Consider the following 52290-nt stretch of genomic DNA (forward strand, 5'->3'; position numbering starts at 1 on the left):
GTGTTACCCTGTTAACCTTACGTATGAGTGGTTATCTGTCCAGTGAAAGGCAGGACCTTAGTTTGAACTCACTGTTTTTTTTATCTGCTTTGTTTTTTATGTTGTCTGTAGCCTACATCTAATTTTTAGGTTAATTTGCTAAAATAATAGATCACAAAAATAAAGGTATTTTCCATGATGGAGTGATAATTTAGGAGTCTCACAGCCTGAGGAAAGAGATATCATGAAGGTCTGAGTTCATTTTGAAGACTGAGCTTTATGTTAGCCTTTTATGGGGCCACTCTATTGTGTTGTGACTGGTAGGACTATTTAGTCATTTATTTAAGAAATAAATAAATAAACACAGGGATGTAAGAAACAGTAGCATACTAGAATGTTTGTATAAAGTACATATGAGAAATATATGAATGTACATCAATTCATTGGTACGTTAATGCGCACGTCATTGTGTGTATGTGTCCATGTGTACATCATGCCACCCCTGCATCAGTCAGTGCCTGACTTGGGCCACCCCAGTCAAAAAGCCTGGAAACGGCCCTGCACACAAGTGCCAAAAACTGCAGTTCCTCAAATGGCCACTTGAGGCTCGCACCGAAAGCGAGTCAGTCCCCATTAAGCTCACATAACTTATCCACACCACTCAACACTGCACAAACATCTGGATCCACACATCATTATTCTGCTATAGAGGAAAGAGAACACTCATTTGTTTGTATTTCTTTAGCCAAGCCCAGCATGCAACAACACTGTCCCTGCTAAGTACTGACCTGGGGAACTTAGGGGATTCTGGAAATCTGCAATTATGTATGAACTCAGCTAAAACAATAACTAAAAATAGTATTTTTTTTTAATTTGTAATGAATTACATGCTTCATGCAAGGAAATTTTCAGGAAATGTTTTAGAAATAACAGGCACAGAAACTAGAGCATTATGAGTAATTCTTCTTGATATAAGTTTTTCTTATGAACCATTTTTATTGTAGAAAAAATGACTGATTTGTGGTAGAATCAACATGAATCCATTTTTCAGATAAAATGCAAGTCTTTAGACTTCATAGCTCTCTAAATGACAGACTGTACATGTGTCAGAACGCCTCAAGGACAAACCATTCATCCCATATTTGACTCTTCCTTTGTCAAAGAACACCACAGACATGTTTACACCACCATAATCAGACCTCTGCTGCCACCCACTTGTTGTATCTGGTACATGCAGAAATAATTGTGTTCAAAAAGATTAAGACCAGAAGCAAGACTGTAGAGATGAGCAGAAAGTTCATAGATACTCAAGTACAGATGTTTGAGTTAAAAAAAAATTACTCTAAAAAGTAGAAGAACTGATTCAACTTCTTTAGTCAAGCAAAAGTGAAAAAGTACAGGCTCTGAAATGAACTCAAAGTATGAAAGAAAGAAGTTGCCCTCTGAAGGACATTTCTGCTGTCTGTTGGTGTACTAAGTGAACTCAACATTAAATCTCCTCACGGTTGAGGTTCTTTCTCCATTTAATCTTCAACAGCATCATCATCATCATCATCATCATCATCATTTATTATTATTATTATTATTATCATCATCATTATTATTTTAACAATATATTGTAATATAATATAATGTAATATAATATAATATAATATAATATAATATAATATAATATAATGTACAAAAACAACACAAAAACAGAAACATGCGGTCCACCCCCACCACCCAAACAAAAAGGCCAGAATACACAGAATATATTGCATTATTCTTAATATATTGTACATGCATACCTAAATAAGCAGTGTAGGTATTACTCAGTGCTAATGCCACAAAAAATCCAGCAGAGTTCAGAAGCCACAGGAAACCAGATTGGACCACCAAGATTGACCGACAACAAATAAGCAGAAACACACATGAAGTGTAGCCCGTCTGAGCAAGTACAGTATATTTAATATTACTCCAGATGTTTGCTTCCACCCCAATACAGTGAAGGGTGTTTTTTTTTTCATAGCACTGAAAAATGGAATTAAGTCAATTTAAATGCAACTGAATATATGTCGGAGTTACTCCTAATAATCCACAAAACAGAGTCAACAGTCCTCATGGGGACTATTTCTTTGGTGTGTGGATAATGCAGAGTACAGTCTGATATCTTCTGCCACCAGTGTTATATCATACTGCTGTCTATTTTAAGACCACAGTGATAGACACTTTATCATAGTGTTTAAAGTGTTATTTTTGTATCTCTTATGTGGATTTATTATTTACCTTTCTTACTCGGTTTCATTCTCTTCCTCCTGAAACATTCAGGTGTGTTTTGTATACTGTATTTAGCACATGCTTCTTCTGCTGTACAGTAGTTTTTCAAACATATATTATTCAAATACTTTTTATACTGCAACCTTTTTTATGTTTCCTGTTTTCTTGTATCTGATTAATCTTTTTTCTAAATATCAGGTATTTAGTCTTTATTTGGAAACAACGTGTCCACCATCTAGTGGACAAACATCTGCACTACAATATCTGTCCAAACTACTGTCTTTGTCTTTCAGCTTTTCTGGCTCTTTTAGTCACAAAAACATGATTCTCTATGAGACAAACCACCCTGATCTCCTGTTTGGGCATCAGGGACTGAATCTGTACCACAATCAGGGTCTGAAGTTAAGTTTACAGTCGGTTACAGTAGAACAGTAACCGCAGTGACAGTAGAAATATGGAACATATCATGTAACTTTAATCCCTGACTGTTCTTACCTGAAGATTTCCTGTTAAAAAATAAGATGTATTAATATAAGATAAACCTATTTGCCATGGTGCCAGATGACATGATATTTTTACCTGCCACAGCCAACATTTACCCTGTATTTAGCCATATTGAGTCATAATTTTTTACAACATATTGCACAGCATCCTTTCTATTCTGCAGGGTGTCTACATGTATGTGCAAGTTAAATGTAAGATTTTTAAAGACTTTCTTAATGCCACTGTTTAAATGCATTAGTGACCAATGACATGAATAAGACTTGGTGGAGATTAAAGGCTAAACTAAAGCACTGAGTTAAAATTTGTTAGAAGTTAAACCCACAAAAAGAGTGTGTTTACAGGGGGACTAGAGAACTCCTCCGTGTCATCCAGACAGTTTGCAAACATGAAGAACAAAAACCTAAAAGACTGTCACAGGATAACAAAGGCATTCAAAATCAGCTCTCATTCTCAATTTTTTTTTTCAGCAAAGGAGCTGATATAAAATACACCAGGGACCCCCTCATGATATGTCTTGTAAGAACTTCTAGAGAAATGTACTAGAAAGATATTAGACATGTATTCAAAATATTTTCACAAGGTTTGGGCAGTAACTATTTTTTCATACCTTAATAACCTCCCTGTCATTTCACCAGGGTTTATGGTATATGATAGTATTTGTGTGAAAAAACAAATTATTAAAAGCTGCTTATAGACATTGTGTAGCTTACAGGTCTTTGTGTCTAATATGCTATTAGCCTTCATAGACAAGTCTTACTGGGTTTTAATACTAAGACCAAGACCAAGCATAGATTCTTCCTAAAGGACCCAGTGACACATGTTGCTGCAGATACCAACACATCATTTGACTGAACAGAGACAACATACATATGTATCATGTGGCTAATAGACTGCCTTTATTGTTGGAGGAAGTATCAATTATCTTGCACTTGATGTGAAGTTTAGACCACACTAACAGTACTTGATGAGTGAATATTTAAAACCACCCCAAACAGAATTTAAGACTGTTTAAGATCTTTAAATGTCTTTTATTTGTAAATGTGAATTTAAGACAAACTGCACCATTTTTTTCATTGTATTGATATACTTATATATTTTATTATTATAATAACTGCCACACTGCATGTTGACCTGTGCAGAATTATTTACACTTTTTAATCTATATAAATGTTACACTGTGCATATTCTTACATGTTTTATAATTCATCTGTACAGTTAGGGCTGGGTGATATGACACATAAATAATATCTCAATATTTTTAGGAAATGCCACGATATGCAATATATATCTCAAGATTGCTGTAGATTAAACTACCCAATAATATATATAGGACAATATGTTTGACCAGATACCTCTATTAATACCCACAACTATCAGTGAGACAATATTGTAGGGATGACTGCTGATGCTTTCACAAAATATTAACACAGTGAGATTTTTGATAAATAATCATCAATAATGTGGATATAATGACTAAGCAGATAAAGGCAAATAGTAGAACAGCTAGAGCAGCCTGGTAAGTTCAGAAAAAATGATATAATTAAACTGTAATGCAGCCTTTAAAACCAGGAAATCATGCAAAATAACAGTATAACAATATCTAAAATCATGATATAAATATAATATTGATACATTACCCAGCCCTGTGTACATTATATATACACACACACATATATATGTAGTTGTAGTGTTTTATCATTTTCTTCAAGCTATTTTTCACAATATCTGTTACACTGCGCTGCTCAGTGTTGACTGTCAGGAACTCGCCACAATTTACTCTGCTCACTACTTTCATTCATTTTTTTGTTTTTGTTTTAACCAGGAGTCAAATGCCTTCATACTGCTGTTTGTAATTGTACTTTCTGATGTGTGTATGATGTCTGTCTATGTTGTATTTCTGTGTTAGCACCTTAGGCTGTGACAAATTACATTTTCTTCCTCTATATTCCATTCATTTGTCATTTCGACATACAAACTTGAACTGGAATATCATTTTTCCACAGTGAGCAGCACTGAAAAAGCCCCACGTGCAAATCAGTTACTTCAGCAGTTTTACCCGAGTCAGCTTTATTTATATTCCAGTTACAGTCACACAAATTAATCAAGACCTCGTTATCTCCTCATAGTGAACATTAGAACAAAGAAAGTTACTATACTTGAAAATCAACAAGAGTGGTTCACTCTAACTCCAATACACCGCAACAACATTGGCAAATTTTGATCAGTTTGACCGAAATCTACAAATCCATGCTGAACTGAACAAGAACAGATGATTAGTTAACATAAGCTCCTCTTTTACTGCTAACATGAACAAAAACAAAACAAAAAAACAAAAAAGGACACTCAGGTGTGATTCTGTTGTCAGACAGTATAACACCATAAAAACAGTTCCATAATATAAGACAACTGTCTTCACTATATTTTTGAGTTTTTAACTCAAACTTTTAAGATTTGAAATTAAAGTTGGCAAAACTTTTAGTCTATTTCAAAACTTCAGAGTCTTTGAGCAGTTCTACCCCACTTTGCACTTCTGACTTGAAACAAAAAAAAATTAGTCAAGACAGTTCCCTTGAAATTATGAGTTTTCTTATCTTTCTTTCTTTTTATAGTGCTTATTCAGTGTTTAAATTTCAATACACTGTTGTGTTCAAACATCCCAGAGTTCAGACAGTCCTCAGAAGACCTCCAGGTCTGCAGAGTTGTAAACCACCGCCGTCTCCTCGATGCCCACAGCAGCTTCCTGTTGACCCTCCTCTCCCTCCTCTGTAGCCTCCTCCAGTGACTCCAAGGCCTCGTTGGTATCACTGGCGAAGGTCTCCCTGGAGACGTCGTCGTGCTCCTGTAGGTTCAGTGTGCCGATGGCCTGCTTCATCTTCTTGGCCATAATGTGCCGCCGCCTCTTCTGCGCCGCCTTCTTGCTCTTGCACTCTCTCTGGTGCTCCTCTAGGAAGATCTGCTTGATCTGGGCTTTGGTGATGCTGGGTGTGTTCTTTAGCAGGTTCAGATACACCCCACCGGGCGTCCGTCGCCTGCTGCCGTCCATGGTGTACACGCCGCCACTTTCCTCAAGTGTGGCGGTCTCTCCCAGTAGTTCTATGGCTTTTTTCTTCCCGATGACATTAACAACACGCTCTATCAGGTCCTTTTTAGGCTCCTGCAGCCTGTGTGCGATCTCATCCACCACCTTATCCTCAGGATCATCCTCTGTGATCTCGTACCGGCCCTTGATGTCCATCTCAGCCCTGGGGCCCAGTCTCTCTTTAGCTGACCTCTTCCTCTTTGTGTCCCCACCTCCCCTCTCCTCTGAGCCCCTGCCCTTCATGTACTCCTCCAGCTCTGCGTCCAGCATGCTCACCTCTCCTCCTTCATTATTCTGCCTCTCAATCTCCCTCTCCTTCTCCATGATCTTACGGGCCAAGACAAAGTTATAAGTCTCCACATTCCTGCTGGACATGCTGACCTCACCCTCCATGCCGAATATGCCCAGCTCTGCAGCGATGGCATCCTGGCACTGCTCCTGCACCACAGAACCCCAGATGTTATTCACCTTGCGGCCTCCTGGTGCTCCAGGAGCGGGCATGCGGGCTGGCCCTACCCGGGCGGGCTGGGGAGCGTTGGACACTTTCTGGCGCTTTCGGCGCCAAACAGACGCCTCCTCATCCGACGAGTCCGGGTCACTGTCGCTGGACTCCACCGTCCTGCCACCGCTGCGGTAGGCGGCGGCAGAGGGCTGGGCAGCGGCTCTGTTCTGGAAGGACTGGCCTCTAAAGGCTGGAGGAACCTGGGGTCGAGCAGGTGCTGCTGCTGCTGCGGTGGCGGTTCCCATCTCGGTTTCCGAGCTGGAGCCGGAGAGCTCTCCATCTTCCAGATCACCGTCCATTACATCTCCGCCATCCGCCATGTCTGGAAGACAAGAAAAAAGAAGCGTTGAAGTGTTGACTGCTCTTTGAACGCACCAGCTCGAGTTATGGACGCTCATTAGCCATCAGAGCTAACTCTACACCATTAACAGCTAACAATACAATAACTTCACATTAAACCCAACAAAAAACACAAACAACTCCGTGTACAAGAACACAGACACCTTCAGATATGTGACACTACAGCAGCAGCCGCCTCTCCGACCTGCATGGAATATATTTGAGCTTTGTTTAGCTCTTCAACTCACTGTGAACTGTCGTAATGAGGCTGTAAGTCAGAAAAACTTGAGACGCTCTGAAGAAAATTCGCGCTAAGCTAAAGCTACACTTCCGCCTTCCAACTGTCACACCCTTTCAAAATAAAGGTGACAATGAAAGAAAAAAAATCTTTAAAAAGGCTGAAATAGTCACTGTCTTGATAGTAAGTGCTGGAAAGTAACTAAATTAATTTACTCAATTACTGTACGTACGTACAATTTGAGGTTAATTTACCTTACTTGAGATTTTGCTATTTTCCACATCACTATATTTACATTTATTTGATAACACTACATTATCAGATGATTAATACACAAGATGACAAACAAATAAATTATGGTGTAAATTATAGATTAAGATGAAATTTAATTGAATAGCCAGCAGAAAAAAACCGTCTGGACGCTCCGTCTTATAAGCAACAAGATATACGAAGAAGACCGACTTCCGGTTTGGACTTCCGGTATGGAGTAGAGCTATGGCGGCGCCCTTGTCCGCCATCTTCCCTGCAGCCAGGTCCCTCTCACATTGAGAGCATCTATAGGCACAAATGAGTAACTGTAATGTTGTCCATGCTTTCCATTGGCTGTTTCTGGCCTTCTTATGAAATGTCAGATGTCTTTCATATGTGTAATTATAGAGGATTCCGCAGTAACGTATGCACTGGTTGAATTTTATTTTTAATTATATTTATTGTATCATGTATTTTTATTTAAAAAATGTATTTATTGGTCATTGACTTACTGTGTTTTGTTTGTATGTTTAGTGCTTGAATTTTCCATTGAAATACCCCCTGCTTCCAGGGCAAACAGTGGCACACTCAGGCTGTTTGAAGGGGAAGGGTAAAAAAAAATAAATAAAAAGAGCGCCAGCTGCATGTGTCGGGGCACCAGTGCAGTGAAAGACATGATGCAATTATGATGAAACTGTTTCAATCCCTGGAAGGCCCTCTTGAGGGCATTTAATCATGTTTTCTAGATTGGAAGGGTGCTCCAGAGGGCACTTCACCACATTTTCCCCACCAGAAGGGCACTCTAGAGGGCACTTTATCATATTTTCTCCACTGGAATGCTCTTTAATATATTTTCTCCACTGGAAAGGTGTCCTGTAGAGCACTTTACCACATTTTTTTTTCCACTGGAAGGGCACTCTAAAGGGCACTTCATCACATTTTCTCCAGTGGAAGGCCACATTGAAGACATTTAATCATGTTTTCTGGATTGGAAGGGCACTCTAGAGGGCACTTTACCACATTTTCTCTTCTGGAACAACACTCTAAAGGGCACTTTACCATGCTTTCTCCACTGGAAGAGCACTCTACAGGGCACTTTATCACCTTTTCTCTCCTGGAAGGGCACTGTAGATAGCACTTACTATCACATTTACTCCACCAGTGGGCTCTGTAACACATTTTCTCTACTGGAGTGCTCTTTAATATATTTTCTCCACTGGAAAGGTGTCCTGTAGAGCACTTTACCACATTTTTTTTTTCACTGGAAGGGCACTCTAAAGGGCACTTCATTGCATTTTATCCAGTGGAAGGCCACTTTGAGGACATTTAATCATGTTTTCTGGATTGGAAGGGCACTCTAAAGAGTACTTTGCCACATTGTCTCCACTGGAACAACAGTCTAAAGGGCACTTTACCATACTTTCTCCACTGGAAGGCCACTGTGGAGAGCACTTTCTCATGTTTTCTCCACTGGAAGAACACTTTAGAGGGCATTTTATCATGTTTTCTCTGCTGGAAGGGCACTCTAGGTCACACTTTATCACATTTTCTCCACTAGTGGGTTCTTTAACACATTTTCCCCTCTGGAAGGTTATTCTAGAATGCATTTTATCATGGCCCTCTAAAGAGAACCACATTTTATCTACCATAGGAGCATCCACTAGAGCACTTTTGCATCATTGTTTCAAACATGGAGGCACCATGTGGACTCAAGGTGGGGCCAGGGTGAGGCGATCGCCAAGTTTCTACTCACAACTTCAATCTAATGTAAACAGTAATGACCTTAACTTACACACATACATACATATGCATATTAAATAAGTATAAATAACACACAGTATACTCATACTTGTGCATGTATAGGAGCTGTATGAATACACATTTTAAACTGTACACTTGCTCTGAAACTTTACAGATTTGAAATAAACAAAGCAAACAAAAACGATTCCTGCATCATGACTAACTGATGTCTGAAAGGTTGGTGGGTTGAAGGCAGAAATTGAATTACTCAAATTATAAATCAAATCAGTGTAATTAGATTGCAGTTCTGATGTAACTTTCAGTCTGTGTAGGAAAGCACTGCCTCGTTCAGACCTGATTAGACCATACAGGTAGTATTTGAACTTGTTTTGCATCTGCTGAATGTAGAATGTAAGCGTAAATGAACTATATTGCAGTGTAAATGACTAACAGGAGCAATCAGGGTTGGGTTGCTGTGCTATGGTCCCCTTTTGACCCCTGTCTTACCCTCTCAGCAGTTGTCCATATACCCTGTCTCTTTCAAGTGCCCTCAGTGCATTTTGCAGACTATATCTTGCATTTATTAATATAATCTTTTCAAGTCAAGACCTGTCCGGAATAACCAGGTGGGTGATCGTGACCTCCTACACCTGTTTACCCGAGAAACTCAAACATGAGTTACAAACACACTCTGTAATAAATCTGTTCTGAGGCAAATTATATCACTGGTACAGGCAATCATTCCCCAGTCTAAAATACGTCACTCATTTCCCATCATGCCTTGTGTTGGACTGAGTAGTTTGTTAAGTTTGCCATTTTATATAAAAAATTGCAAGTGTTACTTTTTGTTCGTGTTTGCGTCTGTTCAGAACATGATGGTTTATATTCTTAATTGTGATTATGAGCTTCTTGTCCATGTGTAGACACACAATTTCATCTGTACTGTGATGCAGGTGGCAGGTGTAGTCTGGTAGAGAGAAAATAGTTCAGACAACATCTTTTCCATAGTCTTTGCATGCCCACTATAACTCATGGATATATTACTGGACAGACCCACTGGGCTCAGATCCTGGGGCTCAAGTTGTCAGTGGGGCCCTGAGTCTGTGCATCTGTTTTAAGTGATGAAAAATCAATCGTATGAGACACAAAATAACCACAAATACACACAAAATACAAAAAAATACCACAAACAACTATGAAGAGGCAAAAATAACTACTAGGAGACACAAAACTATCACAAAAGACACAAAATAACTACCATGTGACAAATAAAATTATCACAAAGAGACACAAAACAACTACAAAGGGACACAAAACTATCACAAAGAGACATAAATGACAACAAAGAGAAAGAAAACTACAAAAAGACATGATACTATCACAAAGAGACACAGATGATGACAAAGAGACACAAAACTATGACAAAGAGGCACAACATAATGACAAAGAGACACAGAACTATGAAAAGACACAAAACTATCACAAAAAGACAGAAAATAAAGCAGGGATAGGGGGACCTTTTACATGTCTGTGCGCAGGGCCCCGTTGTCTCATAGTCCATCCATGGTATAACCCCAGTAGCAATAGACAAACAGCATGCTGGTCTTACATAAAACCTTAGGGATGCTATTGTATGTACCATAATAATTCTTTGTAAATATATTTGATATTAAATGTATTTTGCTGTGTATTAATGTGCCTGGTCACTGGTTATGATATGATTATATCACCCCCTGTGTGGTATGGCCTGTCCTTCATCTCTGTTTTTTGACAGCTCCTCTCCCCTCCTCCTCTGTTTGTTTCCCCCCTACACAGCCTCCTGTTTCCCACAATGCTCAGCGAACATCACCACCAAGATGGCCGACGCTATGGAGGAATATGAGAAAGAAGCTGGCTGCGTCCCTATTCTCCATCCCGAGGTATGGTCCTCGGACTTCACGCCTTCGCACGCACACTTGAACATACAGAAAACATATTACACCAGCCCGCGTGTGGGCGGCTGTGTGATTTAGCCGTGCTTTTACGGAAACTCCGATGCCCCCTGCAAAACCACCGGTGGGGGGTGGCAGGTAGCTAACGATGCTAAAGGTGCTAACGCTAGCCCCCCTCCTCCTGCTGCATAGCAAGTCAACGCTGGGCAGATGTTCGTGTTAATGTTAACGTTAAGCTAGGTGGTGCTTTCCCTGCTAGCGACGCCGTACAGCTAGTAAACAAGACTGTAAGCTGTGTGTTTAAGTCTGTAATGGAAAAACTAACGTTAATGCTTAATCCCGACAACCATACGACGTTAGCTTTAGAGCTAAACTGGCTCTGCTGGCTGCTTTATGTTAGCTGCGATGATGTAAATTGGGGTCAAGTGTATATGGGTTTATTGAGCTGTCGGCAGTCATAATAAGTTAATGTACTTCCATGAATGTAGAAAAATACGCAATTTCATTGAGAGACATATTCGTTTCTTCATATTATATTTTGTAACGTTAGACAGCCTCAGCTAGCTAACCTGCAGCTTTGTTGGGGTTGTCAGTAACGTTATCTGTCAATTTGTCAGTTAGCATTCGTTGTTTCTGTCATCTAACTAGAGCTACAAGGATTAATCGAATAATAGTTGATTATTAAATTAATTGTCAACTATTTTGAGGATGGATTAATCGGTTTGAGTATTTTTTTAATAAGAAAAAGTCAAAATTCTCTGATTTCAGCTTCTAAAATGTGAATATTTTCTGGTTTCTCTTCTCTTCTTTGAGACTAAATTTAATATCTTTGGGTTGGAGACAAAACAAGACATTTTATTTAAGACTTTTAGAAACACTGATCAACATTTTTCACTATCTTCTGACATTCTATGGACCAAACAATTAATCGATTCAACAAGAAAATAATCGATTATCAAAATAATGACATGAGATTAGATATCATCTTAGGTTTTTGATATGGTTGTATTGTAATATTTCCTGGTTTTAAAGGCTGCATTACAGTAAAGTGATGTCATTTTCTGAATCTGCTATACGTTTCAAACTTGGTCATTAGATCCACGTTTACTGATGATAATCAAAAATCTCATTGTTTATATTTTGTGAAAGCACCAATGGTCATCCCTACCATATTGTTGCAATATCAATAGATATCTTAATCAACATATTTAATCAAAAATATTATATTTGATTTTGTTATTTTAGAGAAAATGTGTATGTCAAGATATACATCATATATCACGGAATAGCCTAAAAATATTGTGATATTATTTATAAGCCATACTGTGCAGCCATATTATCAATATCAATACTGATACTGCTCATTGATACTCTTATTAATACTACTTGCCATAATTTCATGCAAACAATAAAGATATGTCATGAAAATAGTTGAAATAGTTTGCAGAAACAAGCTTCACAAATTATGTCAGAAAGGAACAAATAGATTTGCTTTCATTGCAGTATTGGTTTCTTATTTGTACATGACCCCATAATGGGAAAATGTGGTGGAATGAATCACAACAGCTGCATCTCTAAAGGCACATACAGTCTGTTAATCCTGTGTTTTTTCTCTGCTCTGTTTTGTTTTTTTTGCACAAAGTTAGGAAACCCAGACAATGAAAGAGTAGTTTGTAATGGTATCCGTCATCTTTTCATACGGCAAGTCTGAATGACTGGAAATTAAACCGTGCTTTTCCTTGGGATTATGAGCACCTTTTCAACATTAGATGCTGCAGTGAAACTTAATACACAAAACAGTTGGATAAAACCCACAAAAGGTGTGATCTGGATCGGTCAGCATATGTCATCCAGTGCTCCTCCCCATCTAGGTTGAGTGGAGGTCAGTTTACTTGGCTTTGGTTGAACCAATGTCCCTATTAAGAATAATTATTTTATTTTATTTTATTATTGATCAAAATATGTTATTTAACCTACAATCTGTCCTGACTTGTCTGAAAGTAAGAAGCGTGCGACCAGCAAGTATAGAAATAAGAGTGATGGTGTTGAGCGAACTGAAACATACATGTATTGATATTTAAGTTGCCTAATGTAATTTTCTGTAATTATTTAGTTTGGGTCTCTGGAACTACAATTGACTACTGTGACAGCAGTGTCATGACTGGGTCAACCACTACACTAGGTGAATATGTGTAACGTGCTTAGTAGACTCCTGTCACATGCGCTCTTTTGTGTGAAAGCTGTATAGTTTGGAGATCTTATTCCAGGCCAGCCAAACAGACCCCTCAAAAAATTCAGTGTGTTCTAAAGACCAAGAACACACATTTAAATCACTTTAGAATTCAGTGTTATTCCTGTTACATATGTGCAAGCCTTGTTCTCTTCCCATTTGCATTCAAACCACATTGTTTTTTTTGTGTATTATAGATAAAATGCTTCCTCTATCTGCGGCACTGCAACAACTAGGAGTAAACTGACAATCATCTTTCTGTTAGTTCTTGCTGACTGTTAAAAGTCTTTCCTCTTTGACACTTAGGAAATGTCAGCGAGGTTCTCTTGATTAATGGAAATGTAATTGCTTTGTGTTTTCTGTGCCCTTGACACAATGAATTGTCAGTGATTTTCTTTTCTTTGTTTGCTTGTCTGGATGTGACCTCTTGACCTGACTGGGAAGTCTGATGCCTGGTTCAGACTAGACAATATTTTTGTCTGTTAAAGGTCCAGTGTGTAAGATTTATGTGGATCTGTTGGCAAAATGTGGCAGAAATTGATTAACATATATGCTTTTGGTAGTGTATAACCAGCTGAAAATAAGAATTGTTTTTCATTACCTTAAAATGAGCTGTTATTATTAAGCGATTATTAATCAACTATTAAATTAATTGATGAGTATTTAACTGTTTTAATTAAGACTGTACAAACTCTCTAATTTTAGCTTATCACTTGTGAATGTTTTCTGACTCCTGTACTTTTCTGTGACAGTAAACTGATTATCCTTGGGTTGTACACAAAACAAGACATTGAGGACATGTCTTTGGGAAATGGTGATCAACATTTTTCACCATTTTCTGACATTTTATGGACCAAACAACTAATTGGTTAATCAAGAAAATAATTGACGGATTAATCAAATCTGAAAATTGTGATTTGCTGCCCTAAATCCTGCACACTGGTCCTTTAAGATGGGGACTGTCAGATAAGATAGTCAAAAATTCTCGCTGTGATTTGAACAAAACGTTGATCCAAGACCAATCACAGCTTGTTGTCTTTATATGGTGTGCATGATGTCATCTGGAAGGATGTGCTATGGACCAACTTCCAGAAACAACAATGTAAACAAACAATGGCATATTTTGCTTTGTTTACAGTTCTGTGTGTGTGAACACTGTGCTCGTATTGGTCAACATCTGGAACATGTCATGCAAGGCAAAAACAGTTCTGACATCCTACTCTTAATGGGACGTTGGTTGACATCAACTATAACTATACTAAATGGGATAAAATGATCAGTTGTCCCAACTGACCCCCATTTACATCCTTGATGCCCCCCATCTGTCAGGCCAGGTTATTATCAGGCTGATATTGTGTATTCTTTACCCAGCTTGGGAAACCTCAGACTAACTCAGTCAGGTAGTCCTCTTGTCAGTGTGGATTCAGTGTTGGAGGCTGAGTCAGTATTTGACACTGCATACAAATATACAGACAAAGAAAACACAGGAAGAGAAAGGCAGCTGGTTATTATCAGCTTAAGTTTAATACACACAGACACTAGTGGCTGTGATTTAAAGAGCTTGAAATCCAGACAATGCCATGGTGGAGCTGAGCAAGTTTTACTTTTATGCAATGATTGTGCAGGAGTGGGATTAAGTACTCCATAATCACTCAGAACTTGAAGTGCTATCAGGGAAACAGCATGGCATTGTGTTAATACACAAGGCTACAGCTATACTTGCACTTTGTCCAAAGATTACTTTTTAGCCAATCTTGCAAGAGGTAAACTGTCTGCCATGGATTTAGAGGTGCCGCAGCCTCCAGCTTCTTTAAATCATTGCACTGTCTGAGCATTCACAATATGACCCCTGGGTTGCACAACTACCTGTCGTATTGAAAGAATATGTCTGTCGGTAGTAGCTTCATCATAAATTTAGTTTATTTTCCTGTATGTCTATACAGACTGAAGCTTGACATAAAGTTGCTCCCCGATTCAGCAGGGTGCTGCTTAGAATTTGGGTCACCTCGTAGCTTGTAGTGAGAGCGGAGTGAGGCTGAGTGTGTGAGGCACCTGAATTAGAGCATCGGAAGTTTGGTTGCACACTCAGATGGGCCAAGCACCTTTTTTGTTTTTCTTTGACTCATGTCAAATGCAAACATATGCTCGCTCGAGGAATGGAAGGGATAAATGCCCTTTACGTTTAATCTCATTTGAAAATGCAAATGAGGGTTCTGTCATAAAAGGCACATAAAAGTTGGGGACATGCTGAGCCACTTGATTTGATATTTAACTTGTAGTGCAAAGTGGGAAAAGCACATTCTGTTTCTTTGGAGCATTCCCATTATTTCCCTCATAAAAGTAATGTTTCCAATCTGCTTCCTCCTGATCCATGGACGTAAACTGTGCCTTGAATATTATATTAGCCTTTCGAAATAGCTCTCATTTCAGATCAAATCTGATTGTGAGCTATGGCACCAGCCAGCAAGAGGGAGAATGCAATAACAGTTAAATCTAGTTTTCTTGCAGAGGCAGTGAAAAGGCAATTCAGTTTATTTCCCCCTCAATTAAAATCTAAATGTTGGTCTTGGTCTGAAACTGAGAATTGGTCATCCTTATTGTTCTGTTACTGCAATTACTACTGCTACTGTTGATTCAGCTGTAAACCAATAAACTTGCAGTTTCAGAAATTGTGCTTTGTAACATTTTTAGCTCAAAGCACGTGACCTTCATCCCCCCAAGGAGGGATTGCCATATGTCTCACTGACCAGCTTCATTGACAAAAGCCAAGCCTGCTGCCTCACTAAACAAATGAACCTAAAATCAATGCTTAGCGTGACATGGATAATATGTTTAATTGACAATATCGTCACTGCTGCCTGCCTGGTTATTGTATGCATCACAAGTAAGCAGGTATGTCATTAAGAGGCCAAAAAAATGCACAGGCTACAATTATCGCTACAGTTACAAATGCCATCATCAGCTTTTTAGATGGCAGGACGGAATGATGAGAGGGTGTGTGGCTGCTGTGACTGGCAAGGGGTCAAAGGTTATCTCCACACAAGGCTGAGATGGAGAAAGTGATTTAACATCTGCTGTCTGAGGGTTTAAAGCCGGGCCCTTCTCCCCCTGTCCCTCAACTGACAGGAAAGCAGTTTCCTCAGTCAATGAATTTCAAGCACTTTCCCCTCAATTGAATATCCAGATGAAGGAAGAAGAGGCTTTGAGTTCTGTATTTTTCCTGGGCTTTTCTCAATCTGTCGTAGGAAAAAGAGCTCAGCGCAGTCACGATCACAAGTGAGCCACTCTCACCTGCCCCCTCTTTTTCTCTGGCAGCTAAACTAGTCCAAGTAGCACACAGGGTAGCTGAAACAGATCGTATGGATTTGTAAATGACCAAAACTTGGCAGTGGAAAGTACAAACGCCTACTGGCAGCGCTGACACTTTAAAAATACAGGAATAAAAATATGATATGGTCACCTTCATATCCCCCCTCACACATCCTCCTCCGTCATCCTCCACAGTCTGATTTACACTCTAAATAAACTCCCCCCGTGTTGGGCTTAGCTTTTGTTTTTCTTTGTCCCTTGTATTCTGGTACATTGATAATTTTTTCGCCCTCCTATTCATAATTCAATGCGTGGGATCAAGGATTTCAAGCTCATTCTGCTGTAAAGGTAAACGCATTAACTTTAAAGGGAAAAATGAGTCATTATCTACTTGCCCTCATGTCGATTGAAGGTTGGGTTTAATTTTTTAGTCCTCAAAACACTGCTGGAATTTCACAGGAAAACAGTGTTGCAGAATCATTGCAGAAACAGTTTTAAGTGAATGGTGACCATGAAATGTCTCCATACTGCTCATCTGGTGTAATCCAAGTCTCCTAAAGCTCCAACATGCCAAGTTGACTTGAAATACGTCATCAGCACAAGAGCACAGAGAGAGTAGCGCTGCAGTGATTAATCGATTGTTAATTGATTAATTACCAGTTACTATGATAATCAATTAATCTGTTTGAGTTAGGAAAAAAGCTTCCAGCTTCTTAAATGTGAATATTTTCTGGGTTCTTAACTTCTTTATAACAATAATTTGAATGTCTTTGGGTTGTGAACAAATCAAGACATTTGAGGATGTCATCTTGGGCTTTGAGACACATTGTTCATCATTTTCTGACATTTTAGAAGCAGACAACTATTAATACAACTAAATAATCAACTGATTAATTGAGTATGAAAGTAATTGTTAGTTGCAGCTAGGGGTGCAGTGGATCGCAGTTGATCCGTGTTCCGTACAGATAACCCTCTACGGTTCGGTATGCATGTCATCCGTGGACCACGTGAGCATCATAGTTTTACTGTCACTGTTACTTTTGTATAAGTTATAATACCCGAAATCTCTCGCAACTGTCCCTTTAACAGTATCAGAAACTGTGAAGAGGACGGATGTGTATCACTTGTTTGTTGTATTTATTTTACTGTGACAGGCTGGCGCACATGTAGAGTTGTCATTTCAAGGTAGTTTTTGAGGTCTGACATCATCACATCATATGGCTGTGTGTTTGTAAAATGTTGGTAATGCCCCTAATGTGGCGGCATATATTTAAACCCACAATGAAACCATATTTCAGTGGTGTGTTGCTTCTGTAGTTTATGAAAAAAGGATATTGAGACACTATAGAAGTACAGCAGGAAAGAAGCAGATGATGAAAAATGGAGGTTCTATGAATGCAGGCTATTTTACGTTGATGCTAATTTAAAGTACATCAAGTTTAGATCTGTTGCGAGTTATTTGGCCCATAGGTGCTCATATGTAATAATATTGATACATAATAGACCTTTTCACAGCAGCCCTTTGGCATGAAATAGTAGAGTAAGCACAGGTGTAACAAATGATACTAATTAAGGCTCTGTTACATTCAGGTCAAACAGAATCATTGTGCTGCTATTGTGCATGTTGGCTCACTGGAAAGGCTCTGCTACACTATAAATGGAATGGGAACTTAAAGCTATAATACATACATAAATAAACATCTGCATTAAAATGTTTAAAAACACTGCACATATGTTGTTAGAGCTGCAACGATTAATTGATTATCTGTCAACTATGAAATTAATCGCTACCTGTTTTGAGTTTTTTTTTTTGGTTTTTGTTAAGAAAGCAATGTCCAAATTCTTTGTTTTCAGCTTCTTTAATGTGAACATTTGCTCTGCCTTGACAGTAAACTGAATACCTTTGAATTGTGAACAAAACAAGATGTATGTAGACATCATCTTGGGCTTTGAGAAACACTGATCAACATTTTCTGATATTTTGTTGACCAAACATAGTAATGGTCACATAGTAATAATGTGAGAGAGACCTCTAGTGGCAGAACTTACATATTGTACGTTCAATTAGTGCTGTCCTGTATTGCATTATTGGTACTGTGTATACCGTACTATTAGGCCTGTGTGGTATACCGGTTTGTACTGAAAACTGGTCTTTATTTTCGTTATGATATTAATTTCTCATATACTGCTATACTGGTGAATAGCCCAAACAACGTCTGGAACATACGCAGCGGGAAAGTGTTTCAGCGGGAACCCATTTCACTGCTATACACCAACACCACAGGCGTGCTTGCTTGAGCATGTGCACTAGGGATGTTCCTGGCAACTAAATTCCCTGTTGATCAAACCCAAAATTTAATTTAGACTAGTCTAACACGAAGAAAACACTCAGAAAGACGTTAAAATTTAGCAGAATTTATTAATTTATAATGTTAAACACTGTCCGAAAAAAATACTGTGTATTTAGAGCCATTTGAAGCCGTTAATCACAGTCTACAATGGCCTAATCGTACTTTAAATGCCGCTGAGATGCGTGCTACTTTGCACTGTGCAATACAAACCTTACACATGTACAAAACATGACAACAACTCACTAAATGCTTCACCTTTTCAGACCGAAGAGAGTCAGTGTCTGCAGGTAAAGGACCCAGAGCTAACATTAGCTGCCAGCCTGACACACAGTGTGGCTAACGTTAGCAGCTAGTAGTAGCAGCAGCAGCTCCGCTTGCAGGTTTATGTCTGTGTATGTGCTTAGTGTGGTCATGTTTCTCCAGTCGAGTGAATATATATCAGCTTATTCTGTCACAGTCTATATTCATCCGTCCGACTTTGCTGATATAAACATCCGGTGTTGCCATGGCAATCGGTTCATACGCGCTGGGCGAGAGGGGCTGCCGTCTGACAGGGCCGCAGCCCTGACTAGTGGCGTGCAGCTGCATAAAATCTTATAGGCAACAGATAACTGGCATCATGCATGAATGAAAGATTGATAAATATTTTAAATATTTTATTTTTAAAAATTTTAAACTACTAGTATTTCTGGTGCCGACTAGTGTGTATGGGGATGTTTAATCGTATAGTCGTCCCCACCATGTGATGGTAACCATACTTTGAAGGGGTCATGCTTTTACCTGTGTCTGGACATGAAAAAAAAAACATGATACAGTCCTTATGACAGTAAAATGGGCTATTTAAAGCCAATCAACTCCAGTATTTTCTCATTAGAAGAAAATGTGGGTAAGAACACTGTTGCATGAAAAAAAATAGTCAAATACCGTGAAACCAATATGATTAAAAAAAAAAAAACGTGATATGAAAAGTTTGTCATATGGCCCAGCCCTACGTACTATTTCATATCAGTATGGCTGCCATGAAAAAGGTATCTTGAAAACCTGTGGCCAGTCAGAGGTTAAATGTGACCTCTTGACCTCTAGCAGTGCTGTGAAGCAGATTTGTTTGTCTCGTGCCAATGGTGTCACACTTTACCACTGATGTAGAAGTGGCACTAACAGGCCAAGAATGCAGCAAAATGTGCCAATGACGGCAGGAAAGAAGAAGAGCTCTCGTTTGTAAACATGTTACGCAAGTTTCAAACTTTTGAGAAAAATTTTACAAACATATTATGAGGGAGGAAATGCATTCATCAAGTTTGTTTTCCTTGTTGTTGTTTCCTTAAGGAGACACAATGTTTTGGTGAGCAGCTCTGAATATAAACATAACCTTTGTTTGTGTACAAGGAAAATCCACAGGGCACCTTTAATTCTGCTTCTGTTGGTTGTTTTCACTGGCTATAATGACAACTGCCGCTGGCAAATTTACTCAGCTGTAGCTAATTTACATTAGCTCTGTGAGTCGGCAAAAAAATAGGAGACATTTTGTCTGTTGTCTGGTAAATATGCTCTGCATGCCAGTATGTTTGCATTCACACTTGGCCAAAGATGGTTTTATGTAAGAAGAATCATCACTCTGTATAATGTTTGATGCTTTAAAAAATGATTGTGATGAGTCCTTCTGCTGTTTTTTTTGCATGTTGACCACAAATTCAGGCCTGTAGTTTAATTGAAAACCACACAATGTTGGTCAGAAAAAATAAAATATTTTCCTAAAATTGGTCAGCTCTTGTGAGGCAAGTGTAAAACAAAATCTGCCTGGAATGGTTTTTCACATGCCCCCTCTCCATCTTGTTTCTCCACCATGGTTCCCCATGGTGGCAAAAAACATGCTAGCTCAGCAAATCCCTCCAGCTATGTAGGGAAGCCCAAGCTGAACTCGGAGGCAAGATGGTACAGCTCTGGGTCTCTGTGGCCCTCTCGCCTCAAGCTGCCCAGCAGCTCCACACAAGCCTGCCATGTCCCCGGCCCCCCGAGAGGCCGCCTCTTTATTCCTCATGGTTCTATGCATGTGAGCAGCAGCACAGCCAGAAAGCTTTGATACCTGTTTGTGAGTTAAACAAAAATTGAGGTTCCGAATTGAAATGCTGCAACTTTTGATGATAAGATCAGTTTATGCATCACAGTTTTGATTCTGAATAAGCTTTTACTTCTGTGTTAAGCTCTAAATTTTGTAGGAGGGTTAGTAAATAAAACTACATTCAATTAGCCTACTCTGTGACAGTAAATTAGAAGCCACTTCAGCTCTCATTCACCAAGTCGAGAGTCAGAAAGGCTGAAGGCAGTGTGAGTGTCCTGTGTTTACCAGATGCAGCTCTTGTTTCCGGGTGATGGAGGCTAATTGTGGTTTCCTTGGAGTTACTATGGAGGCTAATTGAATGTGAGCAGCACAGTCACCACATCTGTGTGAAAGATTAGATTTTCAGCAGCAACAGGGCTGGATAAGCCTGTCTTTGTCCTTCAGATTTTATTTTCTTCATTTTAGCTGTGATCAATCAATTAAATGAATGCTTAAGTGTCTTGGAGCAAGACGCCGTGAATCTGCCATCACTGGGGGCTCAGTCACTCCTGTCTATTATTATCCATCCTACTATACTTGTTATTTTGCTCTGTGAATGAATCTTGCTAACCGAAATCTTGCAACCCTTCTAAGCATCGGAGCACTCTATTTCTTTATTTCCAGATGAATCAGATTCGTATCAGAAAACACACAGGGGGAACTAATGACATTAAAGATGGCTCAATTCCTGCAATTTTCATAGTGCTGTTGATGAAGTGTGTATTGCCAATATATTTATTATGTTCCTTGACAATTCTGACCTTTCTTGACATGTGATGGAAAACTTACATGTTAATTAATTTGATTTCAGTCACACATAGAATATGTCATCCTCTCTTTAGATCTCTTATCTAATGTTCTCTAAAAGGTTTGGTCATACGATAGTATATACCAGAGATCATGCACATTTGACTGCTGTCATTGATTTTACCATACTGTTTATAACTTGGTAGCTATCTCTTTTATTTCTCTGGGTGTATTTAGGTTCTGAGCTAACGGTTCTTTTCTTTATCGATTTGTCTTCCATCTATAAAATATTGAGCAGTCAAGATTGTCCATGGTAATGTTTCTAATTTGCTTACTTTGTCTGACAAACCTTAAGATATTCAATTTAATCTCATCTGTGGAAAAACAGTAGTAGAAAATCGTCACATTTGAGAAGCTGGAACCACAGGTCTTTGCAATTTAGCTTTGAAAATGACGAAATGATTAATCAATTATCAAAGTATGTTCCAGTTGATTTTATATAAACAATTCATTACTTTATGGCATTACTGGACTGAAAAGAAATTTTATTGAAACAATTTTTCAGCTGAATTTCCATGAAACATATTAATATTGTGGAAAAAATGTTACACACCTCTTTTTTGTGTTATGAATTAATACAAGCTCACAGCGCCTCCACGTGTGAGTGCATTTTGTTATGTTCCAACATAAAGTGGATGATCTGATAAAGCAGCATGACCTCACTAATTGATTGTTCTTCCTCTTTCTTTTCAGGAAATCAAACCCCAGAGTCATTACAACCACGGCTACAGTGAGAATGTCAGCCGTAAAAACCATGTGGATGACTACAGCACCTGGGACATTGTCAAAGCCACACAGTGAGTGGATCATAAGTGTGCTGTTGTCTCATGTGGCCATCATTTCTTAATGCAACCTCAAGAAACGATGCATGAATTTGTTTTGTTTTGTCAATGTTTAAATTCACACAGTTTCATCTCAGGGAGGTAGACATTAGGACTGTCACTTTTTATTCAAAACTTAAACTTACTGCCTACTCTAGGCACAGAGTTCAGGTTGGGTACCGAAATAGCATCAGATCCCACACAACCAGTACCTATCAGATTGAATCATAACACACATTACGGTGCCTCGTTTCAGTGCCACACGCCTGAGCTGTTGATTGAATTAGTTGCCCACTGGTGCTACAGTGCCACTCTACATGGCTGGTAGCCTTCTGCTAGGTAGCAGCCATGGTAAACGCTGTTAAAAAGCCATGCTAAATGGTCTAAAGTGTATCTCGAAAGGATTCCAATACTCGATAGGATGTCCAATAAACAACTGTGCATAAACATGAGAAGCATGTGGTGACACACAGGATGCTTTTTTCCCCACAGGATGGCAAAGTCGAGACCTGCAGGCCATGGCTTTGCCATTCTAAGAAAATAAACTTTGCACGAGACTAGGGCTGCACATAATGATTATTTTCATGATAGGTTGACCTGTTGATTATTTTCTCAATTAATTGATTAGTTATTTGGTTCATAAAATGTTCATCAGTGTTTCCCAAAGCTCAAGATGACATCCTCAAATGGCTTGTTTTGTCCACAGCTCAAAGATGTTCAGTTTACTGTAAAAGAGGATAATCTCTCTGAAATCAGAGACTTTAGACTTTTTTAACTTAAAAAGTAACAATGAACAATTAATCGATTATCAAAATATTTGCCGATTAATAATCACTTAATTGATTAAGCTGAGAGATGGCCCTAGAGATGGAGAGCATAAATAGGAAACACAGATGAGACGTAATGATGACTTGACATTTATATTTATGATCGGGAGAAAATCTGATAATACTCTGAATTTTTAAGCTGAAATTTGTATTTATTTGGCTGTTATTAATGCTCTAACTGTTATGTAGTCTTAATTTATTGCTGTTAGGTTAGGTTTTATTTTTTATGATTATGTGCTTTAAACTGTGAAAAGTTAATTTATTGCCCAGTTTAAAATTCAAATTTACCTCAGAAATGAAAAATGCTGTTCTGTCATGTTACTGACTGTTATTTGTGGGTCCTCTCTAAAAAAGTATCGCTTCAGGCACCGGCATCATTTTAGCAGCGGTATTGGGAAAAAACACTACACAGGATGATACTCTGTCTGACCACTGATGTAGGACCTCGCTGACCACACGTTTATAGCAGTCACTGCTCACTGTCACTGTCAGCCTCACATATTATGCTGAGTTTTTGAAAAAGTTACAGCCCTGGCTGACATTGTTTACTACTTACTGACTGGGCCAATGGGAGTCTTCGTCATTATTTGAAGGCAGCATGTTTACTTGTTCATTTATGTTTGTTAATTTGTGTTATCAAGATACCACAAATGTCAGATCGGGAACTAACGGCACCATATTTTCAACTGCGGTTTTCTGACTCAGCACATGCCAAGGAAGTAATTCACAAGCTCATAAAAAGATGAGAGAATGTAGGGAGGAAGAGGAGAAATGCCTTCCTGATAAGACAGCAGAGTCTTTGTCTGTGTTGTTGTTATATTTGACAGCAACAGATTTATGTTGCTTTGATTTGAGGTTAGGAATATCCGCTTAAAGACAGCCAGTGCCAAGTAATGCCACAGTGTGGGTGTCTTGTTTTGGTCTGAATATCTGTTTATCTGTTTTTTAAGTTGTCAGTTTTTATGAATGTGTGCATTTTGTCACTCTGTCAAGGTATTTGTATTTAACCTTGTGTTTATCTGTGTTTGCCCATGTATTTGTGTGTGAGGAGACTTAAAGCCCTCTCTGCCCCTCTTCCTCAGGTACGGCATCTTCGAGCGCTGCAGGGAGTTGGTGGAGGCGGGCTTCGATGTTCGGCAGCCAGACAAAGAAAACGTAACACTCCTCCACTGGGCCGCCATCAACAACAGGATAGACTTGGTCAAGTGAGTCCAGTCATGTTTTGTATGAAGTTGGTAGTGGTGGTAGGAAAAAGGCTATAGACTTTACCTTTTGGTTGGAGGGTTGCAAGTCTGAATCTCAGAACTGGCTGGAAATATGCAGTTGTACTGGTCTGAAGTGTATTCAGACAGCATCCCAGAAAGGTTAAAATGAATAATGCGTACAAACAATACAAACCCCAGTTCCAAAATAGTTGGGATGGTGTGCAAAGTGGAAATAAAAACAGAATGTAGTGATTTGCACTTTTTGACTTTTCATCAATTGAATACAGTACAGTCAGAAAATATTTAATGTTCAGATTGATGAACTTTATTGTCTTTGTGAATGTACACTCATTCTGAATTTGATGCTTATAACATGTTGCGAAGAAGTTGGGACGGGGGCAACAAAAGATTGGGAAAGACTCAAAAACAATGTAACAGGTTCCACAGGTAACCAGGTTTATTGGTAACAGGTGACAGTATCATGATTGGGTATTTAAGCGACATCCTCAAAAGGCTCAGTTGTTCACAAGCATTTATGGTGTCACATTCACCACTTAGTGAAAAAAACTGCATGGGCAAATAGTTAAACAGTTTTAGAACAATGGGCCTCATGCAAGAACGTATAAAGCCAGTTTTCTCATATTGTGAATTTGCTGTCAGATATGCATGTTATGTGTGGTCCAGACCTGTCATAGAGTCATGTGCAGTCAGCCTGCTGCTATCCAAACCAAAGTTTTTTAATAATGGCTGTATATTTCATGAAGTTGAAGTTTACATATAATATTTTACATTTACATATAAAGTCTGTCATCATTCATTCAATGATCTGTTATTACCTGCTGTCAGGTGTATTGGTCGTATATCTGCACATGCAGGTTTATGAAGTCTCTGTCCAGGTGAACATTCTCACTTATCTGTCCTCTGTCTCCCTGATGATAACTTTTTTTTTTTTTTTTGTCTAAAGACATTTTCATATCAAGACATGTCCTCTGCTTCAGTAATAGTCCAACACTCTGGTAACTCAGCGTTCGCCTTTCCTGTTTCTTTTCTTTAGCAGGTCTTAAACTTCCACTGCTGACGCTGTTAAAATGACAGATTTTCATTTATGGAACTCTGAAAGCAGGATGTCAAACTTGAAACTCGTAAAGTTCTTCTTTTTTTTTTTTCTTTGATGCCATTTTCATGAATGAACACTTCCTGACACATAGAGCAGGAAGTGCAGCCTTATATGGTATTATTGGGGCGTCTCATGCATGTGCTCTCAAATATGCACAAGTGGATAATTTACAAATGTAGCTGAAGTTTTGAGCATTTGTTGAATCTGACTCGGTGTGTTCATGCGAGCCCTTTGTATGAGAAGAGTAAGAGAAGTTTAAGATAATAATGCGAAATGTTCTTGCGTGAGGCCCAGTGTTTCTCAACTCAAAACTGCAGGAATTTAGGGATCTGTAATGATGCCTAATGCAAAAAATTACATACATGTTTTGGGGCAACATATGTTGCCATGTAGACGTCTTTTTCAAAGACATCCCTGCTCGTTTCAGCAAGAAAATGCCAAGACACATTCTCCGTATGGCTTCCTAATCAAAGAGTTCAGGACTGAGCTGCCTGCAGTCCAGACCTGTCTCCCATTGAAAATGTGTGGTGCATTATGAAGCACAGGATATGACAACAAAGACCCCAGCCTGCTAGAAGAAGACATACTTTATTTATCCCTGGGGGAAATTCCATGTTTTCACTCTGTTATTTTACAATCACAAGCCCAAAACACACAAACATGCACAAACAGGACCTATAGACACGCATTAAAAGAGAGATGGCAGGGTGAGGGGGCTGCATACATGTAGTCAGTCGCCCTGAGCAGTTAGTGGTTAGGTGAACTCGTATATCGAGCAAGAAAGATAAAAAAGTTTCCTTCCAAAATTCAACAATTTGTGTTCTCAGCTCTCCCAACTTTTTTTGGAGTATGTTGTGGGCATAAAATACAGAATGAGTGTATATTTACAAAAAACGATAAAGTTAAACAGTTTGAATCTTAATTATCTCGATTTTGTACTGTATTCAATTAAATATGGGTCACAATATCTTTGCAAATCATTGCATTCTGTTTATGTTTTTCACAACATCTCAGCCTTTTGGAACTGGGGCTTGTGAATGACTGCTGCTTTTTTCTCTTTGTTTGCACAGCTTGCTGTCTATTAACCCTTTACCTCTGAGTTATATATTTCCATCATCTGTTTATATCCATGCAATTAGATGACTTGAGCCGTCGCCAAGTGTTTTGTCACTGGGTGACGGCTCAAGTCATCTAATGGTTAATGGGTTAATACAAATTAATCAATGAAGTTGTTGATATTGCAGTTATATCAAGGTGTGGTTGACAGTGTAAAATGTTCATCTCTGTGTCTGACCCTCTCTGGCACCTCTTGTACGTTTCTCTAATAACTGCTTTAAAGTGGTGAAGTTGCAGGAGTTCAGATCCTGTATTTAGCTCTTTAGTCAAAAACACTCCTGCCTTTTATATGAAGACAGTGACATAGTGTTGAACTCCAAACATAGACTGTGTATTTATATTCAAAGTGAGTATTAAAAACTGAAGGGGAACCACCACAGAATAATTTGAATGAAAAGTTTGAATATGTAGATAAATTACAGACACAATCGTATGATTCACAGCATTTTCATACTCTGTTGGCAGTGTATAGAAATATTTGTTATGTTTCTCCCTCAACTATTCAACTCTGTAACATGCAATTTGTTCCCAGTGTGATTTGAATGCTGTACACTCCTGGATATTTATTATTAATTGTCTGAAATTCAAGTTACATCATTATCAATTAACTAGGAACATATTTGGCTTTGGTTGGGGAGACAGACTTCCACATATGGTGCACAATTAGGACTACGCAGCGGATCCCATGTGTAGGACTGCAGTTGTCATTATTAATCCATCTGCCAACTATTTTCTCAAATAATCAAAGGTTTAGACTAGAAAGTGTCAAAATAGTTAAATGGTCATCATACTTTCTTAAAGCTCAAAAAGAAAAAAAAAGTGTCAGGTGTTTGCATGTGTAACACTTCCTTTTGTGTTCCTCATGTGTTTTCACTGCTTCCTTTTCTTATCCAAAAAACAGCCAACGAACCACCCATTGTGGTTTATTCCAGTTATACAGTCTACACCTAGATTAGATAAAAAAAAAGAGGTCATATTCAGGGGTGGATGTAGTGTAACGTTTCAGTGTGTTTGTGTGTTCAGGTACTACATATCAAAGGGAGCCATAGTGGACCAGCTGGGAGGAGACCTCAACTCCACACCTCTGCACTGGGCCACCAGGTAACTAATACACACACTGACCACAGATAACATATCTACAAAATACACTTGTGTGAGCTTCTATCTTCTGATTGGCAGTAAATGTTAGAAATATAATTTATTGTACTTTTTAGAGTTGGGATCAGGCCAGCTTCCCCACTGTCTCGTTCTAAATCACTCTTACAAGCATATATTTATGAACTTATTCACCATCATCTTCTTCTTTATTGCTATTTTGATATTCACTGCTTGTCAACACTAATGGTTTACAATCATCTTTACGTGATTGCTTGAAGGTCCCTCTTCCTCTTTGTAATGATCACTCATTTGTGCTGTAACTTTCGAGATGGGATGGGTCACATGATATCCACACCCCCCCATCTCCCAAGCAGACAGGGTGGGACACGATGCGCTCCTCTCCTGAATTATTGATAAGTTTGACAACAGGAACCCGCGCCATCGTCGGCACGCACACTCAGGAGTCCGGTGTCCCCCTTCGACTCCCCACCTCCAACTGGCCAATGACCTTTAAAAGCCCCCAGCCTCCTCTGTGTGTATGACCTCAGCCATTTGGACACATGCTGGAGCCAAGTGCCACATGTATCAGGCTTTGTCTGCGCAGGGTTACACACAGCAAATAAGTGTCATGTCTCTGCGCAGTGAAAGTGACACTATGGTACACAGATCTCTCTAAGGCAATGAATAAAACTAAAGCACTTTGTTCTGCATCATTTTTACCACTTTCTTTCAAATCTTTATTGTCCTGTGGGCAAAGTTTACATTCCAGACATGGTTAGTAATAAAATACATTTGAATAGCTCAATATATTGTACACAATAAAAGTATGTAACAAATCCTCTGCTACACCGCAGAGACAAACATGAAATGATAAGAGGAGACAGGGAATCAGTCTCTCAATATTGCACCAGCGTGTGAAGCTGCATCATTTTATGAGCAAATATAGCAGTTAAACAGCAGTGGGAGTAAATGAGACCCTGATCTTTGGACTGTTGAGCTCAGCCTTATCATCCAATCAGCGTCCAAGTGGATGATCAAGTGAGAATGGATTTGACCTTCTTCACCCCAAGTTAAAAGAGTTACTTGCTCCTGCTTTCCTCGATATTTTCACCAATCTACAAACAGTTCTGTAACATCATCAGTTAAGCAAAGCTCAAATAAAACAAGCACATCAGTGTTCATTTTATATTTCTTTATCCAGTCTTTTGAGGCTGAGTAGTGAGAATTAAGATGTTAAAATAAGACGTGACAGGACATGTCTTTTAAATTGGTGTTTGTTTTGTGTTCCACCAGACAAGGCCATCTATCCATGGTGGTGCAGCTCATGAAATATGGCGCAGACCCATCTTTGATCGATGGCGAGGGCTGCAGCTGCGTTCATCTGGCCGCCCAGTTCGGCCACACATCCATCGTGGCCTACCTTATTGCCAAAGGACAGGTAAGAAACGCCAACACCGTACAATGTGGGCAAACACAAAAAAGATCCAGGAAGTCATTTGAACTTTCTTGAAATAGTAAGTTAGTATCTTATGAAATGACATGACTCTCTCATTATTTTGAGACACAGTCATCATTTTCAGAAAGTCTCTCATTATTTTTAGATACCATGTCATTGTCACCATTATTTCAAGACTTTGTCATTATTTTTGAGATACTAATTTAATATTTAGAGAAGGTTTCTCATTGTTTTGACTTCGAGGATCGTTTTTTAAGTCACGTTCATAGAACACTAATCTTAAAAATACATGATAGTCTTTTTTACAGCACCAATTGTGCTCATCTGACAAGAGAACTTTAATATGATTGCTATGGTTTACTGAGATATTTTAAAAAGCATTATGTAGTAATTCCTCAAACAGGAACCAAACAACCTCCATTGCTTTATCATCTGTTGTCCCTGTTTGTGTCTGTGCCATTTGGGTTAATCGGCCACTTGGGGACCAGTCTGTGTTTTGAAAGTATTCTGTACCAGTGCCCTCCATCAGGGGGAGCCCTGCTGCTGCTTCTCATTTCCAGCTCTCACTGCTCCTTCAGCTCCTTCAGTTTGTTAACTGTATCTCTCCTCTATATCAGGATGTGGACATGATGGATCAGAACGGCATGACTCCTCTGATGTGGGCGGCGTACAGAACACACAGGTTTGTACATTAATAATTTGTATAAGTGTGCACAATATGCTCATATTGCTACAGCTGCATGCTACTTCTGTTCTGTCTTGGTAAGAAATCTCAGTGGCACAGTTAAAGTAAATATATAATAACTGATGCCTGGAAAAAGTCTTAAATAATGCCACACACTGTGCAGAAGTGCACTGAATGCCATGTACAAGCTGGAGCATGTTTCTGCTGACACATGCAGCCACACACACAGTTTCTTCATGTATACATGAGTGGCCATTCATCAGACAGACTGCTAACACAGGGAAACAAGTCCCTGTGTCGCTGCTCAGCTTCATTGGAATATTCCCTGATAAGCATTTTTGCTGAGGGATCATTTCTATTTACACTTTAGTCATTTAACTTATTGGTTCACAAGAGGGAATGACTAAGATTAATGATTAAAAAGATGTAGAGTATTAAATCAGATACACGAGAATTATAATAGAGAGTTGACTTACGGCTTCAAGCAAAAATGACAAAAAAAGTTGTTTTCCAGCTCCTTAGATGTGAGGATCTGATACTTTTTTGGTCAGAAATGACATTTAAGGCCATGGATTTTGCATTAATGCATTATATTTTATAGATCAGACAATTCAAATATTTGTTACTTACAGACCTAATCACTATTTAATTCTTATAAACACTCATGTAAACCAAACATCTTCTAATATTTGTAGTTTGTAGCCCCTCTGTTGATCCATCACTCTGTAAATTAACAAGCATTAAATGATCATGAGCAAAACATACAATCAAAGTTAATATCAACACCTGCAAAAATAAACAAAATGATACTAAATTCATTTTTTGTGAGTAAAGAGGAATTTGTTTCTGACCAGTTAGACTCAGCTTGACTTGACCTTATTCCTCTGCGTGACAGTGTGGATCCCACCCGGCTGTTACTTACCTTCAACGTGTCCGTCAACCTGGGCGACAAATATCACAAGAACACAGCGCTGCACTGGGCCGTGCTGGCCGGCAACACCACTGTCATCAGCCTGCTTCTGGACGCCAACGCTAACGTTGATGCACAGAACATCAAGGTAGTACCCTCCCCATGGCTTCATTTACTTTCATTGTGTGCCTGCATTGCCATATTATTTGTCTGATAATAGTCATATTCACGTAAACAAATGGAGACTGTCACTAGTGTTTTGGCTACACTGAACATATAACATGCAGACTGTTCACAGAGCAGGTATACTGTGGAATGCATCTTTTTACTGGCTACACCTGCAGCACACTTAAGGCATAGGGTTGCAGGCAAAACAAGACAGTCAGCTTTAGTTTTGTGATTGTATGGATTATGAAACATTAACTTTTTTTTACCGAGATTGTGTAATTGGCATGATAGCATTGACATACAAGTTACAAATCAACTGCCAGCTGGTACTGGCTAAATAAATACTTACAAGGTGATCATCTTATTTTTTTATTTTCCTTTTATAATTTCCTGTCAGTCAGTCTGCTATTTTCAAACTATCAATCTATTTTCAGCCGTTATCATAACATGCAGGTGACAGGAAACACTAAATAAAACTAGAAAAACCAAGCTGCCAGTAAGCCAGAGTCATGTCCTGTATAATGGTAGTTTCGTTAAAAAAATATAGCCACTTTTTGACCCATTTCTGTGTAAAAGAGCCACACACCTGGCGTAAAACATAAAAAGAAGACTGACCTATTAATATATTTATATACGCTGTTCTTAAGCCTGGTGTAGCCAGTCTCATTGATAATGGTGTAAATGTAGTGTTGCAGCAGCCACTTCGCTAACTGTCTACATATGAAAATGTTCAATGTATCCAGCCTGTAAGAAAGCTGCAAATTTAGCTTTCAGTTTTTTTTGTGATTCTAGACGTGTACAGACTTTCAGATACGTCCTCTGTTGTTGTTTAGGGCGAAACACCGCTAGATCTTGCCAAGCAAAGGAAGAACGTTTGGATGATCAATCACTTACAAGAAGCACGGCAGGCCAAAGGCTACGACAGCCCGTCCTACCTGAAGAGACTGAAGATGGACAAGGTACAGACACACACACATCTAAACACATGCTTGAATTCATTATGTTTCGCATGAAAAGACAAAAGGCATGCAGTCCTTGAGTAGAAAAGCCATCAAACAAATTTTGAATCCCTGTAGTAGGATCACATATAACCATCTAATCTTTGCACACCTTTGTGGCTCCCTGTTTGACTGCCCAATCTTTTCTCAGTTCAAACATGCACAGACCAGCCTGAACTTTTGCGCTGCTGCGGTGTCACAGCATGTCTGAGGTTGTGATTACCTTTCAGTCTGAAGCTGCCAGTCTTTCAGCTGTTTACTACTTTTCAAGTCTCCGGCCAGACAGTCTGACAGGAAGGAGACGGCTCTTAAATGACGGGTTATGTTTTACAAAACACTTTTATATCGTCCAGCCTGACCACTGTGGTTGGTGATTTGTGTTTATCCTGACAAAAAAAGTGACCTGTGGCTGGTTATGTCCCACACAGACAAAAGTTACTATCTCAGAAAATTTCTATGTTGATTTAAAAAACCAACTAAACTTTAATTTACGACACCGTGTTTGATTTTTTATTGTTGTTACTATTTAAACCACTGTTTTAACTGCTTTCATGTCTTGTCCTCTTTCCATTTGTCTGCTGGGATATTATTAGTTAATTAAGGTAAATCTTAGAACTAGACTGTAAGTTTATATACAAATAGATCACTAAAATGGATGCCTCTTCTCTGCACAGAAATAATGTGCTTATACATATAAGAAATCCTGCAGATTGTAGTCTATTATTTACATCACGCTGATGTCTGAGGCTTGTCACAGCTTTAGTGCAGATCCCTTAGTGTCAGGCCCAGTGCTGTAGTGAGTAGATCTTCACAGGCCATTTGTAGATTTGTGGAATAAATCTAATGTGTTTGGATTGCTGCTTACCTTTCTCATAGAGCTGTAGAGATAAAAATGTTCTAATACAACAATTCATTTAACCAAAATAGATATTAAAATCTTATTAGAATAATGACAGTGAAAAATGATAATAGTGGCATATTTTAAAATTAGGCTCATTTCTACATCACTGCTGTGTTATCACATTAATAATAATAACAGATCCTATTTGTCAAATGCCAGATCAGAAAAATACTGGACCTCAACTTCAATGTCAATATTTAGACATCATGACTGCAGTAATATTTAGTTAAGATGATCACTGCCAAAGTATTTTTTCATCAGTGTGGTGCAAGGAAAATAATTGAAACGATTTACAGAATGTACTTACAGTCTGTAAAATTAGTTTAAGCCATTTTCTCACTTATGGCCATTAAGTAAGTGGAAAAATGAAAAAGACTAGATAATATTGTTAGATGACGCATGGTATAATGTGTTACCATAACAGCTGCTATGCAGAAATTACTTTTTATATTTCCTCTTATTTATGTTGTCTGTTTAGTTATTACTTTTGATTTTCGTTGATGATTACTCTATTTTGTTAAACTGCAAATTTACCCATATAAGTATTATCTTATCTTATAATCCTAATATATCATTAATTGGGCACAGCCATTGAGACACACTGATGCACGTTATCTAAATTTAATTGTTTCTGTTGGTTACATTGATGAGTCACCACGGCCCTAATCTAAAAGGATGTGATGCTTTATTTTTATGAGCTAAAAATTACATTTCTCATAGCTAGGGTTGGGACACTTCACACTTAATACTTAGGCATCAACAAATTGTGCTGAATCTATTCTCATATAGAACATAAAAGCTAAGGATATTTTTTTTAAGCTGTGATTTTTCTTATATTCAAAACAAAATGCTTTAGTTAATAGAAACTATTGATAATGCGCACTGTATCTGAATACCCAGTAGGTAGATGTTTATGGATATGATTCATGACTGATTTGAGATGATATTGTTATTTTTAGAACAGATTTTAAAAATATTTATAGCTTTAAAAAGCTGAACAGGACTCTTGTCTGTCTTTCCCTTCTTCTTTCTTCCTTGTCTGAGTTACACTTGTCTCTTATCAATTTCTTTCTCTACATTATCTTCATCTACCTCATGGCCATTTCATGTTAACCTGTCTTCCCCAATACTGTTTCTACCACTTCCTCCTTTTCACCACTTTTATTAAATGCCTTCTCTTTCCTTCTGTATGTCCAACCTTCCTGTTTTTTTTCTGTCTCCTCTGATTTGCCATCTGTCCCCTTCCCCTCCTCCTGCTGCAGGAGTTCAGGCAGAAAGTGATGCTGGGAACACCCTTCCTGGTCATCTGGTTGGTTGGTTTCATCGCTGACCTGGACATTGACTCCTGGCTCATCAAGGGCCTCTTGTACGCCGGTGTCTGGGTCGCCGTGCAGTTCCTCTCCAAGTACGTTCCAACACAGATAATACACACACACACACGCACACACACACACGCACGCACAGGCATTTCTGCCATTTATTGTCCAAATACTTAAGTTAATTATATTAATTTAATCATTGACTACAGCTTTATTCACTTACTGTCTATTGCCTTGAATTAAAGTTAACAGAATTATTGACTCTGGTGTTTCTTTTATTTATTATTTCCATGTTTTGAGATAATGTTTCAAAATCAAACCTATATAACTGCCTTATTAAGCAGATTTAGATGTAATTAAATACACGCAGTCTCTCTGGCACTAATACATGTACATACACATATTCTTGCGTGTAAACACACACAAAATTTCCACCTTTCAGTGGCAATGACAAATACTCACACACACGCACACACACCCTCCCCGCTTATGCCCCATTACTGCCATCTGGTCCTGCTGCTTTAGTTTGTTGTGGACCTCAACACTGTTAGCTCCGCGACTACAATAACACACATTAGCCAGTGAGTTAGCTTTATATTTACTGACATTCTTGGAATACTTGGTCAGTGAGAAAATAATCATGACTGTATGTGCTGGTGAGTCCGACTTCAGTGTGTCATCAGGTTATGATTTGGTTTATTTTTGCTGCTGCCTGGCTCAAGGCTTCAGATCAAAGACTCAGGTTTGCATTTGTCCACATGTGCAGGTTCACATCTGCAGGAAGAATGCTTTGATATATTGAGAGCATAAGTTATGAGCTGAGCGTGGTCTGTGGTAGGAATGATACCCACTAAGGGAAAATTCTGGCACTTTATAATTTGAATAAAACTATAAAAAAAAAAGACCGAAGTTATAATAAATTGGAACAATTCTTTTGACAGTGACATTGTTATTGTCAGGCTGTGTCAAGTGTGACAGGGGTTTAGTGTAAAGCAGAGGTCTTGGTTTTGTGCACACTATTTGATTGACAAGAAATGAGACAAAAGCAAATTTTGTGGGAAAAAAAACACAAAAAAACAAAACAAAATACAAAAACATAACATCATGTAGATGATGTAGAGTTGAAGAAAGACTGCTGATAACTGTTCATCTCCCCTCTCTCTCTGTGCAGGGCTTTCTTTGACCACTCCATGCACAGCGCTCTCCCTCTAGGAATTTACCTGGCCACCAAGTTCTGGATGTACGCCACCTGGTTCTACTGGTTCTGGAATGATATCCTTTTCTGTCTGACAGCATCAGTTTTAACCTGAGGGAATAGTTTGATGTTTGAGAAACACAAAGCTACTGTGATCAGACGATGACAATGGGAGAGCTTTGTCCACATGAAACAAAATCTGCCTACCAGCATCTCTGAAGCATACAAAAGTTGAGTTTCCACCAAGCAGTCCAATTCAGTTTAGCTTGTCACGCAATCATTTTTGCATTTCATGGCAATAGTTGTCGATAGTTTCAGTATAACCACTCTATTCAATTCCATAGTTTTTTTTTTTGTTTGTTTGTTTTTCATTACCCCTCTGTTGAGGTTCTGTGAGCTGAGGCAATTCTAAAACACTGCAGGTTACTGATCAGAGCAGATTGGAGCAACCAGAGTCATTTAGTTGTCTGCGGTCTGTCTTAGTCTGCAGTCTTTGTCAAACAGAGATGGTCTCTTTGTATTAAACAATCACATGCCGAGAAGAAAGAACACCAAATGTGGCTGCGAAAAGAGATGGTGAATGCGAGCAGAGCACAGGAGAAGGTTAGCAGGAAGTTGTCAGTCTGTCAGTAAATGTAAATGTACAATGTTGGTTACAGTCTTTCAGTTAATAACCACTGCAGCTTCTTGAGAATCAAGAAAAGACTCGTCTGTTGTTTCATAACTACCGGAAAAGTTAAGGGCGTTAGCAATGAAGCCCCAGTACAATCCCCATGTGTATTTGAGAGTATTGTCTGCAGTGGAAGGGTACTATACAGACAGTGTTTGGTGGAAATACAGCTTGATTAAGTTGTTGCTACATCTTTGCAAAAAAAAAAAACCAAAAACAAAGTGTAAAAACAGCAAGTTGAGATTTTACAGGGTATGTACCAGGCTATTTCATGCAGTTTCAAGGCAACCAACAGAAACTGCAGGAAATCACTGTTACTGGTCAATTAAGTAAATTTCCCAAAATGTTAAACTGTTCCTTTAAAAGAAAAAAAACACAATTAGAAAACTGTGAGCTATAACAGTACAGTAGTGACTGATACACCGTATATCAGCATAAATAAGAGAAAATGAAATTGGAATGACTACCCATGAGGCTTTGTTTTGTGGATTATGAAACTGAACTTTTCATGCTATTACAGAGTCTGGCAGTCAGAAACAGTCACATTTTGCAGGGACAAAAATGACCTTTCCTAGTTTATAGAATAGGTAATTGTTTTCCTAATCACCATGTTGGCAAAAGCTCCACTTCAGTCTGTGTGATGGAATTATTTTGAATCGAATCATTTATAGTTTTGGCTTTTGGCTGATTCTCGAGGAGTCTTATCCAGCGGGACTTGCAGTGTGAGAGAAAGTAAGGGTTCAGTGTTTTGCCACTCTGTGTGGGATCAAACACTAACCTTTCACATTTTTAATGCTCTCTAAATCCTAAATAATCTTGAGGATTTCACTGAACAATGACCATTCCCCTCCATTAACATTAGGCCATGAGTCAAGTCACAGTCTGGTCTTTTGTAACTCTTTCCAATCACTCAGGCTTTGCTGTCCACCTGTTTTAGTCTTATTCACCCACAATCCACTTGTGTGTGATGCATGCCAGAGCTCAAAGACCTGGCACGAGATGTTTACTGGAAAAAAGGAGTAAATTCAAAGCCTAGCAGTTGTGTCACACACTAGTTGAAATGGGCTATTTATTCTTGGCTTTTTAGCAATCTCACAAATCATACAACACAAGCCAGAAGCTTTTATGGTTTGTAAATTTGGCAAACATGTGGTCTCAAGAAGGGAGGTTCTTTGGTCTTGTAAAATTGCTTTTTACAGCTTTCAGCTGCCTGTGATGCAATTTTGATTGAAGAAGACAAAAGATTAGCAGGAAAAGTGCTTGTTTTGGGAGTGAGATCAAGTTACAGGCCACTTTGAGCAGATTAAGAGAGTGGCGATGGAGAAAGGTTAATGTAAAGAGCAGAATGAGTTGGTGGAAATTATGTTAAACAGATTCAGGCATGAAGAGCAGAATAAGTTATGTGTCCAAATGAGCGTACAGCTTAGTTTTCGGTGCCTGCTGCTGTGTTAGAATTGCGAACAGGGCGTTTAGTGTGCAGCGGCTGCTGGGTGAAACCCAACGAAGCGACTCCAAAAGAGTTTCTGTTGGCCTCAGCGTGGCTGCTCGCACGTTTTTTTGTTCGCGGAAGAATTGCCTGTCTGTTCGGAAGCTGCTAATTGCAGGAGGTGAGAGGGGAGTTCTTGTTTGTGGAAGGCATTTAATTTTCTGCCTCATTGCTCCAGTAATGGGAAAGGAGAGGAAGATGTCTCTGACCTGCGCTTATTGAAAAAGAAAGCTGTGCTCTCAGGTCTTTTCAGTTATTTTAAAATGCTGTCGGAGATGTGCTTTGAATGTATGTTTAAATTGATATATGATGTGTATACTCGACACAAAAATGATGGAAGGAGTCTGCAATAGACATACCTGACCTTGACCTGCTTCCTAAGCTGGGTTTTCTCTGGGAAATTTGTTTGATAGTTGACCTTTTGACTGCAGGCAGGTTCTTTCTTGTGTGAACACATTAGCCTTTGAAAAATGAGTTCTTTCAGGCTTCTCTTCTGCCCTTCAGCTATCGAGGCAGTCATTAAGCCTTTGTATCTGACATGAGTAATGCTGTGTATCACCTGCCTTTTAGATGAAAGACATGCTCCTTCATGTTCCTGACAGCACATAGAGTTCTGCTTTTCTCCCGCAGCGTTGCAGACATGAGTTATTGGTTGTAAACTATGGTCACTACACTCTGTCTCTCTCAAGTGGACACTTGGTTTTTGTCCAGTTGACTGCTTACATACAAATGAGTACTTTTCTAATCATATATATCCATGCAAATCAAGAGATGTGCAAATCAGGAGCATTGTGCAACTGGATGACTTGTTACTTGTTTTAACTAGAAGTTAATAATAAATTCAAAGATAACAGACTGTTCACACTGCTACCCACAAGCCAAATTGCCCCATAGTCACCATAGTTGAGGTTTTGGTCATGTTAGAAAGAAGTGAGTGTGCACAACATGTTGTCTGAAGACAGCAGCGTTTCACACAGTCACTCTTAAAGGTGGGATGAAAGCCAGCTGTGACAAAGAGAGGGAAGACTCATTGATCATTAAACTGTAGGGATAATTTAACACATTTAGACATCTTTCCAGAGTCAGTCAGACAGTCTTAGACAGAAAAGGGATCCCCCTCCCAGGACGGACAGGTGTGCAGTAGATGTTACATATACAGAACAAAAAATACAATATTCAAGACAGTTTGTAATACATAACCTTACATTAACACAAGGAAGTAGTTGTGTTAAGAATGAATAAATGCAGCTTTACACCTTTTCCTCACATACAGCGAGCGAATGAAAATTGCTTAGATATACTCGGAGCGATTGTAGTGACTCTGCATGTGATTTTTCCCTATGCAAATGAGTAAGTGTTTTAAGTCATTTATTTATAATAATGTGATTTTATTAACTCAGCCTTGTTTCTATATAGTTGGAGGGCAGTTTAGTTGTTATAACTCCTAACAGCTCATTGATTTCCTTCCAAACCATGTCCTCTTAGAGCAGGGGTCTGCAGCCTGCAGCTCCAGAGCCATTTATCATAGGTCAGCAAAACTTCAAAAGCCAAAAAGTTTGAGTTGGGGTCAAAACTCAAAAATTTATTGCATTATGAAGTGATTCTTACAATCTCCAAATGTGAAAATATCTAGTCTGTACACCAAATGTAGTATTTTGTCAACTGAAATGTGTGTCGTGGCCTACATCTTTGGCTTATTGCCTTTCCTTGGCAGACTCTCCAGAAGCTAACTCTGGATGGATGGATTTTTTTTTTTTTTTACTCATTTTCAATATTTGTATATAAAACTAAACACAGGACGTGGTTCATTGGTACATGAGTGAAGAATTAGCACCACCTGCAGCTTATCTCAATGTTGACACTCCTAATATTCACATAACAGTAGTGATTAGAAACTTTTTTGTTTACAGTTTGAACTAAATGTGGATTCCTAATGTCCGTTTGTAAAAACTGGAAAGTGACAAAAATTGTTAGATATAACTCCCCAATTCCAGCAATAAAAAGCTGGGAGGAATTATCTGAAGATGTTCGAACATCCCACAAGCCATTACTTTGAAGCATACTGATGCCTTTAACCTCATTTAATCCTCCTTTGTGTTCTTCAGTGTGTGTTGTCAGGAGAGGCATCAGTTTACTCTCTGTGACCCCGGTTACATAAACTGTGGACTGAGGCCCAGCACGGGTTGCAGGAGCTCCACATTTTGTCTGAGTGTGCAGTTTTAGTCATCATTTATTGAACTTGGATTTGAAGATGAGAATATAAACCTGTCATTTGTGTTGTGGGCGTAAAGATTCCAACATATGGTTTTAAGTGTCCTGGCCTGATTACCTGGTCACTTGTGAAAGGAGACGTTTCATTTCTCTTTTTACTGTTTTGGGATGACCTTTACATTGAATTCCTCATAATAAGCAAGAATATAATAGAGTGTTAAGTGCGAAATGGAAGACATTTCTCATCACGTCTCTGTTGGGCAGTGTTGTTTTGCAGCCCAGTATTTTGCCTTCCAGGTTAAACCATTTTATCCACCAGTTTTGACCCATTTTCAGCCATTGTGAGCTCATTATCCTCCTCAGGCCTGTGCTTGAAATCAGATCAAATGACAAGGGTGGAGCTGTGTGACGGTACTTTTTTGTCTTTCCCAGACTCGGATCATATTTTCCACAATAGACTTTGCTCATAAATGCATTTCCAGCAGGTGAACGTCTGAAAGTAAGAGAATGATGGTGTTGGAATGAAATAAGAGTCGGTGCGAAACCTGAAGCTTTGGAAGAACACCTTGCCAATTTCAAGCTACTTTTTAGTTTTTATTCTCAAAAACTGTACTGTACTGATGTAGCATTCATTCCACTCTAGCGTGTCTGCACATTTTTGCAGTCTGTTGGGGGAACCTTGTCAAACATACCTCACTGTTCAGCCTTTCAGATGATAAATGGGTCCCAACGGGAGGCGGTGGCCATCTCTCCTTGTGGAAACATTGAAACCCATTTGTCTGAGGAGTTGCATTGATCAGCGGCACCGTCTCTGCAGCTCCACTGGTCACTGAGTTAGCAGACCAATGAGGCGCTCTGGGGAGTGTTTTGATTATCAATTTCAGTTAGTGTTAATGTCAGCACCCAGTTCTATATGGAGACACTTGCAGTATGAATATAAATGGCTTCATGTGGTCATCAGGGACTTGTCAAGGTCTCTCTCACTCACAGTGCTAAGCTAGCACTGCTAGCAAAGTCCTTATCAGTGTTGGCACTTCATTACCATTAGGACGAACAAACCAACAAAAGTTTTGTTTTGTTGGCATGAATGAAAAATATTGCCAGAGTATCAAGGACAATAACAGATAATATGTAGGATAATATAGTACATTATCACTTGAATTATAATGATGATATTTATTAAACGGTTTTATTGAATATTGACCATTGTTGCAGTTTGATCTGGACTCTGGAGGACTAACAGAAGCAATAAAATCGATCATTACAATATATAGTATCAATACAATTTTTTTTAATGAACAACTCAACTCATTGATTCTATTATTTTTTTAGTAATAGCCTTGTAATAAACAGAATAATGTACTGTGAGTGAGTCATTATTGTGAAATAAACCTCAATAGGGTAATGCAGGGCTTTATTTGTACTCACTCACTGTTTGTTATCCCTTATATAGCACCATTATTATAATGATGTATATTATTAATATATATGTACACACATACACTGTTGATTTTGTGCAGCATGTTTCTTGCCAAAAAGAATATTTTGCTTTTCACTGGTACTTTAGTTCTGTAAATTTTGCGATTAACAAATTTAATATCTTAAAGTTGTCCTCTTTAATATTATATTTGCCACAATTTAAGAAGAGATACATCTCAGTCTCTTGTCTCACCTGTTGTGCAGTGACCCCACACTCTTTCCTCTATTGGTAGCAGGATGTCTTGGTTTTTGCCATCCTCTCCCTCCATGGCTAGACTGTGGTCACTGAGTCAGTATCTGGTCACGACCTGTCTCTGCTTTGTATCTCTGACAGTTAAAAGATACTCAGCCAATTCGTATTCATGGTTTAGGGCCAGACAGCAGTTGATTTTGTTTTGAGTTTTGGTTTGATTCACCCAGTGTTCCAGGTAGGCATCATTTGTTAATTTAATTATTTGGTTTTCTCTGATTAGTGGTTGAATTTCTGTGCTAATGGTGGGTCCTTCCTAGCTGCTAAGGACAACTTTTTCCCAACAGACCTCCGGGGCCACAAACCCTACATTTATGGTGGATTCGTTTAATTTTTCATGGCTGTTTTGACAGCAAAGATCCCAGAATTCACTTTGAATTACTGCTACGCTGAGCAGAGAAACTCCTTTGTGCAGCTTTTCTTGACAGTATGATTTAGAGGATGATCCAGTTTGGTTGAAGATAACCAGATAAGTAGTTTTGATGGGCCTTTGAAAGCAGAGGACATTAAGGTTTAAATGTCCAAGTTGTCTATTGGAGGGATTGCACTGAAATCTGGTAAAGGCATTTATACTCTCCTCATGAGATCTGACCTACAAAGACTTTCTACACAAATAGGTCATACATTATATTCACAATACACAATAACACAGCAAAGTGAGGTGCATGTGGGTGTGTCAGCAGCATGACTGCCTGTGGAAATAACCTGTTAGTTAGATGGTTGGTGTTTGATTCGATGCTCTGATCAAGTTTTTTTTAGTTGGAAGGATCGAGAACAGGACATGAGCAGGGTGGCTGGTGATCTTCACTATATTTGGGCCACTCCTTTTGCGTCAAGTGGTCTAAATGTTGTGAAGTTGTGTTAGTTCCACGTCAGTGGCTATAGCTGCTGTCTTTACAGCCCTTTGAAGAAGTCTGCAGTCCTGAGCAGTCAGGTTGCCAAACCACGCTGTGATTCAGCCTGGCAATATGCTCAGCAGCACTACGATAAAGGTTCTCAAGAGTGTCAGTGTTCATATCAAAAGTCTTGAGACGCCTCAGTAAATATGGGACTGATATTAAGTATCAGATTCCCATCCCTAGTCATTTTGAGCATGTTAGCACACTGATGTTAGCATTTAGCTTGTAAAAAACCCCTGAGACTCAGCAAGCTTGTATATATATTTTTGGTACGTAACAAACTTGTAATAGTAACAGTGCAGGTGTTTCATTTTAAGCCTAGAATGTGATCCAAACACATGTCTTCCACAGATTGGACTCGATGGTCTGCCAGCTTCTTCTCTCCAGTCTTTTCTTGAAAGCCTATAAACATTTTATGAGATACAAAAGACACGTAAAATTTGTGGAATGTCACTTTTAAATCGTAAATATTTTATTCACAGTGAGGTAACATAGCCACCAGTTAATCTATGAAAGGTACCTGAAAGGCAAATTATGCAGGATTTCCCCAAAAAGGAAGTGCATAGACTTCTACAAAAGTAAACTAACAAGTTCTACTTATTTTACCTTTAAAATGTCAACCCTAATATCATGTCTACTTTGGTTTTGCAATAAAATCGCAATGTGGCTGAGTGCAATATCGAAATAGCAGAACCAGAACCAATTATTTGAAAAGGGAAAATTGTTTGTTTGTTGCAGACTTCAGTAATTATCACATCATCATGAGTTTTATATTTTTTTTTTCAGTGAACATGAAAGTTTAATGCAAAACTGTTCATTCCCACTAATCATATCACAATTTCAGCCAAAATAATCACAATATGGCTTTTTTTAAACCAAATAATGCAGCCCTATTTTATGGGCTGAAAATGACTACTTTGTGTGCAGTTGTGTGTTAAGTAAGAAGTCATTTAATGCAGCAACCTCGCAGCTCGCAGATGATGCATGATGCAGAAAAGTGCAGAATATTTTTCCTCCGTGTCTTTTCAGTGTCTGATCCACAGTTGCGACTCTGTTATAGTTTAGTAGTTTCGGTCACACATTAGCGCATGATGTCGAGGCTTTCACTATCTGGGCCTCTCAGTGTCACTTGGCTGCTTTCCTGTGGGATCCAGCTGACTCATGCACACCTGCAGGACCGACTCTGCCAGTTCCAGCCTCCGCAGAGCCCGTCCACAGCTGGATGCATGTAGTCTGTATTCATGGAAGGAAGTCACGATGAGCTATTGCGACACACTGAAGCGCTCTCTCCTCCGACCGGATGAGTCGAGATGAGACCGAGCTGCTCTCTGCGTCACAGTCTGCCTTTTGGTCAAGTTACTAGGAAGTGAAAATGTGACTCAAATTGAGGTTATTGTAGTAAATGTAACGTGACATCTGTTTTAAATGTTTTTTAACAGTATGACAAGCTAAGTGTTGGTCCTGCACAGCACTGAAGTAGAAGCCTGTGTAAACATACCGTTAGTCTTACTTATGTCATTTCTGGTTGTCATCATTTGAATGTTTTTAGCTATGAATTCTCAATAAAGCAGTAATCCATTTAACATTTCATGAAGGTACAACTATGTTACTTTGGTCCTGTTGAAATCATGACGATCTCCAGACAAGTTCTCCAGTTAGAAGGAGTATGTTTTTCTGATGATTCCTAAGCAGATTTATGGGTGTGTATTTGGAAGAGATATCAGTAATTGTAAGTCACAATTAATCTAAAAGTATGCGTCATACCTGCATGTTGAGATTTGACTGAGTTATGATTCCAAGAAGGAGTGTGATTTTTTTTTTTTTTTTTTACGCAAATTGTGTCAATCAGGTGTGAAGGGTTTTAAAGTACCTTAACTGTCTTCATGAGCTGTGTCACTGCTGCTGCTGCCTCGTTTTTGGACTGTATTGACGCAAATATTTCTGTTGTTTTCAGAACACTTGCATGTACGTGTTCCTTTCACCTCACAGTATCTTTATTAGAAACATAAAATCTTATCTAACACTTCACAGGAAAGCAAATAAGTCTATTTCCCAAGAAAACATTCCTTTATTGTGAATCATGGTCTCAATTTTCCATAACTAAAAGCACAAGCAGCGAATTGTGACAGTTACATCATCCTTTTGACACAACAGCTTTAAATGCTGTGTTCTAAGACCTGTTGTGACACAGCTCAGGCGTCCTGAAGGCGTCTTCAGGGAATGGTACTCTGGTTAAATTGAGTAGAAAGTGACTATGGTATAAAGCTAGCAGTTGACAAACCTGTCCATAAGGGAACAAACAAAAACAGTAAGTAAGAACAAGCTGTTTGTCCACCATCTTCCTTAACCTCGCTGTACATCTCCCCTTTGCCACTGTCCACGTGCCCTTCCTGATAAACACCATGGCCCTGTTCTACAATTTTGGCAAATCCTGGAAGTCTGACCCGGGAATTATCAAAGCATCAGAGGAGCAGAAGAAAAAGGTAAAGTAGTAGAAAGAAACATGTGTAAGCACGTTGTCTAAAATAAATATGTGATGATGTCCTGATCAAATGTTCTTGTTTTGTTTTGCCACAAACTTCCCCCCCCCCACATTGGTTGTCCATCTAATTTTCAAGCAAATTTAAAGTGAACTTTTGAAATGCTGCAAAAGAGAAAACGTGAATTAGACTTGTTTCCATCAATGAACTAGGGTATACAAAGTGTAGTTTAATCAGAAGTTTACTATATAGGCTATATTACACATGGCTGTAATAAACAGTAGAAGAAGTAGAGATGCTGAACCAGAAACAAAACAAGTTGTTAGCCAGTAAACCATGAAGAAGAAGAACTTGAGGGAGGAAGAACTCTGTGAACTCCAAGAAGATAACGAAGAACAACCGCAAGAGCTCAAAGAAGTCCAAGAAGAACTCCTGAGAACTCAAAGAACAGGATGAATTCCAAGAAGAAATTCAAGGACTCCAAAATCATCAACAACTCCAAGAACATGAAGAAGGACTCCAATAGCTCAAAGAAATCCAAGAACTCCAAACTGAAGACTGCAAGAAATCCAAGAAAAAATCCAAGAACTCAATGAAGAAGCAGTCCAAGAAAAGAATTTAAATAACTCCAGAACTTAAAGAAGAACTGGAAGTAGTCCACGAAGAAGAGGGTGAACAATTATTCTTTGCTGAATTATTTTCATGACAGCGGAAACAGCTGCTTCTTCTCTCTGAGTGGAAACAGCTGATCAGTCGTGAGTTGAATGTTGGCTACATCACAACTTATTTGGAAGAGATGTTTCCATCTCACATTATGCGCATTAACTATTTTGAAAAAGGCAAAAACCACCTCATCTTTTTGGTGAAATTAAGGACTGTTTTTTCCAACTTTACCGTTTCCATCAACTTTCTCTAATGCAATTTTTCAAAACGTGGAGAAAAATATAATGGAAAGCAGAAAGCTGCTTGGAATTGACTGGAAAGATCTTGGCTGCTTCTCTGGCACGTTGCCCACAGTCGCCGTCCCTCTGTCCCTCATTATTACCCTGTGATGGAGGACAACAGCAGCTCTGCTTCTTAACCAGGCTCTGTGATTGATGAAGAGCTAAATTTACCCTGCATTGTTAGCACGGTGCAGGACTCACCACTGTTTCAGCTGGTCGGCCACCTCAGATCAAACGCTTCAAAGCCTTCCTCTCCCTGCAGAGGATCCCCTTCCACCTACTGTTCTCCTCTGAGGTGGCTGAAGATTAGGATTGTTGTACCTTCAGTTTATTTGCACAGCGATAAGAGACAGGAGAGGGGACACAAATCTTATTTGGGCAGATTAGATAAAAACAAACCCCTTCTGAAAAGTATTTACCCTTAAAATCTGAAAGCAAATGAGTAAATGAAACTGTAAATCCCAGAGTAGCTTTTGTTCCAGTTCAGTGTGAATGAGCTGAGCCTCCAGTGTGATCGCTCAGCTGGAAATCCCGGCCTCAGCTTTTTATTCTGTCAGTAGGTCTTTTGTTGCGGTGCCAAATAGACCTTGGCGAGATGAATTTCTCAGTTGTTCATTCATTTTTCTGCATTGTCTGTTTTTTTTTTTTTTTTTTTTTTTTTTTAAATCCTGCTTTTGTTTCTTGTTTCCTTCCTCCAGACAATTGTGGAGCTGGCAGAGACAGGCAGCCTGGATCTGAGCATATTCTGCAGTACCTGCTTGGTAAGTTCTGACCGCTCTCGTGCAAGCAACTGATCCATACAGATGATATTAGCAATAATAAGACAACTTTTAACTGCTCGGGTGTCTGTTTTCCTGACAGATACGGAAGCCCATCAGGTCCAAACACTGCGCCGTGTGCAACCGCTGCATCGCCAAGTTTGACCACCACTGTCCCTGGGTGGGGAACTGTGTCGGTATGTCAGCTATCCATGCACTTCCACTCACAGTCTTCATCCCACACTGACAAGCCTGTGTTTCTTTGTTGTTTGATCGGTTCCATATTCCACTTTAAGAAGCAACGTGGCCTGACTGAAGGCTCTGCTCTTAATTTATTCTGGTTGTGGCACCAAACACAAAAACATGCCGGGAAATCTTTAATGGATACTGGTCAAAATTAGACCAGACTTTCACTGAAAAAAGGTTGCATTTAAAATCATTTTATTTTCTGTGAACTGTCCGTCTCTCTTCATGCTGTCCAGACAGTGCATCATCACAGCCTCTGGAAATTTGGCTTGAAATAGTAAAAAATACAGATATGAACCCACAAAAATCTGAATGAAAACTCATGACAGTTACTGTTTGTGTCAAAGGAGTCTTTCCTACACTCTGTAATAGCCTCAGCCCTCCATGCTTGAGATGGCTCAGACTCAGTGGGAGCAGAGAGGTTTTGTTGCACCTGATTGGTGGAATAACTGGTTTGGATTGATTTCTGATTAGTTTGGCGAGTTAATCGTGCAATTTTTGTCATAAATGTCAAATTCAAACCCAATAATTGGAAAGTGAACAAACATGTAAATGACAATATTTATAATTTTTTTTAAATGATCACAGTTTGAAGGCCATTGTGGATTTTGGCTTCCACTGGCTTAAAGTGTAAACCTGTTATGGTTCATTATGTAAGTCAACATTAATTTGACTGAACTACACTGAAAAATGTAATGATCTAAAACCAAAAAAGGTAGTGAGTAATTATTTATTAGGTTATAAAATGAAATTCCATTACATAGAAACCACAAGTAGCTTCTACAAAACAGCAAATAAAACCTGAAAAATGATAAAGTGTCAAGATGACAGATGATGGAATTACAACACAGTGCAGAAGAAAAGGCTTCAGTGACAAGATGCAGGAAATGAGGAGGGGGGAAATTAAGTTGTAAGGGAGGAACTGTGTTGGAAGGTGTCTGTGATGCAGACCAAAGACGGTGGAGGGAGGAAGGAGGAGTGCAGGGGTCTTATAGCACATCCATTTTGAAAGCAGATGGTCAGGAAGAAGCTTTAAAAGTGTGGAAACTGTCTGAACAAACAACTTGACTCTAAAAGTTCTTAAGAAGTTTTAAAATATCATCAACACAATAGTCCATGATGCATGCCATCTTTTAGGTATGCATACACGTTTGCATGACTGGGAATAAATCAATCTAAAATAAAAACCATAATAGCTTGAGCATTCATTCCTTTGGCTGTGAAAAGCCAGGGCTTCTGTCTTTGACGTCATCATGTGATGTTACGTGCCGTACAAAATGTGGTGACAACACGCAGTGGTACGTTGAAGTGGAGCAGAGAAGCAAGTCGATAGTTCATCGTCAGAGACAGACTGAGAGAAATTGGATTGAGTCAGTAGTTTTGAGCATAGCTTAGCTTTTAAGCTTAAGTTCATGGTTCAATTTATGGGGGAGCTAAGGGGAGCTCGGCTACTCTAAAAAAAAAAAAAAGGACATAAGCTCCCTGAAAGCCAATGCTGAGATATTCAGGAAGAGCCTGAATTTCTTTGACATGTATGAAAGCCATCTGTTCATATCAGCAGTCATCCTCTTATCTCTACTGTTGTTAAGCTCCTTAATTTGCACTCATCTGCATGATTTTGTATATTGAATAATGAATCCATTGCACAAGTGTATAGCCATGTTAGCAGTGTGGTTCTGTGGATGATGTCATCTCTTTATACATCCATCCATAATGAGAAAATGTTAGCATGCTAACATGCCAAACCAACAAGGGAAACATTCCTTGCTAAACATCACATCACATCACTGTTCACCTGCCCTTCAGTAGTCAGAGGCACCAAAGCAGTGATGAAGATGAGACTTGACATGTTTGTTTCTCCTCTACAGGAAGTGGGAATCACCGCTACTTCATGGGTTATCTGTTTTTCCTGCTCTGCATGATCTGCTGGATGATGTACGGCTGCATTTCCTGTGAGTAAAAAAAACAACCCTCTTTTACGTTTCCTCCCTTCGTTCCCTGCTCCACTCGTTCCGCTTCCCTCACTTCTCTCCCTCTTCACCCTCAGACTGGAGGATCCACTGTGCCACCAGTTATGCCAAGGATGGTTTCTGGCTCTACCTGACCCAGATCGCCTCCTGCTCTCCCTGGATGTTCTGGATGTTCCTCAACAGTGTCTTCCACTTCATGTGGGTGGCCGTGCTCATCATGTGTCAGCTGTACCAGGTGTGGATTTACTTTTAATAAACCGCTGTTTGAATTTCAGCAGATACTTCTGTCTGTCTGCTCTCAGATTTCTGTAAATGTTGGCTGACATGTTTTTTTTACATCTCTCAGATCGCTGCTTTGGGAATCACCACCAATGAGAGGATGAACGCTCGGAGATACAAGCACTTTAAAGTCACAGCCACGTCCATCGAAAGCCCTTTCAAGTAAGTGACCCTCTTTGATTCGTTAGAGCTCTATAAATTCAGGTTATTCAGAGGCCTTGTTTTTCTTTAGTCTGACAATCATTATATAGGACTTTTCTATACTTTATGGCAAACGTTCTTAATTTTTGTACACTGTATTCTTAAAATATTATATATCTTTGCTTTGAATGACTTGATCAGAGACAGCATAGTGATGCACTGAGGTGTTAGAAATGTATGAGGTAAAATTGAAAATTGAGTCCTGGATTTTAACTTTGAACTCTTGTCAATAATGTGACATTATTTTTAGATAGTATTTCTTCATTATTTACACCAAATCATTTGTATTGGTGATGTAATAACCAAGCAGGTGGAGACATTCAGCTCCAACAATTTTATTAAGATTCCAAGATTGTATCTCTTCTGGGAACAGCCTGCAGGAAAATTCATTTCCATTTATATTAAAAGAGAGATTATTATGGGATAGCTGAAGGCCCTTAAATGAATAGTTGAGATTGTTTTAAGTGGGGTTGTACTAAGTACTTGTCCATCGTCAGTGTGTTACCTACAGATGGAGGTCGACACGTCCCCAGTTTGAAGAAACAGCAGGAGTACTGGTGTAGGAAGCTAAGCAATGTACTGCTGTGGACAGACACCTGAAAAAATTCTATCAGTCTTAAGTGTGCGCTATTTTTGTCACAGTTTTTCTGACGGGGAACTGTAGTTAAAAAATAAACCATGTATCCCTGACTCCAAGTCAGCCAAACTCCATTGGCAAAAACGAGTTAGTTTATTATTATGCAACTTTGGTGTTTTAAAAGTTTCATTCAGATTCACTGAAGTCACACAATAGCACAAACTAGCTAACAGATCGACGCAGCTGTAGACCAGAAACTCAGGTGTTCTGTGAGGTAAAATTGCTGATTTAGCCAAAGGAGTCTGGTTGGTCAAGTGAAAGATATATTTAGCTTGTTGGGTTGCACTGTGGGTAATGTAGGTGCCTATTTTGTTTTTTTTTTCTCCCCCAACTGTCCATCTTGAGTCCAGGGCAAGGATTAATTGAGGAGTTCTCTTTTTAAGGATGCCACCAGCAGTTTTTAGAAAAATGTTTGTATAGCGTATTTGTGTAATTGATAGTCAATTGTTCTGATGCCTCTCATGTTCCTTTCTCTCTCTCTCTCTCTCTCTCTCTCTCTCTCTCTCTCTCTCTCTCTCTCTCTCTCTCTGTGTCCCTCTGCAGCCATGGTTGCTTCAGAAACCTCATAGATTTCTTCGAGATCCGCTGCTGCGGCCTGATCCGGCCCGTGACGGTGGACTGGACCACGCAGTACACAATAGAATACGACCAGACGTCCGGCTCAGGCTACCAGCTGGTGTAGACGAGGACGACGAAAAGGAAGAAGAAGAAGAAGAAGAGGGGGGAGGGAGGAGCAGGGAGTTGGGGGGAGTCGAGCGTCGCCGGGTGGAAGGAAGGAAGTCAGGAAGGATTACCCTCCCCGCCCCCTTCCCTCCCCCACCCACCACCACCACCACCACCACCTACTCCGGCGTTCATACTGGAGCGACGCTGTTCTTCTCGGGAGCGCTTGCTTTTTTCGGACCATCTCTCCCCACCCCCACCCCCCCCTCACCGATCAAACGACTCTGGAAAAAAAAATCAGCCAGGACTAGCATGCTGTTACCGGGGGTGGGAAACACCACACCAACAACCCCGCCCTCTCTCCCCCCCCCCCCCCCCCCCCCCCCCCCCCACCACCACCACCACCACCACCACCTTTACTACTATTACTACTACTACTACTACTACTCTACAACATCCATTACTGTACCTCCACTGCTATCAGACCCCCTCCACCTCTTCTCTTCTCCCGAGCCCTTTGGACGGTGCAAACGTTGCTGCCAGGCACGAGCGGAGAGGAGGGAGGCCGACGGACGAGAGGAATTTACAAAAATAAAAGCTCTTCTGTTTGTTAGCGGAGACGCGACGCTGCAGAGACATCAGCGCCATAAAGTGGCAGTATCATTCTCTTTCCCCCCCTCTTCCCTCTTTATATCCTTATTTATGGTGTCCCTGTTGATGTGCCCTGTATGTATGTTTTTTTTGATTGGTTCAGGAGCTGTTCCTGTGATCATTAACTGTGGTGGCCAGGGAAGCTGAAGGAACGTTTTCTTTTCGTTTTTTTTTTAAAACCATGAATTTGTTTCCAAGTATGACAGAGATAAGGGAATGTCTTTTTAAGGTCTTGATTTTGCACCGTGATGAGTCGAGCTGATGAGGATTTGCCAACGTAGTTTGAACTTATCAGATGAAAAGTGTCGGAGCCACTGGAGGAGTCCAACTTCTCGCCTGCGGAATTAAAGCTGCAACACAAAATTTATTTGGGGGCAAATTAATGGCTGTCATGCAGTGATAACGCAGGATTGCGTGCATGAATCGGGACTCCTCCAGCGCTCGCGCACTGTAGACGTGACAGAAAAATATCCTACAGACAATGTGATACAGGTATATTTATTTTAAAACTATTTATAGATAAAGTATGTTCTAGCTAGCACCATCATTTTTACATTTCACATCATTTTAGCTGGTTTTTATGAGAAAAAAGTTATGAAACGAGTACCTGTAGCTGTTTTAAATGGAACTTCACCATAAAACTCTATAAAGTGAGTGTATTTATTAACAGCAAGAGTATAAGGAAAAGAGAAGGCAGCCGAAGGAGTTTACGAGAAAGGTTTCATTCCATGTGTGTTTATCTCAAAAAGCTGTAAAGTCTTATTTGTTTTGTTCGTTTGTCTGCCTACAACATTGCACTGATCGTTTTTATTTTTTAGTGATTTTTTTTTTGTTTTGTTTTTGTCTTGGCCGTTACTGAACACACGGGCCCAGCGGCGCCGCTTCACACCGACGCTTCCATTGTTTACAGAGAGGAGGAGGAGGAGCTCCCATCGCCTCCCATCTGGACCCCCGGCGCGGTCGGCTCCACAGCAGCAGCAGGATGGACTGAAGTGTAAAGAATGTGCATCTGTACATAAACGACGATATCTTTCT

General features: G+C 39.3%; 2 protein-coding genes across 2 annotated transcripts; one reads left to right on the plus strand and one right to left on the minus strand.

The window, feature by feature from the left end:
* Positions 1-4792: 4792 nt before the first annotated feature.
* On the minus strand, positions 4793-6942 carry phax (phosphorylated adaptor for RNA export). The gene has a single exon (XM_084711431.1). It carries the CDS (start codon positions 6719-6721, stop codon positions 5417-5419), a length of 1305 nt encoding a protein of 434 aa, XP_084567557.1. The 5' UTR covers positions 6722-6942; the 3' UTR covers positions 4793-5416.
* Positions 6943-10692: 3750 nt separating this feature from the next.
* Positions 10693-50972, plus strand: zdhhc17 (zDHHC palmitoyltransferase 17). The gene is made up of 17 exons (XM_084711110.1): positions 10693-10808; positions 22309-22412; positions 24346-24468; positions 27725-27802; positions 29093-29237; positions 29873-29937; positions 30836-30998; positions 31852-31977; positions 34180-34322; positions 35408-35508; positions 44785-44909; positions 46549-46611; positions 46712-46805; positions 48723-48806; positions 48902-49059; positions 49171-49265; positions 50485-50972. The coding sequence occupies exons 1-17, from the start codon at positions 10746-10748 to the stop codon at positions 50621-50623; spliced, it is 1869 nt and encodes a 622-aa protein (XP_084567236.1). The 5' UTR covers positions 10693-10745; the 3' UTR covers positions 50624-50972.
* Positions 50973-52290: the final 1318 nt, after the last annotated feature.

Source organism: Lutjanus erythropterus, chromosome 22 (assembly GCF_056507025.1).
Source record: "Lutjanus erythropterus isolate fLutEry1 chromosome 22, fLutEry1.hap2, whole genome shotgun sequence".
Taxonomy (NCBI): domain Eukaryota; kingdom Metazoa; phylum Chordata; class Actinopteri; order Lutjaniformes; family Lutjanidae; genus Lutjanus; species Lutjanus erythropterus.

Excerpts from the sequence above, each read along its gene's own strand:
- phax (XM_084711431.1), bottom strand. The coding sequence starts at position 6,721 with ATGAGCGTCCATAACTCGAGCTGGTGCGTTCAAAGAGCAGTCAACACT.
- zdhhc17 (XM_084711110.1), top strand. The coding sequence starts at position 10,746 with ATGGCCGACGCTATGGAGGAATATGAGAAAGAAGCTGGCTGCGTCCCT. Across the intron at positions 10,809-22,308 it reads TCCCTATTCTCCATCCCGAG|GAAATCAAACCCCAGAGTCA; the intron begins GTATGGTCCTCG and ends CTTTCTTTTCAG. Across the intron at positions 44,910-46,548 it reads CAGAGGAGCAGAAGAAAAAG|ACAATTGTGGAGCTGGCAGA; the intron begins GTAAAGTAGTAG and ends TCCTTCCTCCAG.